A 72,089-nucleotide genomic window follows, 5' to 3' on the forward strand; every position below is an offset into this window, starting at 1 on the left:
ATGTTTCATCATAGTCTATGCCATGTTCTTGAATATACCCTTGAGCCACAAGTCTAGCCTTGTTTCTCACTATATTACCACTCTCATCAAGCTTATTCCTAAATACACATCTAGTACCTACAGTAGATTTATTACTAGGCCTTTCAACTAATGTCCATACTTTACTTCTCTCAAATTGATTTAACTCTTCTTGCATAACCATAATCCAATGTTCATAATTTAATGCTTCTTTAATATTCTTAGGCTCTATGCATGAGATAAATGCAACATAATTACAAATATTTCTAAGAGAAGATCGAGTTGTTACCCCTTTGGATGGATCACCTATAATTTCACCATCCTTGACATAGTTGTACTCTCTTGGATAAGATACTTCCCTTTGTTCAATGGTTGGATTCTCAAGAGGATCACGAGTTTCCTCATTTTTCGTTTCTTCCTTTGATGATGGTTCTCAAACGTCATGTCTAACGTCATTTGTATTTATAATACCTACATCATCATTCACACAAGAATCCTTCCTCGGAAGTGGATTATCATCGAAAACAACATGTATAGACTCTTCTACAACTAAAGTTCTTTTATTAAATACACGATAGACTTTAAAATTTAAGGAATAACCTAGAAAAATTCCTTCATCACTTTTAGCATCAAATTTGCCAAGGTTTTCTTTACCGTTGTTTAAAACAAAACATTTACATCCAAAAGGATGAAAATAACTAATGTTAGGCTTTTTATTTTTGAAAATTTCATATGGAGTTTTCTTTAAAATTGGCCTAATCATTACTCGATTTACAATATAACAAGCGGTATTTGTGGCTTCCGCCCAAAAATATTTTGGCAAATTATTTTCAAAAAGCATGGTTCTAGCCATTTCTTTTAAAGTTTGATTTTTCCTCTCAACAACTACATTTTGTTGAGGGGTTCTAGGTGCTGAAAAATTATGGCTAATACCGTTAGAGTTACAAAATTCAGTAAATCCAAGATTTTCAAATTCAGTTCCATGATCACTCCTAACACTAGTTATAGAGTAACCTTTTTCATTTTGGATTACTTTTGAAAACGTGATGAATTGTTCTAATGCTTCATCTTTAGTACTTCAAAATATAACCCAAGTGTATCTAGAATAGTCATCTACCAAGACAAATGCATATTGTTTTCCACCCAAGCTAGTAGTTCTAGTTGGCCCAAAAAGATCTAAATGGATCAATTGTAAAACTCTACTAGTTGATACATCATTAATGGATTTAAAAGAATCTCGCTTTTGTTTTCCTTTAGAACAAGCATCACAGATTTTATCATTATCAAATTTAAGCTTAGGCAACCCTCTTACTAGGTCTCCTTGAATTAACCGTAGCAAAACACTCATAATAGCATGTCCTAGTCTCCTATGCCATAACCAACTATCATGTTCATCCTTAGCAACTAGGCATAAATTAGTCATATCAAAAGAATCTAAATGCACCATGTATATGTTTCCTATTCTATGAACAACAAGCATAATCCGATTAGATGCAATGTCAATGACTTTACAACCATTAATTTCAAATAAGACATTGAATCCTTTATCGCATAATTGACTAATACTCAATAGATTATGCTTTAATCCATTCACATATAAAACATTTTTAATTTGTATGGAAGAGGTATTACCTATTGTACCAATACCTTCAATGTGACCTTTTGAATTGTCTCCAAAAGTCACTTCTCCTCTATTTTTGGCGTTAAGCTCAATGAACTGGCTTTTGTCTCTGGTCATGTGTCTTGAGCATCCACTATCAAGGTACCATGAATTTGAATTTGTTTCTCGTGCCTTGTAGCAATGCTCATTTCCCTACAAACATAGATTAATTTTTGATTTTTGGTACCCAAATTCTTTTGGGTCCATATTCATTAGTTTCCAAAATCCTAGTCCCCTTAGGTATCCATTTGTGTAGGATATTTTTATCTTTAGTAGTAATGAGTTCTTTAGGAACCCACATACTTCTAACGATTTTTCCATTAGAGGTTCTTTGGGGACCTCTATGATTGTAGTTTCTAAAACTTTTTCTAACAAAGTTGGATTTTGAATTTCCACCTTTTTCAAAATGTTTTGTTCCAACTTTATCAAAAGAAGTTTTAAGATCATTAATTTTCTTTTGATGATCATCATTGATCTTTGAAAGTAAATTTTGCAAATCTAAATTTTTCTTTTCAAACTCTTCTAGTTTGATTTGCAAATCTTTGATTTTATTTTCAAGATCGTTGTTGGTTTTGGATATGAGTTTGTTTTCATTTTTCAATTTTGAAACATCATTTTTATATTTTAAAAATAATTTCTCATAATCCGAAGCCAACCCATTATATTCCTCTAATAACTCATCATTGGATAAATCATCAAAATCGGATGAGTTAGAGGTTACCTTAGAATCTTCCCCAAATGCCATCAAGCACAAGTTAGCTACTTCTTGTTCCTCTTCATCGAAACTTTCTTCCTCGCTCCATGTAGCCACATGAGCCCTGTGCATATTCTTTGATTGACCATTTTTCTTCAATTATGGGCAATCATATTTGACATGCCCTGGCTTTTTGCATTCGTAGCAAATGATTGGGTTCTTCTCTTTCGGTTCATTTTTAAGGCCTTCATTTCGTTTGAATTTTCTTCCTCGATAAGGTCTCATCATTTTTCTGAACCGTTTGGCAAACAATGCCATTTCCTCGTCATCTTCATCGTCATTCGAATCACTCTCATCTTTTGTGGATTTGAGAGCAACTCCAATGTTTTTCTTCTTCTCCTTCTCCTTTGGTGTCTCGTCAATCTTGTCGAGGTCCACCTCATCTTCGAGCATCATTTCATGAGTGAGGAGTGACCAAATTAGCTCTTCAAGAGTTAAGGACGTTAAGTCCTTAGACTCGATGATTGCCGTCTTCTTTGATTGCCACGATTTTGGGAGGGAGTAGACTAACTTCCTCACAAACTTTTCATTTGAAATGATCTCTCCATATGATTTGAGACCATTGACAGTCGTTGAAAATCTATCCGTCATAGCTTTGATATCTTCATTTGGTTTCATCCTGAAATTTTCATAGCTATGCGTTAGAATACTAATTTTAGATTTCTTTACCTCATCGGTACCTTCATGAGTGACTTGAAGTTTGTCCCATATTTCTTTGGCGGTTGTACACGATGAAACTCTTCTGTATTCATCTTGTCCAAGAGCACAAAAAATGATATGGATGGCTTTGGAGTTGAGATGGAACATTCTTGTCTCTCCTTCACTCCACAACCTTGGATGAGTGAGAGGTTTGATGTATCCTTCTTCTACAACATTCCATGCTCCCATGTCACTTGCTTGAATGAAGTTACTTCCAATAGGAATAGTTAGCTCCATTGAAGAAAGGAGGCTTATTGACGGGCATCGAATCGAGACCGGAGTCGAAGTTTGAAGCAGAGGCCATTGATGACTTTGATTATCGATATAACTCTTCCCGAATCGACTCAAGAGGCGATTAAACCTTCAAATGAGTTAGGCTATGATGTCAATTGTTGAGTTAATCGATTGACTGAATCGGCCAAGAGGGGGGTGAATTGGCAATAAAAATATTTGTGGAAGCTTTTGCAGAAAATTGAAAGAAATTGCACAACGATTTAGAGTGGTTCGACTTTATCAACCAAAGTCTATGTCCACTACCTTAGCTATCCACACTAAGGATTTTCCAACAAATTCACTAATTTTTTCTTTCTTTTGAGGCCAAAGAGATAACCTTACAACTCCCTCAAGAATATACCCCAATTCTTGAGAACACTCTTTTCTCAAAGAGAAATACAAATTTTTAAACTTACAAGAAAAACCTCACAAGGAAAATATGTTTGCATAATTCTCGAACAAAGAAAGAACACTCAAGAATAAATACAATTAAGCACAATAAGTGTTCTTGAAAGCAAAATGAATATAGAATGAAAAATAGGCTTGAAATGCTCAAACTTGAGGTTTGATGCTTTCTCTTTGATTCTCTCTTGATTCTAATTGCTTGATGTTTCTTGTTATTGATCAATGGCTTCTAAGCTTGCTTAAATACACCTTGAATCACTTCTGAACGTTGGGGATGATTAGAGAAAATATTATAGCCGTTTTAGTGTGAAAACAATTAATAAAACAGTTTGGAGCGTGGGGGGAATCGGTTCCCTAAGTGTAAAATTCAAATATTTCAACCGTTATACAACGGGGGGAATCGGTACCCCCTAGGGGGTAATCGATTCCCTCCGAGCATACTGGAATTCTCGGAGCCAAACCATTTAGGGGGGAATCGGTACCCTATTGGGGGGGAATCGGTTCCCTCTGAGCAATCTGGAATTTTTGGCTTTGAAATGGTTCGAAATACTTTGTAAAATTATTTTGAAATTTTTTTAATTTTAAAACTTAATTTTACACTTTGAGTAAGGATTAAAAATGATATTTGAAAGATTTAGAGTAATGTTTTGATATTTGAATAATTCTATCGAATATACTTAGAAAATCATTTGGAAAATCTTAAATTTCGTTTAACTTAATTTGTTATATCAAAATATCAAAATGTTTTCAACAGGACCGGCCGGTTCAACCGGGAACCGTTGCTTAGTCCGGTTTAATTTAAACCGGTTGAACCGCTATTAGTGAACCGGCCAGAACCGCTGAACCGTTCGAACCGGACCGGCTGAAAATCGGAAAAAACCGAGAAAAACCGGGATTTTTGTTTTTTTTTTAAAAAAAAAATTAAATCAAACAACGTCGTTTGTTAAACGAGCCAAGTCGAACTCGAGTATTGCTGAGCTCGACTCGAACTTGAAAACTTTAAAAGTAAGCTCAACTCAACTCAAACTCACAAGCTAAAAATTATCAAGTTCAACTCAAACTTGAAATATAATATTGAAACTTGAACTCAAAAAAAAAAATTATAAGCTCGATTGAAGCCTAAAATTCGAGCTTGATTGAAGTGAAAGAATAATTCACTCAATGCTCACCAAAAGGCTCCATGATTTTGAATGCCAAATTACCTCTATTATTTATAGAAGTTAGTTTTGATGCGCTTCTATGTTTCTTAGCAATGTGAGATTGTTTTGTTCTCATATTTTTACTCTTTAGACTTTTAAGATGCTCTTCTATGTTTCTTAGCCATGTGAGATTATTTAAAAAAAAATTAAACCAAACAATATCATTTTATTATGATTTTTTTAACCTCAAATTTATTTTTTAATTATAGTTATATAATTATATTTATTATTTAATATATTTTACCTTAAATATTATGTTGTAGTTAATTTGAATCATTTTGTTTTACTTGATTTTATGGTTTTTAACTTATATATGTTATGACTTGCTTTGAATATGACTTGTGATATAAAAAATTATTTTTTTATTAAATATATTTGGTATTTTTATTTAATTTTTTAAATAATTATGACGTCGTCCGGTTCTTCTGACCGATCGAACCGATTCGACCGGTTAAACCAATGAACCGATAGCATGACCGGTTCGTTAACCGGTCCGATTCTGAAAACATGATTCTTAGACTTTCCAGACAGACAGATACATGAAAAATATACACTGTAACAATGGCTTTAACACAAGTTCCAACCTCGTAATTGAACCTGCATCACTCAAATTAGAAAAGAACATTCAAACGGAGGAATGCTCCTCCCATCAATCAATTATTCCCTAGTTTCACGTCTTTAACATCCATGTATATCCCGCCATTTGAGGTAAACCAGTCCTGCACGATAATGAGTGTATGCCCCGGCGAGAACCAAGATGTGAAAAAGCTGGTGGCTGTGCCCCAGCAATGTCGATCTTTCCAGGCATCCACCGCTAAGGTATCCTTGCCGCATAGATCAAAGCTCCAATACCATAAAATATCCCCATCAGAACCTCATACCCAGTTGTGTGAAGTGCCTCGGGCTGATTCCAGAACAAGATACTTGCGAAGAATGGGTGCTATTCCTGACATACCCATTCCAAAGAAGAGGGATGTACGGATGATGCGAAACTCGGGATTCTGAAACACTGGCAATAAGGAAAATAAGATTGTCGCGACTCCCAAGATGGTTATGAATCCCAGATAGAGGTTACAGAAGAAGGGATTGAGGGATTGTCTCTGAAAAGACGGATTAATATACAGTTAATATACGATGTTACCGGATATATTAAAATATATTTAATAAATTCGGTTTAGCGCTACCGGAAATATCGAGTAATAATAATGTAATAGGTGAAAATCATGAAGAAATATTAAAAAATTTGGCAACCGGCAAACTTAGTTTGTCGGTTTGTGTCGATACTTTATAAAAATATATTAATCCATAACAATATAACAAGTAAAAAAATGACAAAACCGGTATATAAATAACAAAACAGGTAAAGCGCTACCGGATATATTGAAAGTGTCAATACTTTATAAAAATATATTGATCCATAACAATATACAGGTAAAAAAATGACAAAACCGGTCTATAAATGACAAAACAAGTAAAGCGCTACCGAATATATTGAAAGTGTCGATACTTTATAAAAATATATCGATCCATAACAATATAATAGGTAAAAAAATGACAAAACCGGTCTATAAATGACAAAACAGGTAAAGCGCTACCAGATATATTGAAAGTGTCGATACTTTATAAAAATGTATCGATCCATAACAATATAACATGTAAAAAAATAACAAAACCGGTCTATAAATGACAAAACAGGTAAAACGCTACCAGATATATTGAAAGTGTCGATACTTTATAAAAATGCATCGATCCATAACAATATAACAGGTAAAAATTGACAAAACCGGTCTATAAATGACAAAACAGATAAAGCGCTACTGGATATGTTGATAGTGTCGATACTTTATTATAAGTATAGACACTTTTGGAATTTAAAAGAGAATAAGTTATAACGCTAATAAAGTGTTGATACTTTATAAAAATGTATCGATCCATAACAATATAACATGTAAAAATATGACAAAACCGGTCTCGAAATGACAAAACCGGTAAAGAACTACCGGATATGTTGAAAGTGTCGATACTTTATTATAAGTATCGACACTTTTGGAATTTAAAAGAAAAGAAGTTATAGCGCCAATAAAGTGTCGATACTTTATAAAAATGTATCGATCCATAACAATATAACATGTAAAAATATGACAAAATCGATCTCGAAATGACAAAACCGGTAGTAAAAAAGTGTGCTCGTGTGGTTATTTTTATTTCAGAATTTTCATTTTTTAATACAAAAAGTTAGATATTTTAAGCAAAACCCAGTAAGAAAAGAACAAAAACTTTGCAGTAACAAAAGAATAACATTGAGAAATCTATCATGTTATCAGTTTCTCAAAGAACAAAAACCCAGAAACAGACATCTCTCAACGCAAACTTATGATTTACTCTTATTATCTCGATAGGATAAAATTAGGTCAGTTTTAGTTTTATTTTTTTTGTTAGGATTTTGTGTCATTGAAACTGTTGATTGAATAACTCAAACTGCTGCACGCATAAGTGTCGATCCAAAAAACATCGAAATCGATAATTATTATGTAACAGGTAAATTTACAATGTAACCGATAAAAATATACTGGTTAATTAACAAATAGGTTTACATTATGTATCGACACTCTTTAAATATGTGTCGATACTTTTTTCCCAAAATGAAAGCAAAACGAGGTGCACGAATAAAGTGTCGATACATTTAAAATTGTATCAATCCCAAAAACATCAAAACCGATAATTATAATGTAATAGGTAAATTTGTAATGTTACCGGTTTAAATATACATCTTTAATTAGAAAATAGGTCAATATAAGCGCTACCTAGTATATTATTGTACTTGATAATATTTTCAGTTAAATGATATAACATAATCGGTCTAAATTTTAACCGGTCACTTATTTAACATGTCACGCCGTTTTTTAGTCGCCGCACTGCAAAAATTCCCCACATGAAGGAGTAATACACGGGTGGACAGAAGGAAGTAGATATGAGAGACGCAATTTCAGGGTAGTCTAACCTGAGCATGATATATGATAGACGCTCAGAGTGGCAAGAGGGAAGGTGGCATGTGCTGCTAGCTAGCAAGCAGAACATCGCACCACCTAAGAAAGCAAAAAAAGAGGCCATCGGGTAATCGGTCTCATCATCAGGGCTGCTATTATGTTCGCCACATCCTCCTTCAGACCTTGCTGCAATTAGAAACAAATATAAAATGTATTAGCTGCATGAAGCTCCCAGATGATGACACATTAAGTGTTCACGCATTCACATTTCTCTTAAAACTACATACACTATGGATCCATAAATAAAAACTGCCAGCTGCAGAAAATGTGACAAGATTCAAGAACCGCTTGAAGATACTCATTTTTTTTTCATTTGAATATTATTTATATTTTATTATTATTATTATAATTATTATTATATTATTATTATTATTAAATAATTTTATTTATTATTAAAGACCCAACCCAAATACAGAGGCCCAAATTTGGTGGCCCAACATTAACCCTAAATGATTAGGGTTTGTATCATCTCTGCCCTAGCCGCCAACAACAACAGCCATTGGATATGGCCTTGATCCAACGGTCCCCATATGCTCCAGATGCAAACCCTAGGGTATGATACCCTAGGGCCACGTCCCAGCCGCCACTTTTGCTGTCTCCACCGCCACCGTTCCACCCCGCTCAGCCGCTGCCACGAAGCCTCCAGAAGAATTGAAGAGAACCGTCCACGTTGAGGGCTAAAGGTGAGTCACCACTATAGTTTGATGACTCACCAAACTACAACCCTTTTACCCGGTCCGAGACAAGCACTGGTGATGGCTATAAAGCCATCAACCGAACCTGCAAAGAGAGGACAGAGAGGAAGAATCCAAGAGACAACACCAGCAACCAAAATCCGAGAGAACAACAACCAAAACCACCAAAATAAAATAGATAGAAACCTTACAGAGCCGAAGCCTCCAAATCTCGTCGGAGAAGCAAAATATCGAAGGTATTTTTTTAGATCTAGGCAAATACGGGACGCTTTAAGAAAAACAAGGGTCAAAGTTGAGCGTAGATCACTCGGATCTATCGTTCGAGAGGTTTTTGTATTTTCCGGCCACCAGAAGCGGTGGCCGGCGGTGAGGTTGGCGACGGCGCAAGGCTGCCGGCCGGTGACCGGCTTCCCTCCGGTGAGGGAAGCTAGAGAGAGGCGAGAGAGAGTTTTATAACTCTCTCAGTTAGAGAGAGAAAGTGAAAGAGAGAAATGAGAGAAATGGCCTTAAGGCCGTATGGGTTGGGGCTTAAATACCCCTCCCCGAACGACGCCGTTTTGGGGAGGGGTTTGTTTATAATTTATTAAAAGTTAAACCCCGTCCGCAGTCCAGTAGTTTTGTAATTTTATATTATAGTCACTGGAATCAAATTTACAATCATTTTAATTTGGCCTCTTAATTTTATTTAATTCATAATTTAGTCATTAGCATAATATATATTTTAGGTAAATAATCGATTTAACCCTTGTAATTTTATTAATTAATATTTTAATCCTGACAACATTTATTTTAATTTGATATACAAATTTTATATAATTTTATTTTAGTCACTAAATTAATAAATAGGTAAAATAGCATGTTTAGTCACTTTAGTTTTAAATAATTAATTACGAATTAGGATGTTTAATTTTAATATATTTTAATTTAGTCATTAACTTTAAATTATTAGTTTATTATTTTTAATTTCATTTATTTTAGTTATTGTTTTAATTTTATATGTTTATTATCAATATATTTAAAATATTATTATTATAAATATATATATAAGAAATAATATATATTTTATTTTTATTAAAATCCTTTATATAAATTATTTTTATATAAAAAAATAAAAATAAAATATAATCCTATTTTAATAATATTAAAGAAAAGCACTGTCTTAAAGCACCTAGAAGTCCGTTTTCTGATATTTTTATCATATAAAATATATACTAATTTTTAAGAAACATTTTATTAATATTTCTTTTTTTAATATCGAAGAAAAGAGCTGTCTTAAAGCACCTAGAAGCCCTTTTATGATATTTCTAAATAAATAAATATCTTATTTATATAAAAATTAATAGATTTTCTTAAAATTATACTAATAAATTTGAAATAACAGAATTATAGATTAAATATATTTTTGAATCATTAAAATTCTAATAAAAGAGAGACAATTTATAATTAATGAGTACCAAATTTTGGGCGTTATAGGGGTGCTAATCTTTCCCTAAACGTAATCGACCACGAATCCTGTTTTATTAAAATTTTTTGTTATAAGCAGATCAATTTATCTTTTAAATTTTCTTAAAAACTATTTTAAAAAATTGTTTTTTTTTGTATTTGACCTACCTAACCCAAAAAGATCTATGGCGATTCCCAAAATATTTTTTAATCAAAATCATTTATTTATTTCATTTTATTTTTCCCGCCAAGTAAAATTTCATACCCGGACGAAAACCGGTTACGACAGCTTGGCGACTCTGCTGGGGACACTTGGTCAAGCTTTAAAATCAATTATAAATTGTCTCTATTAATTAGAAATTAAAAATTCATATATTTAATTTATAATTCTTTCTTTTCAAAATTTTTATATACTTATTATTTTCATAATATTTATATGTATATTATTTTATTAATGTTTCATTTTATTTTCAAGTATTTTATTTCATTATTTATTTTTCTGTTAGAGGGTTGAACATTTCTCCTCACACACAACACATGCATTGCATAACATAAGCTTGTCCCTTTTAAGTGCGAGTGAAAGCGACTTCTTCGTGAGAATTTATTCTCTGTGTCAGACCTAGCAAGTAGCTTTCGGGGTTCATATGCTCTATGTCTTCGTGAGAATTTATTCTTCGTGTCAGGCATAGAGAAGTGTATCCCCTCGAATTGAACTCGATCCACTTTAGTCTGTGATGGACTAGGATTGAGGTTTGGCAGCCTAAGGGGGGCAACAACAAGGACAATTTGGGTACCTTTACTCTTAGAACTGAAACTTTGCATATAATAAACCCTAGAAACTCTTCCGATCTAAAGCCATGCTGAAATTTTGTCCAAAATAGGTGTACACAAAGGAGAAATGAATTCTAACTTTTTCCTTTTAATTTATTTATTTATTTTCTTGTTGAATAAATTGCATGTGAAGTTAAATTGTTTAAAGTATGTAGAAAGCATGTTTAAATATAGATATTTAGGTAGACATTATTATTAAATTATTTTTTCTTTATTATGTGAACTAATTCATTTCTTTTCGTGTGTTCTTTTATTTTTGATGTTTGCATAGCATCATACAGGATAAAAGGTATTGATCTTCAAGTTAATCATCTCATTGGAAAACCTTCATCTATGGATAAAAAGTGTTCAAATCAAATAGTTCCAAACTCAGAAGTAAGACAGTGGGCTGAGGACTTACAGAGACAAGGGGGAGACAGACTGCAGGATGATTATGTACCCGAGTTAGCAAGTTATGCTCCGGTTTCACTAAAAAAAATGATATGCAAGATTTGTGAGGCATTTGGGAGAGTTGGGATTCAAATAAAAACTGCAGTTCTACCAGTCTTACGGGGACATCCCATATTTGCTCTATGTCGAAGTTGATGATGACTTACTTTGAGCCCTAATTCAATTCTGGAATCCAGGGTATAATTGCTTCACTTTCAATAAGGAGGATTTGGTTCCTACTATTGAAGAGTACACAACTTTGCTACATATAGAAGGGGCTTTGAAGAATCGAATTTATTCAAGGTCAGTTAAAACTCAACCTTTCCGAGCCAAATTAGCAAAGATTGCAGGAGTACGAGAAGAATGGGTGGTATCCCGCACGAAACAAAAGGGCGAAGGCGAAGGCATTGCTTGGACCAACATCAAAGAAATTATTCAGAGTCATCCGGATGATAAAGTACGATTTGATATTTTTGCTTTGGGTATATATGGTATGGTCATATTCCCAAAAGAATTGGGATACATCGAGGCTGCAATAGTAGATTTGTTCGAGCAGCTACCAAAAAGGATCAATTCTTCTTCTGCAATTCTAGCAGAGACTTTTCGATCGTTAAGCGCGTGTAGAAGGCTAGGAGGTAGATGATTTTCAGGATGTGCACCATTGTTATATGTATGGATCCGTAGCCATTTTTGGAGGACAAAAAAGGTTTCATACCGTCGCTTTAGTACGGACTACTCACTATTGAAAGAGTTTCTGGAGAAAGAATGGCCTAAAGAAGTTACGAAAGATATGTGGATCAATGCCCTTCGGAATATACAAAGCGACGATATTGTTTGGCGCGCCCCGTGGTAAATTCAAAGAGAATTCTTTTACAAATGTGGTAATTACAACTGGGTGATGCTGCTCAGTTTGTGGGGAGGAATTGGATATGCACCACTTCTGGTTATAAGACAGTACGAGGGTCGTCAATTTGTTCCTGTTACTGCTGGATTATATTCGTCTGAGTTCGCATTTCATAGAAAAAATTACAAAAGAAACATCATGGATGTTGTTACGGCTTGGAAAACAACTTTCTGTATTCGAGCCAAAACAACAAAAGTAATGTTAACTCCTAATTATGAGGAATGGATGTCTGTCAGGAAAAATGAAAATATTCCTCTACCAGATCAAAATGAGGATATCTCCATGGAAGATCAGATTAAGGTGGTTCCATCAGAGATTAAAATTCTGAGAGCTGAGTTTGAAGCAGAAAGAGAAGGTTGGTCGAAAGAATTAGAGCAAATGAGACGAGATAAAGCTATGTTGGGTGTTGATGTTGACTTTCATTCAGCACAATGTGCAATGCTGAGAGAAAACAAAGAAAAGGTTGATGGTGAGTTCAGAACGTTAAAGAAAAATTACCATGAGCTATACAAATCCCGGAAAGTATCAGGACCGAGCAGATCAACAGTACAGATGACCAAAGAATTGAACATCGAGAAAAGCCGAGTTGAAGATTTGAAAGGAAAGAATAGCCGTCTACTTAAAAGCCTTGAGAAAGGAAAGCAGAAAATAGAGGATTTTGAGGTTGACAGAAGGGAACGGATTATAAAGCACAAAGCTGAAAGCCGCGAGATCATGAATGAAATGCAGAGAGAAAGGGATCGAGCCAAAGAATTAGAAGAGATGAATAACAACATGCTTGAGAAATTTGAAGGTGAGAAAAATTCCATGTTCAAGGGATTTGAATCTGAAATGAACAATCTGATTGCCGAACTTGAAGTCAAGGGCCAAAGGATTGAAGAGTTCGATGTTGAAAAAGAAAAATGGGAATTGAAGAAGAAGAGTTTTAACACCAGACTTGAGGTAGAGCAAGAAGTGGCTAGCAATTGGATGCAAAGATACAGAAACAAGAATGTTCAAATCCAGAAGCTTAGTCAATGGACGCAAGAAGCATGAACAAAACTCGAAGAAGATCTAGATCAGTCTAGAAACAAAAACTCAGAGTTTAATGTTTACATTTTACAACTTGAAGAGTCATTATTTCAAGAAAAGGTTCGTCTAGTACCTAGTGATCTTAAAGAAAGTTATGAGGAGAATGCTTCACTGCGAAGACGCATTAGAGATCTTGAAAAAACTCTGCACAATTATCAAGTCAAAATCACTGAGTTAGAGCAGACTCTCGAGGGAACTAATGAACAATGGCAAAAATCGACTGATTTCTATGTAGAAAGAAGTGAAGAAAGAAGCAATATGATATTCGAGGCTATGGTACAAATGAGCGAAGTTGCCAGATATGTTGGGGAGCTAGATGTTGAAGCAAAAATAATTGAGCATCACGTTGATCCAGTTTCCAAGTATGGAAAGAAGATGACCTGGTTGATGAAAGAAATTATAGAGCTTAATAGGAAAGCTACACCGTATCTGTAGTTATGAACTATTATAAAGAAACTTTTGTATGTCGATGGAAGTTGTTCTATGACAGTTAACTTTTTGGGATCAATACCTTTTGCATACATGCATTTTGTATATATTCATTATTCATTGCATTATTTTCTTTATTTATAATTTTTACGTTTACAGTAAGATAAACATTCATTAATTTAAATTTGAAAAAATAATATCAAAAGAATTTTCAATCGCAGTTATTCTGGCCAAACGAGAAATACAACATCACTACGGTACTAGACAAGCTACTAAGAAAATCATGAAGGATAAAATACACGTATTGAGGAACAACATAACAAATAACAAACAGAGATAAGAATGAAGCTAGAGAAAATTGAAGCCAATATTGCAAACTCACAAGACAGCATGATGCATAAAATAGAAGACATGCTCAAAAAGTAGGCTACTATTGGAAAAATTCATGAAAATCCTGTATCTTTCGACCAAGAACCTATGTATCCTCTAGGTTTCCCACCGGAACCAATTTATCACTCTGGTACTACACCTATACAAATCCATGCCCGCACATTAGCACTTCAAGAGACCAAACCACATGAAAATCAACAAGTGGATCCTGCATCTTCAAGAAAAAATCCACTTATATCAGATGTGAAAATAGGGAATTTTAATATTGAGCATCTAATTCTAGATTTGAATGAGCTGAACGAGAAAGAAAAAGTAAATGAAGAATTGACCAGATAGATCAGGAGCTTAGAGGAACGAATGAAATCTGTAGAAATAACTGAATCATTCTATGGGTTTGACGCTAGCGAGTTAAGTTTGGTTCCAGACCTAATCCTCCCCATCAAGTTCAAAGTTCCTGAATTTGAGAGATATGACGGTACCACATGCCCTTCATCCCACATTACTATGTTTTGTCACAGAATAGTAGGACATGTGAAAGACGAGAAATTGTTAATTCACTACTTTCAAGATAGCTTGACAGGACCAACCTTAAAATGGTATACTCAACTGACCAAAGCCAACATTAGATCCTGGAAAGATCTGGCAAAGGCATTCCTAGAGCAATACCGCCACGTGACAGATATGGTCCTTGATAGATGGACTCTCCAAAATTTGGAGAAAAAGAATAATGAAACATTCAGACAGTATGCTCAGAGATGGCGTAACACAGCAGCCCAAGTTCAGCCACCTCTATCAGAAAAAGAGGCCACAATAATGTTTGTCCATACTTTAAAGGCTCCTTATTTAAGTCATCTAATGGGGAATGCAACCAGAAATTTTGCAGATCTGGTCATTTCTGGAGAACTCATTGAAAATGTCTTGAAAAGTGGCAAAATTGAATCAAATGAGGGGTCTAGTTCCAAAATACCTATGTACCGAAAAAGAGAGAATGAAGTCAACAATGCGAACTCTTATAACAAAGATACCTCGAAAAGTGTTACAATAACCCAACCAAGGGTTAAGAAAGAAGAAACAAACACTAATCGAGTAGAATCCAGAGGATCTTGAAGGGAAAGTGAAACGTTGTCTTTTACACCTTTACCAGTACCCTATGCTGAGATCTATGAGTCATTTTTAAAAGCAGATGTCATACGACCTTATCCGTTGGTTCTTATACAACCACCATTCCCTCCATGGTATGATGTAAAAACGCACTATGTTTACCATGAAGGAATTACGGGTCATTCTATTGAAAACTGTTTGGCATTTAAAAGGGTGGTCCAAAATTTGATCAACACTGGAAAGTTGGAATTCAATTCACCAGCTACATCAAATCATCCGCTGCCAAATCATGGAGATAAGAACGTGAACACAATTCAGGAAGAGAACAGAAAGAAAGCAAAAACTGACGTTTCTGAGATTAAATCTCCTTTTGGTTGGATATTTCAACAACTCTCCTTATCCGGTATGATTCCACAAGAATTCAGGCCAAAGCATAATGAAGGCAAGAATTATTGTGAATATCATCAAGAGAAGGGACACGAAATTCAATTATGCCTTGAATTTAGGGATTTGGTGCAAAAATTGATGAATAACAAAGAGATAGAATTCTTTGAAGAAGAACCAGGAAAAAGAGAAGATGTCGTTTGCTCATCAGAAGATTCTAAACCTAAGCAGAAAACAAGTGATCCCATGATTATTAATGTGAAATCATCTACAGTGAATCCTGTACCAACAAAGCCGAAAGTGGTTATCATGACTCATTTACCATTTCCATATAAGGATACCCGCAGGGTACCTTGGAATTATACTACCAATGTTTCAATGGTAGGAGGATCTGTTTCTCTGGAAAAAGCAGAAGAGAAAATACCGAGTGTGGATTCGACATCTGAAGCAGTGAGTGAAGTCGGATTCTTTACAAGAAGTGGGAGATGTTACTCTCCCGAAACATCAAATGCATAAAAACATGTAAAAGCAAAGGGAAAGGCTACAATGATACCTCAAAAGGTATTTGATAATGAATCCCTGCCCACAGTTAATGAGCCCGTAACAGAGAAACAAGCTTAAGAATTTTTGAAATTTCTGAAACATAGCGAATATAGTGTGGTTGAACAGCTACATAAACAGCAAGCGCGGATTTCAATTCTTGATTTGTTGATGAATTCAAAAGCACACAGAAATGCCTTGATGAAAGTTCTTAATCAAACCTTTATCCCTGAAGATATATCACTCAACAAGCTTGACAGGATTGTGGGACATATAGCTGCTGCCAATTACATAACGTTCACGGATGATGAAATACCTGAAGGCGGAATGGGATCAGTAAAAGCTCTGAACATTACCACACATTGTCATGGTCATGTTTTACCAGGAGTATTGATTGACAATGGATATGCTCTTAATTTAATGCCTCTAGTTACACTTCAAAGAATGCCAGTAGATAAATCGCACATGAAGAATTATTAGAATGTAGTGCGAGCTTTCGATGGCACTCAGAAAGAGGTGCTTGGAAAAATGGAAATACCACTTCTTATTGGACCAATCGTGTACAATATTGACTTTGTAGTGATGGATATCCACCCAACATATAATTGTTTATTGGGGAGGCCGTGGATTCATTCTGCAGGAGCTGTTCCTTCTTCATTACATTAGAAACTGAAATTCGTTGTTGATGGACAACTAATATGCGTAGGAGCCGAGGAAGAAATCATTGCGTTTGTAACAAGTGATGTTCCGTATATTGAAACCCATGATGATGCTCTCGAATGATCTTTCCGAGCTTTGGAATTTGTCAATGCAACCTTTATTGCTGAGGGAAGAAAAATTCCACATCCCAGATTGTCTGATTGCACCAATATGACTGTACGACAGACTTTAGGCATTGGAGCTAAAACTGGGAAAGGTTTGGGAAAGAATCTTCAAGGGAGTTCAGTTCTTGTAAGTATGAAGATGAAGAAAGATCGTTTTGGGATTGTATTTAAGCCCAATCTTTAGCAAAAGAACAAAGAGATGAAAAGAAGATGCGAAGATAGAAAGACAAGGTTGAAAGGAGAAGAAATCCATTGGGAACACATGTTTTTCCCTCACTTGAGGACCACTTTCAGATCAGGAGGAACGGTTAATATAGAACAACAGCTTGTTGATGCCTTTAAAGAAGAAAAGTTGACAAAAGATCAAAACATAGTTGAAGAAGCTATGGGAGGATTATTTATCAATATGATCATAAATTACAACAAGACTGGCAAATACTTGGCTGGGATTCGCCCTTGTCTTCCTAGAGAAATACTCAACAATTGGACGGCTGAAGATCTCCCTGTAGTTTTTAGTATTAACACAAAGTAATACTCAGAACTAATCTTTTATGCTTTAGCCTAAGAATATGAAAACTTTTTTGTTATCTTGTAAGGGAAATTATGTTAAGTTTGCTTAAGATCAAATATAAGAAGTTTTTCTTAAAATTCTCAAATGGCAATCATTCTTTACATTCTTTACCTTTTTACATTCATTATTTTTCATTTATTTCATAAATTTACTATATATTTTCAGAAATATGTCCGACTTAAATTTGTAGGTGTCACAATGTTAATAGCATGCTTATTTCTGAATTTAATCATGAGATAAATTTAGAGCGGCCCACATGTTTGAAGAAAGTCAATAAGTGTGAGGATGAAATAGAATGTGACGTTCCTACCGAATTGCTGAAACTAGTAGAAAAAGAAGACAAGAAAATTTTACTTCACAAAGAAGAGATTGAGACTGTAAATCTGGGAACCGATGAAGAAATGAAAGAAGTGAAAATTTGTACTACTTTGTCAGCCCAGATAAAAAAAGAATTAATAGATCTCCTCCAAGAGTTCAGAGATATCTTTGCCTGGTCTTATCAAGATATGCCTGGTTGGAGTACGGATATAGTGGTCCATAAACTTCCAATCAGTTCAGCGTATAAACCTGTTCAACAAAAGCTCATACGAATGAGGCCAGAAATGTTGTTACAAATCAAAGAGGAAGTAATGAAGCAAATTAATGCAGGTTTCCTGCAGGCAGCCAACCCAGAATGGGTAGCCAACATTGTTCCAGTACCAAAGAAGAATGGGAAAGTTCGAATGTGTGTGGATTACAGAGATCTCAACAAAGCTAGTCCGAAAGATAACTTTCCATTACCTCACATAGACACATTGGTGGACAATACTGCAGGACATGCATGGTTTTCATTCATGGACGGCTTTTCAGGATATAATCAGATAAAAATGAATCCTGAGGACATGGAAAAAACAACATTTGTAACCATGTGGGGCACATTCTGCTACAAAGTAATGTCATTTGGATTGAAAAATACAGGGGCAATGTATCAAAGAGCCATGGTAACTCTGTTTCATGACATGATGCACAAAGAGATTAAAGTATATGTGGATGACATGATTGCCAAGTCCCGAACCGAAGAAGAATATATTCAAAATTTAAGAAAGCTTTTGGGATTTGTAGTCAGTAAAAAGGGAATCGAGATTGATCTAGATAAGATAAAAGCAATTCAAGATCTTCCACCACCCATTACTAAGAAAGAAGTCCGAGGCTTTTTGGGAAGATTAAATTATATATCTCGGTTCATTTCTCAATTAACTGACAAATGTGATCCAGTGTTCAAATTACTCCGAAAGAATAATCCTGAAGTCTGGAATGATGAATGTCAAGAAACTTTGGATATTATTAAGAAATATTTATCCAATGCCCCCATTTTAGTGTCACCAATGCCTGACAGACCGTTAATTCTCTACTTAACAGTCTTTGAAAATTCGATGGGATGTGTACTGGGACAACACGATGAATCTGCAAGAAAAGAGAAAGCCATTTATTATCTGAGTAATAAATTTATTGATTGTGAAATTCGATACCCACCAATACAAAAATTATGTTGTGCCTTGGTGTGGGTTACTCGAAGACTTAGACAATACATGTTATATCATACCACTTGGCTGATATCTAGACTTGATCCTTTAAAGTTCTTAATGGGATCCCCAGCTTTGACAGGCAAAATGGCTAGATGGCAGATGTTATTATCCGAGTTTGATACTGTATATGTCAACCAAAAAGCGATAAAAGGAAGTGTCATAGCTGATTTCCTGGCCAGTCGTGTATCAGATGATTATCAGTCTCTGAGTTTTAATTTTCCAGATGAAGATTTGTTGTGCATATCCATGAATGAAGAAGTCATAACAAATGATGAATCATGGAAGCTTTATTTTGATGGAGCATCCAACGCCTTGGGAAGAGGAATTGGGGCAGTATTGATTTCTTCAAAAAATATTTATTATCCTATCACAAGCAGAATGGAGTTCTTTTGCACTAATAACATGGCGGAATATGAAGCTTGTGTCATGGGATTGAAGGTAGCCATAGAAAGGAAAATTAAATTTCTCACTATATACGGAGATTCATCATTAGTGGTGTATCAATTACGAGGAGAATAGGAAACAAAAGATCCCAAATTAATGGAATACCATGATTTTATCCTCGAATTAGTGAAAGGATTTGAGAGAGTCACCTTCAATTATCTCCCTAGAGAGGAAAATCAAATGGCAGATGCTTTAGCTACCTTAGCTGCTATGTTTCAGGAAAGTAAGAAAGTTGATATGATGCCGATCAAAATGCAAGTATATGAAATTCCTGCACATTGTTACAGTGTGGAAGAAGAGGTAGATGGCAAATCATGGTATTATGATATCCTGCAATATATCAAGTATCAAAGCTATCCACAAAATGCATCTGAAATTGATAAAAGAACATTGAGAAGAATGGTTGCGGGATACTTTCTTGATGGCGAGACTTTATACAGAAGAAGCAATGATCAAATGCTATTGAGATGTTTAAATACTAGCGAAGCCGGAAGCATCATTGAGGAAGTACATAGTGGGATATGTGGAACAGATGCAAATGGTCTTTCCATGGCTAGAAAAATAATGAGATATGGATATTATTGGGCTACCATGCACACGGATTGCATTGATTATGCAAGGAGATGTCATAAATGCCAGATATATGCAGATAAGATTCATGTACCCCCATCGCCTTTACATGTAATGACAACACCCTGGCCATTTTCTATATGTGGAATAGACGTCATTGGGGCAATCACACCAAAAGCATCGAATGTACATTGTTTTATCTTAGTAGCAATTGATTATTTTACCAAGTGGGTTGAAGCTGCTTCATATGCCAATATTAAGAGGTCTACAGTTTGCAAATTCATAAAGAAAGAAATAATTTGCCGGTATGGGCTACCATTAAGGATCATTACAGATAATGCTCTGAACCTGAACAATAAAATGATGACTGAACTTTGTGAACAGTTTAAGATCAAGCATGCAAACTCAGTGACATATCGTCCAAAGATGAATGGAGCAGTTGAAGCTGCAAATAAGAACATCAAGAGAATCATTACAAAGACTAGTGAAACTTACAAAGATTGGCACGAGAAGTTACCTTTTGCTTTATATGCATATCGAACTACTGTGCGAACATCTACTAGGGCAACACCTTTTTCTTTAGTCTATGGGATGGAAGCAGTCTTACCGATTGAAGTTGAGATTCCATCACTTCGAATCTTGAGAGAGGTAAAATTGGATGAGTCTGAATGGATCCAAGCTCAATTTGATCAATTGAACCTTATTGAGGAGAAGAGATTGAAAGCTATTTGCCATGGACAGATGTATCAAAAACGGATGATGAAGTTTCATGACAAGAAAGTACATCCAAAAGAATTCCAAGAGGGTGATCTAGTGCTGAAAAAGATCTTGCCTATACATAAAGATTTTCGTGGGAAATGGATGCCTAATTGGGAAGGGACATATGTTGTAAAAAAGGCCTTTTCCGGAGGAGCGTTGATCTTGGCAGATATGGATGGAAAAGTTCTGAGAAACCCAATAAACTCAGATTCTGTCAAGAAATATTATGCTTGAAGAAAAAAAATGATGAAAAAAAGAAAAAATAATAAAAGAAAAATACCATGAAAAAAATGAGTGAAAGAGAAAAGAAGGGTCAAGATGAAAACTCGAAAAGGGCGTCTTGCAACCAAAGGAAGGATTTGAGTTGAAAACCTAAAAAGGCTGCTCAAATACAAGTTGATATTAGGCATCTGGCAATTAAACCCTCTTAAGATTTTGATAGTTTGGGAGGAACTTCACATCTACAAGCATTCTGACAATGTTTGAGATCTTCCAGACAAAAGCTTACTTCAGTGCTCTAAATTATATCAAGTTAATTAATTTAGAAATACTTGTGCTAATAATTTATTGAGTCATTTGAATTTTTATCATTCCTATGATTGTCATGACTTTAAATATATTTCTATATATTTATCATTTATTCCAAGTTTATCTTTTTGAAATTCAATTTATTTTTGAAATTCAATTTGTTTCATATAAACATCCTGTAAATAGATTAATATAATCTTAAAAACAAACAAAATATTTCTAGCTATTACTTCATGTTAATACTTTTAAGTGCATGGAATCTAAAGTAAGTCTTATAGACATTTGTAATCACTGTCGAAAAGAAAACAAGTTATGTCCATCAAAGAGTCATTTGGAAGCGAAACAAGAGGAAATATGTTCTCAATTGGCAGATTATGAATATAGCACATTTTCCGTGCATCAGTACAAAAATGCTTCGAATCTACAAATTCTGGCTCTACATCGTATAAGTACCGTGACATTTTGGTCCAAATAAAACTGAAACAAATACCACATTACCATAGTAGAAATAAGGAGGCCCAATAGCATCTTCTGGAAGTGTTCTTTGAGTTATCTGATCTGGTTCGGTAGGAATTCCAAAACCAATCATTGGATTAGGAAGATAAATTGCATGATCGTCTTCATTAAGAAGCTTCTTTTCATGCTACTTCTGCTTCTTCTTTTTCTAAGAAAATCATAGCCCAAGTTTCGCCTTTTCTTGTAATTGGGATCATTGCATAATGGCTTCCTATCTTTTACCGGAAGAAGTACTTCAGCAGCCTTAGACATTTGAGCAGCACATATAAAATTTGTCAACTCTGCAATTGATGAATCCAGACTACATCTCTATGACTATTGAAGACTTAGCATCTGAGTATCCCATTTTCTTCAAGTATAACAGTTTACTTTCCTCATCAGAATCAGAATTCAGGATTTCCTCGGTATCAGAAGAACTATCAATATCTATGAAATCACCCTGAAAGATTGCTTCATAGTCAGATGAGTAGTTATCAGAATCAACATATTGCATGAGTGCGGTCTTTTCAAGAGCCTATACTATTGAGTTTTATTCTCAAGTGGTTTTGTGACATCATGCAAAAATTCAGGCATATCTACATCTACACTCTTCAAAGATGATAGATTCTCCATTCGAAGAGGAAAGATTTATTGGATTTCTACACAATTGAAGAAAGACTAAGTTCACCTCTTTGAAATTAAATAAAGATGAAATTAACATTCATGCATCATATTTAGACATTTGCAAAATAGGTGCATTTTCATCCATTTTATTCATGTTAAATATTTGACAGGAAATTCCAAAGATTTTAGCAAAGATTCGAATCCATTATTCGATGGATCAACTTTTCCGGAATAATTCATAATGAGAAGAACTTATCTGAAGAAGGAAGAAGAAGTTCATAATGAGAAGAGCTTGTTCAACCTTTCGCATGACTCTATCACAGAATGAGATAGATCAACATCAACTTTTCCAGAGAAAGTTCATAATGAGAAGAACTCATCTAAGAAGGAAGAAGAAGTTCATTATGTGAAGAACTTGTTTAACCTTTTGCTCAAATTCATCACTTGATGGATCAGCATTTCCAGAGAGAGTTCATAATGAGAAGAACTCATCTGAAGAAGGAAGAAGAAATTCATAATGAGAAGAATTTGTTCAAACCTTTTGTTTGAATTCATCATTCGATAGATCAACTTTTCCAGAGAAGTTCATAATGAGAAGAACTTATCTGAAGAGGAAGAAGAAGTTCATAATGAGAAGAGCTTGTTCAACCTTTTGTATGACTCTATCACAGAAGGAGATAAATCAGCATCAACTTTTCCAAAGAAAGTTCATAATAAGAAGAACTCATCTGAAGAAGGAATAAGAAGTTCATAATGAGAAGAGCTTGTTCAACCTTTTGCATGACTCTATCATAGGAGATAGAACATCATCAACATTTTCAGAAGTGTTCATAATGAGAAGAACTCATCTGAAGAGGAAGAAGCAGAACGTATTCAACCTTTACATGATTATATCACAAAAGGAGATAAATTGTCATCCCCAGTGGAAAAGTTCATAATGAGAAGAACTAATCCCAAAGAAGAATTTGTTCAACATTTCCATCATAATCAAGTGAAGTCAAATGAAAAAAACTTATTATCTTTTCGTCTTTGCCCTATTCTTGTTAACACAAGAATAAGCAAAGAGGGGCAGCTGAAGATACTCGTTTTTTTTTCATTTGAATATTATTTATATTTTATTATTATTATTATTATTATTATTATTATTATTATATTATATTATTATTATTAAATAATTTTATTCATTATTACAGACCCAACCCAAATACAGAGGTCCAGATTCGATGGCCTAATATTAACCCTAAATGATTAGGGTTTGTATCATCTCTGCCCTAGCCACCAACAACAATAGCCGTTGGATCTGGCCTTGATCCAACGGTCCCCATATGCTCCAGATACAAACCCTAAGGTATGATACCATAGGGCCACGTCCCAGCTGCCGCTTTTGTTGTCTCCACCGCCACCGTTCCACGCCGCTCAGCCGCTGCCACGAAGCCTCCAGAAGAATTGAAGAGAACCGTCCACGTTGAGGGCTACGGTGAGTCACCACTATAGTTTGGTGACTCACCAAACTACAACCCTTTTACCCGGTCCGAGACAAGCGCCGGTGATGGCTATAAAGCCATCAACCGAACCTGCAAAGAGAGGACAGAGAGGAAGAATCCAAGAGACAACACCAGCAACCAAAATCCGAGAGAACAACAACCAAAAACCACCAAAATAAAATAGATAGAAACCTTACCGAGCCGGAGCCTCCAAATCTCGCCGGAGAAGCAAAATACCGAAGGTATTTTTTTTAGATCTAGGCAAATACGGGACGTTTTAAGAAAAACAAGAGTCAAAGTTGAGCGTAGATCACTCGGATCTATCGTTCGGGAGGTTTTTGTATTTTCCCGCCACCGGAAGCGGTGGCCGGCAGTAAAGTTGGCGGCGGCGCAACGCTGCCGGTCAGTGACCGGCTTCTCTCTGGTGAGGGAAGCTAGAGAGAGGCGAGAGAGAGTTTTATAACTCTCTCAGTTAGAGAGAGAAAGTGAAAGAGAGAAATGAGAGAAATGGCCTTAAGGCCGTATGGGTTGGGGCTTAAATACCCCTCACCGAACGACGCCGTTTTGGAGAGGGGTTTTGTAATTTATTAAAAGATAAACCCCGTCCGCAGTCCAGTAGTTTTGTAATTTTATATTATAGTCACTGGAATCAAATTTACAATCATTTTAATTTGGCCTCTTAATTTTATTTAATTCATAATTTAGTCATTAGTATAATATATATATTTTAGGTAAATAATCGATTTAGCCCTTGTAATTTTATTAATTAATATTTTAATCCTTACATCATTTATTTTAATTTGATATACAAATTTTATATAATTTTATTTTAGTCACTAAATTAATAAATAGGTAAAATAGCATATTTAGTCACTTTAGTTTTAAATAATTAATTACGAATTAGGATGTTTAATTTTAATATATTTTAATTTAGTCCTTAACTTTAAATTATTAGTTTATTATTTTTAATTTCATTTATTTTAGTTATTGTTTTAATTTTATATGTTTATTATCAATATATTTAAAATATTATTATTATAAATATATATATAAGAAATAATATATATTTTATTTTATTTTTTATTAAAATCCTTTATATAAATTATTTTTATATAAAAAAATAAAAATAAAATATAATCATATTTTAATAATATTAAAGAAAAACACTGTCTTAAAGCACCTAGAAGTCTGTTTTCTGATATTTTTTATGCTATAAAATATATACTAATTTTTAAGAAACATTTTATTAATATTTATTTTTTTAATATCGAAGAAAAGAGCTGTCTTAAAGCACCTAGAAGCCATTTTCTGATATTTCTAAATAAATAAATATCTTATTTATATAAAAATTAATAGATTTTCTTAAAATTATACTAATAAATTTGAAATAACAGAATTATAGATTAAATATATTTTTGAATCATTAAAATTCTAATAAAAGAGACAATTTATAATTAATGAGTACCAAATTTTGGGCGTTATAGGGGTGTTAATCCTTCCCTAAACGTAATCGACCACGAATCATGTTTTATTAAAATTTTTTGTTATAAGCATATCAGTTTATCTTTTAAATTATGTTTTCTTAAAAACTATTTTAAAAGATTTTTTTTTTGTATTTGGCCTACCTAACCCAAAAAGGTCAATGGCGACTCCCAAAATATTTTTTAATCAAAATTATTTATTTATTTCGTTTTATTTTTCCCGCCAAATAAAATTTCGTACCCGGACGAAAACCGGTTACGACACCGCTACGCTCGTGTTTTTCCGACTCGTGTGTACTCCCAGTAAGATCATATTAACATGCAAATAATTGAGAAACTTTTTAATTATCACCAATGTGGCAGTTAATTCAACAATGCAAGAACACTAACTAAATATTCCAGATATTGTCTTTAAAACATTGAAAGTTACGGCACAAAAAATCTACAACACAAATATGTACCATATAGGTTGCTTATATATTAAAGAAAGTTTCCTGAGATAAACAACTCTTTAAGATTTCCATAGTTTTTGCTTAGGAGAACCCTTTACCGAATCAAGATATCCATAAAGTAGAATCCAGAAATTCAATATCAACTTTATAACTTAGCACCTATGGCTACAATGAAATACCTGACTGTATATAAAGATTCTAGAGTAAAACATTTCAGTGGAAAATATACAAACAAAAAGACCTATTTGATGCCCACAGGTCCTTGGGTTGTTCACATATCTTGAACCTAAGATCCTGCTGCAAAACACTATAATACTACAACTTTATGAACGGGTGTCGGGGTTATAATTCCTTGAAGCAAAACTACACTGTCAACAATAGGTAAGAGGAAAAGATATATTTATGAACTTTCTGGAAGTACTAAAACAACTCAGAAGCATGATTCACATATGCCAGCTATGTCCATCCAGAGATAGGTTCAAGGAAGGGCTCCAGCCCGCAACAAGCGTATATAAAGAAAATATTGATTAAAGGTCGCCCGGACAACCCTACTGTTCCTTTCTTACCTGGAGGCTTAAAACCTTACTGGCAGTGGCAGTTTCTAGTTTTAGAATTGTTTGATATTGATTGACAAAGAATCCAATGTCGTTATTACATATTAGGCTAAGCCTTTCTCCATTTCTGTAATTCACCACCAGAATTCCAATTAACGGGATATCAGATAAATTCTGGCCAAATTCACCGAACAACTTATCAGCAAGATGGCACTACTTTTGTTGATTTGTTTCCGCAAGACCTTCTGACTTACTTCTCAACAGTAAAATCCTTGTTAGATCTGAAAACTAATTAGTAATTAATTTATCAACAGTTAGCCGGATCACTCAGCTTTGGATTTAAAGCTTATAACAAATTCAGATTCTTTGTCTCTAAGGACATAATGTCTGTCGTGTCCTAACAATTATAGGATACTCGTAAGATTTACAACTAACTAAAAAAATTTATGGATTCTTTAGTGAACTCCCAGTTAGCTTCAAACTGTAAAATTTATATTTATATAGGCCGTCTCCTTAAATTTCCTCTTCTTACCTTTGGAGCGTAGTCCAGCAGTGTAGCCAGCAGATGAAAAGCATCCATTTAAAAACCAGATGGAGATGATAAAGGTACTACATGAGAAACATTTTAAACATCGCAAAATTTAACATCTAAGAACACATCAGAATACTAAAAAGTAGTGTCAGTCAAGTTATTCAGAAAAAAAAAAAAAGAAACCAGCTCAACTGAAACCTCATGGATATAAGTTCTGAATTAGGAAAATTCATAAGATTTATGAAATAGATTATGAAGGGTATGGAGCGTTACCAGAACACAAACATCGGTGTGATTTCCAGCAAAGAAACGCTCAGGTAAACAATTATATACAAGTTCCCTGAGATGCCAATGTGAGAGGGATGGTAACTCCTCCCGAAGTTTGTGCAAAACGGGGATATTTGTTAAGGAAGGCAAGCATGTCATTAATTCTGAATGCAATTTGTGTAAATCAGTCTTTCTCAATACATCAGGAATATGCTGCAGAGAGTGAAGATCAACAACCTTTGGAACCTTCATTGCAGTATACTAAACTCATTAAATCATCAATACCTACTTATAAAAAAATTATCAATACCTAGTAGTTAATGGTACTATTTAATCAAAGTTAAAAATATTTTCTAACATTACATCTTTAATTAATGAAAAGAATAGGACAACAAACTAGTTTTTACATTTTACCAAAATTTTCATCATACATGTATTGATCCAAAATAATAAGCCACACATAATTCCTTGAGGTTTCCAGCATTATGTATGTAAGATTATATGAACCCAAATAATTAAAATATTTTAAATAAATATGTATTATCTCATATTTATTTTATAATAATAATAATAATAATAATAATAATAATAATAATAATAATAATAATAATAATAATAATAATAATAATAATAATAATAATAATAAGCCATAGATGTATATGCCTCCGAAAGAAAGGTAGTTGTAGTGAAAAATCGACATTTCCAAATTTAGGGTTAACTACTTCAAACACTACTTACCTTTAGGCTTGGATTCGTTTATGCCACTGAAGTTTTAATTTTGTCAATTTTAACACCGATGTTTATGTTCAACTGCAATCATGCCACTTCGCCGTTAATCCATTAACGGGACGATGACATGACATCTCCTTTCTGTGACGGTGATGACGTGGCTCCCTCACCAACACGACGTCGTTTTGGCACGACCGTTTTCATGCTCAAGAAGCCCAAAACTACATCGTTTTGTTGATGGAAAAAATACTTTTTATGGGATTCGAACCATAGACATTTAAAAACCAAAATTAAACACCCAACCATCAAACTAAATTAAGAACTTGCAATAATTTTAACAAAACTATTATAAATCTTAAATAATGTTTGAATTTTCAGTTTTTATGATCACATACCAGTAGTCTTCATCTCCTTCCTTTCTTCCTCAACAAAACCCTAAAATTATCTATCGGATGCTACAAGACATCAAGCTATTTTTTCACCCTGTTGTATTCAACCCAAACCTGCAAAAAGAACTTTCCTCCAGTAGGATGTTGCGAAAAGGAATGCGGAGCCTTTGCTCAAGCCCTGAAACACCATCGTTATGGAGGCCGGTGACACGATAATCATTAGCCTTGCTATGCAGGAATAATCGTCGTTCATTAATTGACGGTCGAGCAAACCATCAACGCCACTGCCACCATCTTCGCGAAATGGGATGTTGAAAGGTCTTCGTACGCTAGAAGGTCATGTAGTGCAGGAGGATGTCTGGTAGTTGAAAAGCTGCCTTGTAGGAGAGATGGCTGCAATATGCAGTGTAAAGGAAATAAACTTAGGGTGTGTTTAGTTGGGAGAATGTGAAATTTTCATGGGAATGGAATCTATATTCTTCCGTTTGATTGTCCGGAAATATCATTTCCGGTAATCTTACATTACCAATAGTGAATTTTTTGGGTATATTAATGGGAATGTTATTACCTCCCTTTCCTAAGGTATTGTTGGATTACCGACGTTTTGGACTAAAATGACCTTAAATTTTTTCTTTCTTTCAAAAATAGTCTTATTCTGTCATTGAATAATAAAAATTCTACGAAGGTTAAACTACAAATTTATTCTTAAACTATTTTAGATTTACAAAAAAGAGTCTATAATTAAAATTTTATATGAAGTTCAGGGGTTAAAATAAAATTTTACCCTTTCATTAAACTTTTTTATATTTTCAAATTTATAAAAAAAATTATATAAATTTTATAAATTTAAATTTTTTAAAGAAAATATATAAATATTTTCTAACTTTTAAAAAAATATATATATAATAAGGATAATTTGGTCAAATATACATTCAAATAATCTTTTATTCATTTAACCAAACACGGTAATCTTATATTCTTACTAAATCAACCAAATACAAAATACAACATTCTCAGTAATCCTATTATCTAGTAATCTTTTATTCTCACTGTTAATATTACATTCCGTGAACCAAACGCACCCTTAAGTCTCAAGAAATGGGGTGTGGGAGGCATCAAAGACAGAGAATGGGCGGTATGAAATATTTGCTCAGCTTTGAAGATGAATTGTTTATGTTCCTTGAAGATTTCGAATAGGCTTACTTGAATGAAGTATTCATAAGAATAGGACCATGGTCGGAATCGTTAAGCAGGCCAGAGCGAGCAACCTGGATTGAGGTCTCAGGAGTCCCTTTGCATTGTTTGAACCACACCACCTTGAAAAGAGTGGCAGAACCATGGAAAACATTTGAATCCTTGAGAGAGAATGCAGATCGCTTGGGAGACTTTGAGAAGTTTTCGCTATTATTATTAACAAATCATGAGTCAAAAATTGACGAGAAAGTAGAAATTGTGATTGGAAATATGGTCGATTCTGTTCACTGGAGATTTCAATGAGGTCGGTTTTCACGGGAGAAAGAATCTTCTTGCGACTTCGTATTTTCCTCGTCGGATTCCATTAGATGATCTTGCTTTTCAGAGATTACAAAGGAAGGAGATGAAGATTATTAGTGTGTTCAAACTATTTATTTAAGATTTATAAAAGTTTTGTTAAAGTTATTACAAATTCTTAAGTTAGTTTGATGATTAGGTGCTTAGCTTTAGTTTTTAATGGTTCGAATCTCATAAAAAAGATTTTTTCCATTAACAAAACGAAGTTGTTTTGAGCTTCTTGAGTATGAAAACGGTCATGTCAAAACGACATCGTTTTGGTGAGAGTCACGTTATCACCGTCACGGAATGAAGATGTCATATCATCGTCCCGTTAATAGATTAATGACAAAGTGACATAATTGCAGTACTTAAACATAAACGTCAGAGTTAAAAATGACAAAATTAAAACATCACTATCATAAACGAATTTGAATCTAAAAATGAGTGATATTTAAAGTAGTTAACTCTTTATTTAATATTTATTATTCTTCTGGACAAAATAATAAAAGTATTTTCTGTTTAATTTTTTCCCCTTCAGTTCCTTGTATTGTAGTGGTAATTTCTCGACAAAAAGAAAAAAAAAAATTCCGATGCTCCGCGCGTTTCTCCGATCAGGTACTCCAATTTTCCTCCTCAATTTCCTCCCCAGAAGTTCACTTATTATTCGAAATTCAGTATTTAATGCAATTTTTTTTAACTTTTGTCTCGAAATTTCTATATAAATTGATGTGGTTGTCGATAGGTAAAGCACAAGTACACGATTGCACCTCGTTCGACTATTTCTGAAGCAAGGAAATCTCCTCTGCTTCTTTTGGAAGGAAGGCAGAAAGATTCTGCAAAAGCAAAGAAGAAAGGCATCAGCATTCTTACTAAAACCCAAGTTGATGCAGAATTTTTGAAAACGAGGAGCTTGACTGCTGAAGAAGCTGCTGCAGCTGCAGCACAAGCAGTTGCGGAGGCAGAAGTTGCAATCGTAGAAGCTGAGAAGGCAGCAAGAGAGGCAGAACTGGCAGAAGCTGAAGCAGAAGCAGCAAAAGTTTTTGCTAAAGCAGCCGAGAAAGCATTGAAGTCCAGGATGCTAGATACCTGGTATTATGTTCATAGATTTGAAAACACAGGTTTTCTAAGTGGATGCTCAAGTTGGTTGTTTAAGAGGGATAGTCGATAAACCTTCATTGCAACAACTTCACATCCATTAAACAAATTTTATTTTTCTTATTTCTTTGGGCCTACTTCAACCTTTCTTCTATATGGTTTAAGAGTTTCAGAAACAAAGATGTAGGAAGGATAACTATTTGTTTTCTATAGTATCATTGGGCTTCTTTCATAAAAAAATCTCATTGAAAGCTGACAGTTACTTTCAATTCCTTTCATCAGTTTTCTCCTCTTCTTGGATTCTTTTCTTCTTCCCATTGATTTTGACAATAGTATATCCCATAAACAGTGACATGGTGCCGCAAGACATGTTGACATCCTTCGTTTTCATGTTTTTGGAAAATACTATATTTTTCATGTACATCCAAGAGAATAGTGAGAGTGATCAGACTTTACATCCATTTTTTTAATGTAAAACTTTAATGAATATCCGGTTTTCTCTTGTGAACTCAAATTTTAGAGCTCTATATGTTGATATCTTAATGTTTACCAGAATTTAACCCTAACGTGGTTCCTTTTGTTGTTTGTCTTCTTGATTTCAGTTACGAACTTGTGCAGATGGCATGAGTGGATATTCACCATTTGGTCTTTAGTTCATTGTTGGAACAATGCACCAGACTCAACATCATGCTGGCCTGGTATATGAACCACGATCTTGTCGATAACTGTAAATATATTAGGCTTGTAAAGAAGAGAATGGGGGATTAATCCATTAAGTGCTTCTTTTTTATGAACATTCGGTAAAGGAGCTTAGAGGTTTTAGGGATTCTATAACTTTATCATCAAGTAAAAGGGTACAGATATAGCAAAAAGAAAAAGAGAGACATTTATGATGGCACGCTTTGAGATATGATCTGTCTCTTCTGTAAGTCAACTCGAATACGATTGAACTGCCGTTCTGTAAGCAATTTGAGTATTTTTATTTGCTAATGGCCACTAAAAAAAAAGAACACTCTCATTTAACTTTGCACAACATCATTTAGCACTGTGAAGTTTGTAGGTAAAGAAGAGTTAAGTTGCAACATGCAAATGACACTGCCTTACAATAAACCGTGTTATTCCCTTGATTGGTGTTGACGGCGTTACACAGAGTTAAAAAGCAAAACATTGGCTTAAAGCAGCAACATCATTTATTTCAGCCATGGTAATAAATGTCAGAAACTTGAATGAAGCCATATCCCATTATACATCATTAGCACGGTAGCTAGATACTCTTAAAACAGTACTACCTCAAATCAATCAACAAGAGCCATGAGCCAGATAGCAGATACTATTAATTTCATGCTACAACAATCAAGTTGAACTAATGATTAGATCATTGTCACTAAGTTAAACAAAAGTGATAATTTTAACTGACAAAAGTCCATCTAAAAAAGTTGTAACACAGAATGTGCATCTAAAGATAAACATTAAGTGTTTGTTTAAATTTCCATGTGACTGAAAATTGAGTTTGATGATTAGTGTGCTTGCTGCTCATTTGATGATGATATGCATGTTGCATTAAGCATGTGCAAGTATTTAAATTATGGCTTAAAATGAGACTAGTCACACTAGTGTAAATATTTATATTATAGAATCAATTTTGATATTTGAAAATGGTTATAAATTAACATGGAAAAATACAGCGAACAAATGTTTAATTGTGCATGTAATGATATGAATTGAGCCTTTAAAATTCAACTAAGTTGTTAGTACACATCAAAGCATGTGATGCAAATTATGAAATAATGTGTTATGACAAAATGTATAAATACAAGTAATGTGAATTTGAGTATGCTCCTTCTGTTGAAAATTCAATATTAGCCTAAATAAGTTCACACCTAAATTAATTTGATGTCATTGCTTACATCAATTTAGTTTTGATGTCATTGCTTACATCAATTTAGTTAGGTGAAAATTAAATATTTTTCTCATGTTTTAATTTCAATGGTTTAGATTTTTTAGTGCTTATTTTAATGAGTGGTTTAGATTGTTTCTTGTAACCTATAAATACCCTACTTGTATTTGAGTTTTATCATCCAACAATCAAAGCTTAATTATAAGCATTTGAAAGCTTTCTTAAGAGTTCTTCCCTTTTGCAATTTTGTGAGATTATTCTAAAGAGTTTTTTCTTCTTCTCGATCAATTAGAGTTTTTACTCTATTTTGATTCAACAATTGGTATCAGAGCCACGTTTTTAAGGTCTCTTGAAATTCTGAGTATGCTCTGTGGTTACAGTTTTTAATTGATCTTCCACATCAGAAAATATTTCTTGAGTTATTGTCGGGGTTATTACAAACCTTGTGGAGCTTCTTTGTGTTTAGAGTAATTTAGTACTCTGCACGTTTGTTACTCAAGCTTGTTCGGTGTAGTCAAAGCCTTGCCGTAAAGATGGGTGATCTTCAAGTAGTTGGAGGAAGCAAGAAGCTCAACAACAAAAACTACAACACGTGGGCAACATGTATGGAGTCATACTTACAAGGTCAAGACCTTTGGGAGGTTGTCGGTGGTGGTGAAGTTACACAACCGACGACAGAAGATGCCAATGGAATCTTACGAAAGTGGAAAATTAAAGCAGGCAAAGCAATGTTTGCTTTAAAGACCACAATTGAAGAAGAAATGTTGGAGCATATTCGGGATGCTAAAACATCAAAGGAAGCATGAGACACTTTTGTTACACTCTTTTCGAAGAGGAACGATACAAAATTGCAACTTCTCGAGAATGAACTTCTATCAATGGCGCAACGCGACATGGCGGTTGCCCAATACTTTCACAAGGTGAAGTCGATATGTCGCGAAATTTTAGAATTAGATCCGACAGTTGCTATTGGGGAAGCCAGGATAAAAAGAATAATTGTCCATGGTTTGAGACCCGAATATCGAAGGTTTGTTGCCACTGTACAGGGATGGCCGACACAACCATCGCTTGTTGAGTTCGAAAATTTGCTTGTAAGTCAAAAAGCCATGGCCAAGCAAATGGGAGGAGTCTCGCTGAAGGGTGAAGAAGAAGCGCTCTACACCAGCAAAAGCAGAGACACTTTTCAGCGGTATACTGGCAGTGGATCTAAAAAGAATGGTGACAAGGTGAAAAATTACCAAGGAAAGGGAGGCCCTCATTCAGGGGGAGCATCCAAGAATCGCGGTAATAGTAGAAAGTTCGATGGCAAGTGTTATAACTGCGGGAAAATGAGTCACATGGCAAAAGACTGTTGGACCAAGAAAAAGCATGTTGAAAGTAATACTGCTACTTCTTGTTCGAAGGAGAATGATGAAGATGGTTGGGATGCTGAAGCGTTATTTGCTACGGAGGAAGAAGAATTAGCTCTCACGGTAACAACACCAGAACATATTGACTACAAGAATGATTGGATCATAGATTCTGGCTGCTCAAATCATATGACGGGTGAAAAACAGAAGTTGCAAAACCTGTCTGAGTACAATGGAGGTCGTGTGGTGGTGACAGCTGATAACTCAAGGTTACCGATAACTCACATCGGAAAGACAATAGTTACGCCTCGATATAATACTAACCAGGTGCAACTCCAAGATGTTTACCATATCCCAGGAATGAAGAAAAATTTGCTATCTGTGGCTCAACTAACATCATCAGGCCATTATGTCTTATTTGGTCCCCAAGATGTGAAGGTTTATCGTGACGTCAAAATATCAGAAACACCAAAAATGGAGGGACGACGTTTGGAATCAATTTACGTGATGTCAGCAGAGTCTGCATATGTAGACATGACAAGGAAAAATGAGACATCAGATCTATGGCACATGCGGTTAGGTCACGTTAGCTATTCCAAGCTAAGTGTGATGGTGAAAAAGTCGATGCTTAAGGGGTTTCCTCAACTAGACGTGAGAACAGACACGGTCTGTGCGGGATGCCAGTATGGTAAAGCACACCAATTACCATATGACAAGTTGAAGTTTAAAGCAAAAGAACCGTTGGAGTTGGTTCACTCTGATGTGTTCGGACCGGTTAAGCAACAATCAATTAACGATATGCGATACATGGTAACATTCATTGATGACTTCTCCAGGTATGTGTGGGTTTTCTTTATGAAAGAAAAATCTGATACTTTCTCAAAGTTTAAAGAGTTTAGAGACTCAGCTGAAGGAGAAGTGGGAAAGAAGATATGTTGCTTGCGCACAGACAACGGAGGAGCATATAGATCAAATGAGTTCTCTCAATACCTAAGGGAATGCCGAATATGTCATCAGTACACTTGTGCCAACACGCCACAACAGAATGGTGTAGCAGAAAGAAAAAACCGGCATCTTGCAGAAATTTGTCGAAGTATGCTACATGCAAAGAATGCACCTGGAAGGATTTGGGCCGAAGCAATGAGGACTGTAGCCTTTGTGATCAACAGACTTCCTCAACCAAGGTTAGGATTTGTTTCACCCTTTGAGAAACTATGGAACATAAAACCTACAGTTAGCTACTTTCGAGTATTTGGCTGTGTATGTTATGTGTTTGTTCCTGATCATTTACGGAGCAAATTTGACAAGAAAGCTATTAGATGTATCTTTGTGGGATATGACAGCCAGAGAAAGGGGTGGAAATGTTGTGATCCAATTAGTGGAAGATGCTACACGTCACGAAATGTGGTATTTGATGAAGCATCTTCTTGGTTGTCCTCAGAGAAGGAGGTGTTGCCAGATTCGAGAGAATTTAGAGACAAACTACAATAAAAGATGGGGGAGCATGCTGTTCAACTCCAAACAAGTTCAGATGAATCAGAAGATCCAAATGGAAATGATGTCAAAAAAAGAGTGACTCAGAATCCTTGGCAAACTGGCGTGTATCAACAACCAAACGAAGAAGGTGGGCCTAGTGAAACAGAAGAATCAATTCCACAATCTCAACTCTGAAGGTCAACAAGAATACGAAGGCCAAATCCCAAATATGCCAATGCAGCTATAATTGAAGAATACAAAGAGTTCTAAGTGGATGACAGCTATGAAAGAAGAGATCAATGCACTTCAGCAAAATCAAACTTGGGATATTGTACCAAAGATAAAAATGTGAAACCCATATCTTGCAAATGGGTTTACAAGATAAAGCACCGTCCAGATGGGTCAATCGAGAGGTACAAAGCGTGATTGGTAGCTTGTGGTTTCTCTCAACAGTATGGACTAGACTATGATAAAACATTTAGTCCAGTGGCGAAACTTACAACCGTACGAGTCTTACTTGCACTTGCAGCCAACAAAGACTGAACTTGTGGCAGATGGATGTGAAGAATGCTTTTCTTCATGGAGAACTAGATCGAGAGATCTACATGACCCAACCAATGGGTTTTCAGAGTCAAGATCATCCTGAATATGTGTGTAAGCTGCGAAAAGCACTCTACGGATTGAAACAAGAACCTAGGACGTGGTATGGTAAGATTGCTGAATTTCTAACGAAAAGTGGTTATTCAGTAACACCTGCAGATTCTAGCTTGTTTGTCAAAGCCAATGAAGGTAAGCTAGCTATCGTGCTAGTGTACATGGATGACTTAATCATAACCGGTGATGATGAGGCAGAAATTCTTCAGACGAAGGAGAATTTATCAGTTCGTTTCCAGATGAAGGAACTTGGACAACTTAAGCACTTCCTTGGTCTAGAGGTTGATTGCACACACGAAGGAATATTTCTATGTCAACAGAAATATGCTAAATATTTGTTGAAGAGGTTTGGAATGCTCGAATGCAAGTCAACTTCAATGCCAATGGAACCAAATATCAAAATGTGTGCACATGAAGGAAAAGATTTGGAAAATGCAACAATGTATCGACAATTGGTAGGTAGTCCGATCTACTTAACCTTGACCCGACCTGACATTTCTTATGCAGTTGGTGTGATGAGTCGGTATATGCAAAATCCAAAGAAACCTCATTTGGAAGCAGTTCGACGAATACTGAGATATGTGAAGGATACAATTGACTATGGTCTTTTGTACAAGAAAGGTGAAGACTGCAAGTTAGTTGGTTATTGTGATGCTGATTATGCAGGAGATCATGACACCAGGAGATCAACAACTGGATATGTGTTTAAGCTTGGCTCCGGAACAATTTCTTGGTGTAGCAAAAGATAACCAACGGTATCATTGTCAACCACTGAAGCTGAGTATCGAGCAGCAGCAATGGCATCTCAAGAGAGTACATGGTTGATACAGTTGATGAATAATCTACATCAACCAGTAGATTATGCAATTTCGTTGTATTGTGACAACCAATCGGCAATTCGGCTGGCGGAGAATCCTGTCTTTCATGCAAGAACTAAACATGTGGAAGTATATTACCACTTTGTTAGGGAAAAAGTTTTGCAAGAAGATATTGAGATGAGGCAAATCAAGACAGATGAGCAAATTGCTGACTTGTTTACAAAAAGCTTGAGTGTTGGAAAGTTTGAACATTTCCGTCGTCAGCATGGCGTGATTCAAAGAATGGAGGCTAACATTGAGGGAGAGTGTTGAAAATTCAATATTAGCCTAAATAAGTTCACACCTAAATTAATTTGATGTCATTGCTTACATCAATTTAGTTTTGATGTCATTGCTTACATCAATTTAGTTAGGTGAAAATTAAGTATTTTTCTCATGTTTTAATTTCAATGGTTTAGATTATTTAGTGCTTATTTTAATGAGTGGTTTAGATTGTTTCTTGTAATCTATAAATACCCTACTTGTATTTGAGTTTTATCATCCAACAATCAAAGCTTAATTATAAGCATTTAAAAGATTTCTTAAGAGTTCTTCCCTTTTGTAATTTTGTGAGATTATTCTAAAGAGTTTTTTCTTCTTCTCGATCAATTAGAGTTTTTACTCTATTTTGATTCAACACCTTCTTCAAGTGTAGTATAATCTGCTTTTGGGGTCTCAAATCAATTAAAAAATAGATGCAAAATAGAGCAAATAAAAATGATTTTTAAAGAAATATTTATTACAAAGGCAAGAGACATTTACAATAAAAATCTATGAATGTTGGAAAATTCGACAGATTATTTTTTTGGGCAGTGTAGTAGTTAATTAATATTCTTATGTGTAAATGGCATGGAAGTAAATATTGATGTGGATTTTTTTTTGGGTAGTCTTGAGAGATTATTAACTTTAAGGGCCCCATTTTTTATATCTTTATAATTAAGGTCTTCATTTTTTCATTTTTATAGTTAGGTCCCTATTTTTTAAATATTATTTTTTGTCTTTATAATTGAGGTTCTAATTTTATTCAATCTCACTTTTATCGTTATAATTGAAGTATCTAATTTTTCAATCCCTTTTTTTATCTTTATAATCGATGCCTCTAATTTTGTAATCTTACTTTCTAACTTTTAATTGAGGCCCTTAAGTTTTTTCAATCTCACTTTCTATCTTTACAATTGAGGTCTCTAAGTTTTTTCTACCTCTATAATTGAAGCCCCTAATTTTTTAATCCCACTTTTTTTAACTTTATAATGAGGCCCTTAAGTTTTTTTTCCCTTAAGTTTTTTTAATTTCACTTTTTACCTTTATAATTGAGGTCCATAAGTTTTTAATTTCACTTTTTACCTTTATAATTGAGGTCCATAAGTTTTTCCAAACTCAATTTTTATCTTTATAATTGAGGCCCCTAAGTTTTTTTAGTCTTGATTATACCTTTATAATTGAGACTCCTATTTTTTTTTTCAATCTCAATTCCTATCTTTATAATTAAGACCTCTAAATTTTTTCAATTTAATAAAGTTCTCAAATTCTCATCCTTTTCTCCATCTCTCTCATTAATTCATTTAATTTTGAATTAAATCTAATCACATTTTCTCTTTTTGTTTTTTTTTACAAATTGCATTTTCAATTTACAAAATATTCTTTAACTTTAATCTTCTCTAATCTCCATTGTTCTTTATTTTTTTAATTTATTATTCAAAATCAAGCTTCATTTCATAATTCATACCCACATTTATTTTTTATTCTTTTATTTAAGGAGTTTTATTAACAAAACAATGAAACTAATGTTCGAAAAAGTTTAATCATTTTTCTATGATATTAAATTAATTTTTTAAAGTAATAGAATATACTTTTTTCTATAAGGACATATTTTTGAGCTTTCGCTCAAGACTCCAAAAATGTTCGAGACAACTCAGACTCAGACTAATATTACTAATATCAAATCAAATCAATGGAGGAAATATCTTTGTTATTGGGCATGTCGTGACTGTGTAGCCAAAATTTAACATGGTTACGTGACATCTTTGGTAAATATCATATCTTGTTTTTGGGCATCAAAGTTTCTGTTTGGTCTTGTATTGATTTTCTCGGCTACGTGACATCTTTGGTGAATATCATATTTGTTATAAAATCACATTAGTTTTGTAGTTCATGGGCGATGACAACTAGGAAGTTGCAGTAGCACTTGGTCAAATAAATAAACCTATCCTCCATTTCAATTCGTATTGATGAGCTCTGTTGCTAACGTTGCGTTGGGAAATAAACGAGTAATTTCCCTATAACCATATTAGTGAGAATACAAAATAAAAGCGAAAAAATAATATCCGAAATTGATAACGGAGTTCAACCAATTTTGCATGCGTCTCCGAACTGCTGCAGATCTTTTACTAAAGAGAGAAAATTTACAATTGTTTACAAAACACTCACAACTCACAAGAAAGCTCTCTAGTATAGGGAGAAAGAAATGATTTTTGGGATGATTTTGAAGCTAAATGGGTTAGGGTATTTATAGTTTAAGCTTAAGGACTAATCTTGTAAATATCCTAAAGTATGCAGAGACTAAACTACAATTAACTCTATTACATTTTAAATAAAAAATTGGGGCACCAAATTCGGTGCCCCTTTTGTTGAAAAACACTCCCCCTTTGCCCTCTTTGTCTGACTTTCACGTTCAACAATCTCTCACTTGAAGGCTGATTTTAATCTTTCTTCATACCTCGATCAATGCAGTAGCATTTCTGGTCTTGTTACTCTAGCATGCCAACTGAAGCTGAACACAACTTCAGTTTGTCCGTAGTCACCGTCTTTGTTAACATGTCTGTCGGATTTTGAGCTCCACTAATCTTTTCAAGTTTCAAAATCTCATCTTCCAGAAGAGACCGGATAAAATGATATCGCAATTGTATGTGCTTCGTCCTGGAATGAAAAGACGGATTCTTCGCTAGATGGATAACACTTTGACTATCGCAATACAAGATATTGTTTTCTTGTTTCTTGCCTAACTCTTCCAAGAAAATTTGGAGCCAAACCATCTCCTTGCTGGCTTCCGTAACAACGACATATTTTGCTTCAGTTGTGGAGAGAGCAACTATCTTCTATAGTTGAGAAACCCAACTCACTGTAGTACCTCCTAGAGTATAGACATACCCTATAGTGCTCCTTCTGATGTCAACATTTCTGGCTAAGTCAGCATCTACATAGTCTGGCAGTATCGTATCTCAACCTTTGAAACAAAGTGTTTTATTTATGGTACCCCGCAGATATCTGAGGATCCATTTGGCTGCTTCCTAGTGTACCTTGCCCGAATTATTCATGTATCTGCTAATAGCTCCCACTGCATGAGCAATATATGGTCTGGTACAAACCATGTCATACATTAGACTTCCAATTACTGAGGCATACAACACATTTACCATGTGTGCACGTTATTCCTCCATCTTTGGTGATTGTTCTTTGGAGAGTCTAAAATGAACACCTAAAGGTGTACTTACTGGTTTAACATCTTGCATGTTGAACCTAGAGAGTACTTTGTTGATGTACTAACCTTGTGATAACATCCAAGTCCCCTACTTTGTGTCTCTCTTAATCCTCATCCCAAGAATCTTCTTTGCAGCGCCCAGATCCTTCATAGCAAACTGCTTCGATAATTTTTGCTTCAAGTTTATAATATCTTGTATGTCTGAGCCTGCAACGATCATGTCATCAACGTACAATAATAAAATAGTGAAGCTGTTGTCGAACCTCTTGATGTAGCAACAATGATCTGATTGGCATATAGTAAAACCATTGCTACTCATGAAGCTATCGAACTTCTTGTACCACTATCTAGGAACTTGTTTTAAACCATACAAGCTCTTCTTCAACCTGCATACCAAGTTTTTCTTGTATGCCTTTATGAAGCCTTCTGGCTGTCTCATATAGATAGATTTCTTCTTCCAAATCACCATGAAGGAAAGCTGTCTTCACATCTAAATGCTCAAGATGTAGATTCTCTGCAACTACAATTTTTAACACCAATATGATTGTAGATAATTTCACGACTAGAGAGAAAATTTCATTGTAGTCAATACTTTCTTTTTGCTGAAAACCTTTGACAACCAATCTTGCTTTGTAGCGTTTACTCCCAGCGTGCTATTCTTTGATCTTGTAAATCCACTTGTTATGGAGCGCTTTCTTGCCTGGTGGTAATTCAGCTAATTCCCACCTCTGATTTGACATAAGCGAACCCATCTCATCTTTCATGGAAGATTCCCACTTGACTGAATCCTCCACCTGCATTGCTTTATCATAACACTCTGGTTCACCATTGTCAGTCAGCATCAAGTAGTGCAAAGAAGGCGAATAACGCTAGGTTGCTTTAGGAATTATGGAGGAGCGTCTTAGTTCCAGTGTGCATGGTTCTTCTTGAACTGCTTCAGGACTGATCTGAACATCATTTTCAGAAATCTCCTCGAACTCAGCAAGTTCCTTTGTTTTAACTTGGATATTGGAGCTACTTGATTCTATGGTTGACATGTCTTTGTACATCACATTCTCATTGAAAATGATGTCTCTGCTTCTGATGATCTTTCGATTTTCGTAGTCCCAAAATCAATAACCGAACTCATCACCACCATAACCAACAAAGACACATTTGTTGAACTTAGCATCAAGTTTACTTCTTTCAGTAAAGTTTATGTGTACATAAGAAATACAACCAAACACTCTTAAGTGTGAAAGGTTTATTTATTTCTTGCTCCAAACTTTCTCTGGTATTCCACCATCCAAGGGAACTGAGGTCCCACATTTGATCAGGTAAGCTGCAGTGTTGATAGCTTCAGCCTAAAGTAATTTGGGCAAGCCGACATGTATCCTTATGCTTCTGGCACGTTCATTCAGAGTTCTATTCATGCGCTCTGCTATGCCATTATGCTGCAGTGTCATGGGAACTGTTGTCTCCATCTTGATCCCATTGTTTGTGCAGAAATCTCTGAATCTACTATTTATGTACTCTCCTCCATTGTCAGACCTCAACCACTTGACTTTCAAACCAGTCTCATTTTCCACCAAGGCCTTCCATTTTCTGAAGGTATCAAAGACTTCTGATTTATTCTTCAAAAAATAAACCCACACGTTTCTTGTAGAATCATCGATGAAGGTGACATAATATAGTGAGCCTACAAGAGATGGAATTGGAGATGATCCCCATACATCAGTATGAACCAACTCTAACTTTTTTGCCTTGGGTCTCTTGACAGTCTTCCCAAAACTAAATTTCTTTTGTTTGCCAAAGATGCAATCCTCACATAGTCCGACATCTACACTCTTTAGATCCGGTAACTTCCCTTTTGACAAAAGTGTCTTCATCCTTGTCTCGCTCATATGGCCAAGCCTTTGGTGCCATATGTTTGATTTTCCATCAGCATCTGCTACTGAAATGATATTCTCTAAATTTGAGGTTACATAGAGAGTACCAGTCTTCTTACCACGAGCAATGACGAGTGCTCTTTTGGTAATATTCCATTTACAGCCTGAAAAGGTTGTACTATATCCTTCTCCATCAAGCTGTCCTATAGAAATCAAATTTCTTTTGAGGCCAGGAATATGTCTCACTCCTTTCAGCTTCCAGGTGGTCTGGTTTGGCAACTTTAGTCATATGTCTCCTTTTTCGACGATTTCCAAGGTTTCATCATCAGCTAGATGAACCTTCCCAAAATCACGATTGATATAGTTCTTCATGATTTCTTAGCATGGGGTGGAGTGGAAAGATGCCTCTGAGTCCAAGATCCATGATTCAATCGGACTATTGAAGCTTAGAATCATGGCATCACCTATCTCATCTGTCATATTGGTAGATTCCTGTGCGCCGGTATCTTTCTTCAGTGCTCGACAATCTCTTTTAAAGTGACACTTCTTGCCACAATTATAACAGGTAAAATCTTTCTGTCTCGTTCTTGATTTTCCCTTTCTGGATTTCGATCTGTCATGATTTGAATTTCTTTATGAAGTTCTCCCTCTAGACTCCGTGTACAAGGCTGAGGAGATTGATGCTTCTCTCGATTCTCTCCGTCGAATTTCTTCACTCAATACCAGATCTCGATCATTGTCGAATTTCAATTTGTTGTTTCCTGACGAGCTGCTGACTGCTGTAACAGTAGCATTCCAACTTTCTGGTAAAGATGATAAGAGAATTAAAGCTCAAACTTCATCATCGAATTCAATTTCCATGGAACTCAACTGGGTTGTGATTGTGTTGAGTTCATTTAAGTGTTGAGCCACTGATGCCCCTTCCGACATCCGCAAATTGAATAATCGCCTCATCAAATGAACTTTGTTTGAGGCCAATGACTTCTCATACATGATGGAGAGAGCCTCCATAAGACCCGCTGTGGTATTTTTCTTTTCTATGTTGAAAACAACATTGCAGGATAACGTTAGTCGGATAACTCCAAGGGCTTGTCTGTCGAGAAGAGCCCAGTCTTCATTCTTCATGCCCTCTGGTTGCTTTCCTGAGAGAGGTTGATATAGATTTTTCTGGTACATAAAATCTTCAATCTGCATCTTCCAAAAGCTAAAGTCCGCACCATCGAACTTTTCAATTTTCACCTTCCCTTCGTCTGCAGCCATCGCTCCCACTCGAATTTGTCTTCGTTTGGATCATTTCTGACAATTCTTGCGAACCACCGTGTATTAGAACACCTCCGTCGACAAATTCGTATCGCCGACAAAATTTACTATTCACAAAATATACTATTCATGTGAATAGTAATAAATAGTAACATCGCAAAAAATTGACAAAATTCACAACCAAAAGCTCTGATTATCAGTTGTTGGGAAATAAACGAGTAATTTCCCTATAACCAGATTAGTGAGAATGTGAAATAAAAGCGGAAAAATAATACCCGAAATTGATAACGGAGTTCACCCAATTTTGCTTATGTCTCCGGACTGCTGCAGATCTTTTACTAAAGAGAGAAAATTTACAAGTGTTTACAAAACACTCACAACTCACAAGAAAGCTCTCTAGTATAGGGAGAAATAAATGTTTTTTGAGATGATTTTGAAGCTAAATGGGTGAGGGTATTTATAGTTGAAGCTTAATGACTACTCTTGTAAATACCCTAAAGTGTACAGGGACTAAAATGTAATTAACCCTATTACATTTTAAATAAAAAAATTGGGACACCGAATTGGTGCCCTTTGTGGAAAAACACTCCCCCTTTGTCTGACTTTCACGTTCAACACGTTGCTATAGTGACAATGAAGATAAGAATTTAACTATGAATCACCAAGTGAATAATTTATTATAAAACAATAACATCAATGATAATATCGTTACTTTCGAAACTTTAGTGTTGGAAAAAGAAATTTACTCACATTCCAATAATTATTATTGTAGTTTATTCTTGTTTCACGTGATCAAACGGTATCAAGTAAACCAGTTTAATGTGTCGCATCAATTGGGACAACGACTATTAACATTAGTAATTGTTTTGTTATTTTTAAAGCTTTAGGGTTAAAAAAATGTAATCATAATTCAATGATTATTTAGATAATTTACCCCAAGCACAAGACTGATGGCGAAACGTCTTTGTCTAAGACCAACAGAAAATAAATTGGCAGTGCCCAACCTCTCGTTCAGCCAAACAACCGTAAAGGAATTTATCCAAAACCATTAATTAAAATTCCTGTTAATGAATTCAAGCGCGTGAAGTGAGTAACCCAAATCATGCATCATGCTATACTTACAGTAAAACTTTTAATAAGTAATGTAGTTCAATGTCTGACAATTAAATTTGTATAATTCGTTAATCTACAAATTACTTACGACTGAATATATACATTAAAGACATGATCTATATATATTCTAACCAAGACTGGAAGAGGAATGAACCGCTTACGATCACAATCAATCCATCTTAAACGTACATGCAATTTTCTTTTTCTTCATGATGATCTTTTATCTTCATCCAAACATTGATCAAAGGTCATTCTTTTACTGATTGTGACTTTCCACTTAAATAAAAAAGATATAAATTACCAATTATTGATGAGTTAAATTTGTTGTCATCAAAAATAGTCAAAGCATGTTTAATGTGATGACATTAATGGATGACATTATGCTTTGAAGAATACCCTTCTTTACCGGATCTTGAACAACTTATTTACTCAATTCCCTTCATTGGATCTTTGGTAACAGGCCATGGCTTCTCCTGTGTTAAGGGGCATATTGAAACAAGCAAAAGGGTTTGGCCAAAGGAGATTAGTTTCAATCCAAATCCATGGTGTTCCACGAGATGCAGTTCAGGTTTTCATTCGATTCTTGTACTCTTCCAGGTAATTACAATGTTAAATTTTCTGGGAAAATGAAATGGAAAGTTAAGTTTTCTCTGGTTTCAGTGTCGCTGAGTGGTTGCATCAGGCAATCATGCCACCACGAGCTAATTGTTGAATTTTGCTCTGTAGTTATGACTTATGAGAAAGAAGAAATGAAGGAATTTGTGCTGCCGTTGTTGGTGCTTTCACACGCATATGTTGTTCCTCAGTTGAAGCGAGTTTGTGAACAGCAGCTTGAGCATGGATTGCTTACCATAGACAATGTAGTCGACGTCTTCCAGCTTTCGTTACTGTGTGACGCGCCCCGGCTCTCGCTGATCACTCACGGTAAGATCCGATCGAACTTGAAGACTGTTTCGGCAACCGAAGGGTGGGAAGCAATGAAGGAAAGCCATCCGACACTTGAGAAAGAACTTGTGGAATCCATGAATGATGGAGAAAATGTAAATGGCATTACAATAAGTTCTACTTCCCTTTTATCCATTTGTTGCAGCACTTGGATCTTAATCTTTAAACTCAAATGTTATAAATGCAATTCTCCAGATGCACAAGGATCATAAAACCGGGAAATCAAATGAGCAGCAGATATGCATTCAACTATGCGAAGCGATGGAGGCACTTGTTCACATTTTCAGAGATGGTTGCAGGACAATTGGTCCACGTGATAAGGATTTGAAAGATGACCGAACAACCTGCAAATACGGAGCCTGCAGCAAAGGGCTGGAATTCCTTGTTCGCCATTTTTCTAGTTGCAAGCTCAGAGTCCCTGGAGGCTGCGTTCATTGCAAAAGAATGTGGCAGCTACTCGAGTTACACTCCCGCCTCTGTGCTGATTCGAGTCCCTTTGTGCAGGTATTTTAGAATGTCTAAACTTCATGCTTGATGTCAATCTTAATTCACTAAAACAAACCATTTTCAGGAATTTTATGAGTTTGCTCATACCTAAAATTTTAAAAATTCATTTCGCTAAAGATGAGTAAACAAAGCAAGAAGGACGAAATCAGGTGGAAAATACTAGTGAAAAAAAATATTAAGAACAAAGAGGAGTGAAGGTGCACCATTCTCCGTGTCCTCAAAATCCATCTCTTCAACATAAACCCAACCTTTTATTCAAGCTCTGCCCCTGCTACCATCGACAGCATCGGGTTCATTATTAAAAAAACATATGTACACAATTAAATTCAAATAAACAAATTTCACCCAAGGCTAACGCTAGTACTAATCCCGTTTGAACAAATAGTTCGATTTTTGTACATAGATAGCCTTGAGTCATTTGTAAATATTCTTTTTTATCCTAACTTTGTAAATATTGGTGAAATATGAGACATGTTTTTGACCTGATTTATATAAGGATTTATTTAATATTTATATTTATTACATATTTGAACCCTTGAAATAACAAGAAATTTGAATCTCTTAAACCATAGAAATAATATATTCTTTTCCTAAAAAAATGTATAGGAATATGATCAAAAGATACTATGAAGTAATTTTTGTTTCTTTGGACTGGCGTTTTCTTCATTTCAGTGCCAGATGTATATGATAATGATGGTACCCTTTCAAAATTTTACTCTATCCTTCTTGTTGCATAGTCTCTGGTTTACATAATCAGCCAACAGCTATTTCTCCATGTGAGTTTATATGCTATTTGCCCCACTTCTTTACAGACATGATCCAATATTGACAGGAAATATCTCACAATCAGGAAGATTCTGAAAGGGTGAGCTTCTTCCTTGGCTGCCTTCCCATGAAAATGTTCCTTACCTTCATTCACAAGCAATAAAGTTTTTCGTTCATCATCCTTGATCTTAGCAATCTCTTAGAAACATATTTATGGAGTTGAAGAAATTCCCTACATATCTGGCTTTTTCATATTGTACAACCAATCACGCCTTGCCACATTTTTAAATAATATATATTTTTTAAATAAATCTGGGATGAATACAACACAATATTTGTTAAAAATGAATGCTTACACCCTGACATTTGTAATGCTCGAACTCGAGTCGTAAAGGGATGACAACAAGTCCTTTAACCATTCGCTTAATTCATACAAAATAATATCTAATTTTGAGTTATTAAAAAAAGGATCTTACACATTAAAAAACAATATCTTTGTCCACTCGATACTATAATATTAGTTTTTCAAATTATATTTTATTTTATATAAATTAATATGACACTTGTGAAAATTATTTAAAATTACAAGTTTGATAAACTAATTATATTAATTATATGTTAAATGTAGTTTTTTTCTCAAAAAGTTAAATAATATAACCTTAAAATATTTATATGATTTTTAATTCAAATATTTATGATTTAATATTAAAGTTTAACTTGTTAAATATATATATATATCACAAAAATAATTTGATAAAATATACATCATAATCATCAAACAAAACATTGTACTTTTACATTTCTACTAAATAAACTAAATAAAGTAATACAACATTGCTAGAGTAATGTTATATTTCAATAATTTTATTTTTAATAATAATTTTATATTTTATGAACCAAACACACATGTAACTTATATATATATATATATATATTAAAATTTTAGATCCTTTACTATATTTTATTTGAAAATGTTGATCACCTTTTAAATTATTATTAGTTTATTATTAACCGATTATTTAATAATTATAAGAAACTAAGACAAATTTTTAATTCATATATTTATAATTTTATCAATTTTAATCTTAATATTTAAAATTAAATAAAAATTGTATTTAATCAAATAGTATATTTTCAATAATTTATGTTGACAATTTTTAAAGGTTCAATAAATGAAAATATAAATATAAAATATATTTAAAATCTTTTAATTTTCTGGTCTAAAATTAATAATAAAATTGAACATGTAGATAATGTTTTCAAATAAAAATAATATATTAAGTAAATTTCACATAAAAAAAAGTTTGGGACTAAATTTAATATTTAAAAGAATACAAAGACCTTTGCACATTTAAACCCATTTTTTTTCCAATTAAGTTGTAAACGTCGTCGTTTAGTAAGGAAAAGAAAAACCTGCCCTACTTTTTCGTGAAAAGCCCTGCTGTAAAGGGCCACAAGGTCCTTGAATTTCATAATCTCTATCCACCACCACGGCAGCCACCACCGTCGCCACCAGTCTTCACCCCTCTCTCCTCTCCTCTCCTCTCCTCTCCTCTCCTCTCCTCTCATCTCCTCGTCTCGCCTACCAACTCTCTCTCTTCTCTCTCTGCATATCCTCCGTCGAATCATCTCCGAAACCTCTTACTTTCCCTTCTTTCTCCACCACCACCACCACCACCAACAACAACATAAAAGAAAGCCTTCGGTTAACGGAGCTAAAGAAGCCGAAATCCTGGCTCAAAAGATTGGAAAATCCAATAGGCGCCCTGGCGCTCCTTCTAAATCTAGGGTTTACTCTGATGTCAACATTATTCGTCCTAGAGAATATTGGGACTACGAGCTCCTCACTGTTCAATGGGGGTATTTTTGTCTTCATATTTTCTCCTCTATCTACAAAGCCGTCATTATCCTTTATACCTAATCTACCCGTATTTTATTTCATTTCATTTTAATAGTTCAAATTTTGTTATTTAATGCTGATTGGCGTATGTGAGTTTGAATCTTAGTTTTTTTTAATTCTACACTGGCTAGAAAGTTCTGTTAAACTTCATGGTTAGCGGACAAATCATAGAAAATTGGTTAATTGATTGATTAGAGTACCGTTTTTGGCAGCGAACAGGATGATTACGAGGTGGTGAGGAAAGTCGGGAGAGGGAAATACAGTGAGGTGTTTGAGGGGATTCATATTACGGACAATGAGAAATGTGTCATCAAGATTCTCAAACCTGTCAAGAAGAAGAAGGTTTGTATTGCTTAAAATTGATTTTTGTGTTAAATGTCAGTTGGTTTGATTAAAAATGACTGTTTTTAATGCAGATTAAGAGGGAGATTAAAATACTGCAGAATCTTTGTGGAGGGCCCAATATTGTGAAGTTGCTGGATATAGTTAGGGATCAGCAATCTAAGACTCCAAGTCTTGTATTTGAATATGTGAATAATACGGATTTTAAAGTGCTTTATCAGACGCTATCTGACTATGATATTCGATATTATATCTATGAACTTCTGAAGGTAAGTACAAGATTTTTCTTGTTTCTTTGTTTCTTCTGAAATGCTATTGACATTGAAATTGAAGTTGAAATGAGACGCATATTTGTATTCTCAAGTCATGTTTCATTTGTCTTGGAGCTCTTGGGGCAGTAAAATTTTAAAGTTCAACCTAGGTGAATAGGCCAGAGGTCACAGTGGGGGACGGGACATGATTTCCTTTGGTTCTGATACGTTGCTTCTAGGTCAAAGAAAGAGAAGTATATCTCCTTTGTTTAAACTTCAAACTGGATCTAAATGTAGCCATTTTCCCTGTCACCGAATGTTTATCTCATATAAATCTAGAAGGTATCATTGCATTGAGACGGTGGGTATAGGCCTTGTCTATGCTACCTAAACTTGAGTGTATGTATTTGACATGGCTATACTCAATCTTTTCTCTCTCTCAATGTTTTTGATTGATCTTTTCCCTTACTCCATAGGTAAATATTTGTCTGAAAGAAATGCTTCAGGGAAAGTGAAGACTCTTTAACATACCTTCTGCAATACGTGCTTGAGCAGTTGGATTATTTTGAAACACATATTGGTTCTAATTTTAAGAAAGCATAGAAATTGCCCAGATATCTTTGCAATTTGATAATGCCATTTTGACAATAGATTAAAAAAATTAGTGTTAGTATCCAAGATTATACCCCAGATGTTTTAATTTGTTCCTATTTATTTGGAATTGGAGAATCTTATATGAGGATAGATGCCATAGACTGGAAGGATTTTATATGTGCACGGTTTCCTAAATATTTAAATATGCATAGATTGATTTTGTGACATTATGAATATAAATATGCAATCTTGTGGATGCTGTCATACTTCCTGCTGCAATTGATGCGTTATATTATTAAAATTCTTTACTGGATGCTTTTCTGCCTGTCATAATTGAAAATTTGCATAAGGTGTTTGACATAGTCAATTGTGACAATTGCTATTTTATGATACGTAATTGTTGTCTGTAGAACCTTCTGTGGTGTAATCACAGTTTTTTAAACTTTAGCTGATGTTTGTGCATGATTATTTGCCATGGATTCAAAAACATTCAGCAGATCTAGATTTCTTTATAAGAAATGTAAATTGGCATTTTTTATTTTCTTAGTAAAGAAAAGAGTTCAAATTTTAACTTTTGTTGGTCTTTATTTTAGGCTTTGGATTATTGCCACTCACAAGGTATTATGCACCGAGATGTGAAGCCCCATAATGTGATGATTGATCATGAACAGAGGAAACTTCGTCTTATTGATTGGGGCCTTGCAGAGTTCTATCATCCTGGGACAGAATATAATGTTCGTGTTGCTTCCAGGTGTGTATCCCTTTTGGCGTTTTGTCCTAAGTTATAAGTTGTTCAAGTGGCCAATATACATTTTAGCAGTCTGTTTCCCACAGCCTTTTGATTAGAACTACTTATCTGTCTTAAATATAGCATTACCAAAAGATCCTTAGTTGTTTTTGAATTGGATAGTGGTTATCTTTTTGAGGAAATGCCTTTTCACTTGCCAATTCGCGGTGTTCAAATTCGTTGAACACAGCCACAAAACCTGAGGTTGCATTACTTGTGATTCAGGTCAAAAATAGGAGAAGAAGGTGAAGCGTAGTGCTGTTATAGTAGCCTGCCTTCACTTTAAAAATTACAGCTGAATACTGATGGTATGGAGCTAGGCCATCGCCAAGAGATGCATTCCTGAGTATTATTTAAAGATGATCATTTTAGTGGATTTCATAATTCTTGTTGCCATTTGTAGCAAGTCTATCAGCTTCTTCCTTTTCGGAATCAAGCTTTCTTTGTATTAAAAATACTTTTTTCTAATTTATATGTTATTTTTCTTTCCTTTATACTTCATTCCTTGTTTGCAGATATTTTAAAGGTCCCGAGCTTCTTGTCGATTTACAGGACTATGATTACTCTTTAGACTTGTGGAGCCTTGGTTGTATGTTTGCTGGAATGGTGAGTGCTACCTTTAGATTATTTTACCCTTTTAGTCTTTATATCACTTCCTCAGATGCAGGCTTTCATAATCGTTACCCTGGTTTTTTATATATCAAATTCTCTTCCTGTACGTTTGTGGTTTTATGCAAGTAGAGCTGGACATATCTTTTGGAGAGCCTGATTATCATGATTTCACTGCTCAAAAGCCACCCTCAATATATGGTATTTGGCCATCAGGAAAATAAAATCTATTTGACCCTAGAATATGTTTAAATATTAACCGGCCTGCATTTTAATGGGGTAGAAAATCTCCATAGATGAGTGTATCTTTATCTGCTTGCGCATATACTATCCATGAGTGGCAGATAACCGTGGAGGATCGTAATTTTATATATCACCAAGGTTTTTGATGCCTCTCTCTTGAAATGCTTATTTTTAATGTTGTGCTATACAGATATTCCGGAAGGAGCCATTCTTCTATGGGCATGATAATTATGATCAACTGGCCAAGATAGCCAAGGTATGTGAATCCGTGGGTGTTTTAAGTAACAATGAACAGGCATGGCCGTATACATCCTTGTAATAAGATAGTTCTGTTTATGATGCATGTTTAGATATTTACTTCCTATTCATTATTGCTGCTGTTTTTTAGAAATGTCGTACTTATATCATGCGCTACTGAGGTCTTGGGCGAGAGTCCTTTTCTTTTAGTTGGAAATAAAATTGATTCCTATTGTTCTCAGATATTTTAATTTCCTTATCAGGTTCTTGGGACAGATGAATTAAATGCTTATCTGAATAAGTACCGCATAGAATTGGATCCACATCTTGCAGCCCTTGTTGGGAGGTTGGTGGTATATGATCTTTATGTCAAATTGATCTTGCTGAAGTGCTGTTATTTCCAATTGAGAAATATACTTTTCTTGATACAGGCACAGTCGAAAACCTTGGACAAAGTTCATCAATGCTGAGAATCAGCATCTGGCATTACCTGAGGTAGTATATTTAGCAAGTTCTTGTACTATTCAGATTGTTCTGTGTACTGTTTTTTATCTTTAACTTTCACTTGTTTTTTATTGTAAGGCCATTGACTTCCTTGATAAGTTGCTTCGATATGACCATCAAGAAAGGCCAACTGCAAAAGAAGCAATGGTAAACTCCTGATCGTTGTGAACCTATTGAACAATACTTCTGTATTTACCGGACCCCACTTTTAAGATAATATATGTACAGTGCATCTGTAGGCACCTAGCAGTGGTGTTATCTTTTAATGAGATGATTTATTTGTCATGCAGGCTCATCCTTATTTTAACCCAGTTAGGAACGCCGAAAGCAGCAGAACTTGTCCCTAACATGCTAAATTTGTGAAGCTGTCAAGCCACGGCATCTTATCTTCATTGTGCCATGCTTTGCTTGGGGAAAGATCCTGCCTGTGTAGTCCGACTGAAGATTTGGTGTTAGAGCTTTTGAGTTTAAGAAATCTTTGAAATATGTTTTATCTGTTTTTTACAACAGAAATTTCTGTTCATCATTCCAGAATTACGTATTTGCTCAAATACTTGCGAGTTCTTTCTATAAGAACATTTCCTAAATCTGATTTGAGTGTACAATAATCTTCATCCCGGATCTGATACTATATTAAAAACAGAGGTAAATTGTAACCCCTGGACCCGGCCTAAACGGTAGGATTGTAAACGAGCTGAGTAGAGTTTGAGTATTGTTGATTTTGACTCAACTTGAAAACTCTAAAATGGAGCTCGACTTAACTTGAAAACTCGTGAGTCTAAAATTTTTAAATTCGCCTTAAATTTGAAATCATGAATTGAAGCTCGTAAAAGCTCAAAAAATTCAAAATGGAAAAAAAATCTTAAACTTAACTCGATCGAAGTTTCAAACTAGAACATGAATATTAAGTACATAAAAATCTTATATTGCATTTTTTCAAAAAGCAACAAATAAATGTTAATATTATTAATAATTAATAATAAAATCTTAATATATTATATTTTTGAGTTGTTTGCCAGTTTTTTGAGTTGAGTATCAAGTAACTAGTTAGGCTTGTTAAGAACTTGAGTCGACTATATTCGAGTCGAGTATTTATCGAGCTTTGGTCGAGTTGATCTCAAGTAACTCACGATCTGTCTCGTCTTATTTACAACCCTACTAGATGGTACAACTGAGTGTAGAAGGTCGCATATCGTATTAAGATATCATTTCCATTTTCAAAATGTAATTGAAATCAATTTCAATGAATAAAATACTTATAATGGTAAAATACAAATATATATATATATATCAACATTAGAAATATGTATGAAAACATGTTCAAAATAAAATATCGGTAATATAGATACATACAAACATACATACATACAATAGTAAAAATATGAGTCACCAAAATATAATAGAGATGAGCATAAGAGAATATACAGTGGTATACAAATGGAGAACAATTGATCCTCTTGATGCCAAGTCTACTAGCGTACTTTCGGGTAATATCTGAAAAGTTAAAAATTAAAGAATAAGCTAAAAAGCTCAGTGTGCTCATTGTGGTGCATAAAAACATACAGATAAATAATTAGGCAAAAATCATTTTATAAAACATGCTTTTAAAACATGAACACTAGCCCCTTCTGTCTCGTCTTATTTACAACCCTACTAGATGGTACAACTGAGTGTAGAAGGTCGCATATCGTATTAAGATATCATTTCCATTTTCAAAATGTAATTGAAATCAATTTCAATGAATAAAATACTTATAATGGTAAAATACAAATATATATATATATATCAACATTAGAAATATGTATGAAAACATGTTCAAAATAAAATATCAGTAATATAGATACATACAAACATACATACATACAATAGTAAAAATATGAGTCACCAAAATATAATAGAGATGAGCATAAGAGAATATACAGTGGTATACAAATGAAGAACAATTGATCCTCTTGATGCCAAGTCTACTAGCGTACTTTCGGGTAATATCTGAAAAGTTAAAAATTAAAGAATAAGCTAAAAAGCTCAATGTGCTCCTTGTGGTGTATAAAAACATACAGATAAATAATTAGGTAAAAATCATTTTTTAAAACATGCTTTTAAAACATGAACACTAGCCCCTTCCGAACACCAGAATGTGTAGGTTCCCTTGAACCATACACCCACTTGTATACCCATTAAAGACCTTATATCGATAGCATAAGGGTCCGCATTAAATACTTCACATTTGCATAAAGCAGAGGAGCATACGGTAAGGTCTTACAAGTCATAGACTAAGCATGAGATACTTCCTCCAATCATAACCCTCAATGATAGCAATTATGCATATGTTTGAGTGAAAACAATAATTCAATTTATTAACACATTAAAACATGTCATATACCAGAATTAGATACATAAATACGGTAACCAAAGATCATGTTTGAAGTATATGGTGAATTAGATATCATGCAATTAGAATATTTAATATAATCATAATTTTAAAATAGTTCAGACAAATAGTTCAAAATATTTTTGTAACACCAATAGGAACACACCTGTATCGATATGAGAAGTCAGACACGGTAGCCTACTCTCGGGTCTATTGATAACTCCGTAAAAAATACTACATTTTCTGTCTTTTTACTTAAGTTATTGTGTGTCTAAAAGCCGTTGTCATAGCATATTAGTTGCATTTAGGTCATATTTGCATGTGGTGGGTAAGTTTTGTTTAGGCAAGATTTATTTGGCTTAAGTGATACTGCCGAGGAGGAAGGTTCTTTGTTGGCTGTATTGATGCAGGAAATAACGAAAGAAGAATTTATTTGCCGAGACAACAACTATTTCCCAGGGCAAGAGGAACATAAGAAGACGACAGTGAGGAATAAATTTATCTTGCAGATCTGACGTGGCTCAACAATTGATGACGTCATTTCCCCAGCTTCACCCTCACGTGTAATCACGCCCTTCAAGAAATTGACCACCTCCAGCCGTCTTTCTATTTATAGCATGGGAAAGTCAACAAGGGTATTTAGGGAATATCCAAGGACACAAAACCCTAGGAATTCACATTATAAATACCCCATTATAGCCACCCAGGATGAGGATAAGCAAGGAGAGGATTTAACTTAGGCGTAGAGTAAGCAGATGCAGTACCTAACCTTCCACCGTTCCCCCACTCGACCGTCTTTGGTGCTCTCCATAGCCAAACTTCATCAGAGCAGCGACTAGGTCCTCGAGAGAGGCTAGCCGCTGGGGCAGGCATACCGATGGTTAGAATGTCACAACATAGCTCTGTTTGGGAGTATTTCTTCCTTTGTTCTTAATTTTCAGTTTACTTGAAGGGGCTTCTACTTAAAGTTTAAATTTTTGGATGATATTTGCCATGCCATGAACTGTTTTACTTGGTGTTGGTTATGGTTTTGATGAAACGTTGTTTAATGCTTTTACTATGAAGAAGTATGTCAGGTAGAGTCATCCCATGACTGCTTTCATTCACTCATATGCATCCAGCTGCCATTTATTCAAGGGGTTTTAGGCAAGAGTGTCTCTCTACAGTTATGCCGAGGCATTTATTCGAAATTAACCACAATTAACAAACATATGAGAGTTTGATTTAAGCAATTAAGTTCATTCACATTAAGATAAACTAAGGCATTCAAGCTTTATTTCCTAAAAATTTCTAACCCTAAGCACATAGAGCATATAATTGTGTAATAATTTAAAACATAAACAACCAAGTCCTTAAAGCAAATCTTATCCAGCTCCAAAGTCATGTACATTCAGTTTATGATAGCCATAGGGATATATCATCATTGCATATAAAAAACTATTGATTATCACGAATGAAAATGCTAACTATGAACACTATCTCGCCCAAACTTGAAGGATGCATTGTCCGCAATGTATAAAAACGATAATAAAAACTAAACTATATGCTATGATATGCAATACAAGGTACCTTGGCTATCTATGATAGCGGTAGTGCGGTGCTTGTCTTGTGTTTGGGATACTTCTTTAGTGGGGTAGGGCTCGGTTGCTCTGACTCCAATTCTAGCTCAACATGTGGAGTGACATCGCCTTCCATCTCAGTAACAGGTGGGAGCTTTGCACGTCCAATGGTCCTTTTCAAATGATGTCTGGTCGACCGTTGGGGAGATTGTTGCGGCATCTCGAGTTGCTGGGGCATTTCGATAGTGGGCTCGACAATATTATGTTGGGATTTAGGGGTTGTTTAGGTAAAGATGGGGTAATATCCTCTGCTTTGTCAGCGATTTCTTGCAAGGATCTTGCTGAAAATGTTGTGGCCTTATTAAACGTAGGCAGTATGAACTCAATGAAGGTAGGGAAGTCATACATTGTTTGGGTAAGCATCTCCTTGAAGTAGGACTCTAAAACTGCTTCACGTAAGTGAATAACGTCCGTAGATCACGCGTTAGGCCACCGACCTGCGATAAGGACTTAAAGCAGAGGTGCTTGTGGTAAGGTCTTACAAGTCATAGACTAAGCTTGAGATATTTCCTCTAATCATAACCCTCAATGATAGCAATTATGCATATATTTGAGTGAAAATAGTAATTTAATTTATTAAAACATTAGAACATGCCATATACCAGAATCAGATACAAAATACGATAACCAAAGATCATGTTTGAAGTATACAATAAATCAGATATCATGCAGTCAGAATATTTAATATAATCAGAATTTTAAAATAGTTCAGAGAGATAGTTCAAAACAACACTGTAACACCAATAGGAACACATCTGTATTAGTTTGAGAAGTCGAATAAGGTAGCCTACTCTCATGTCTGTCTATCACGGTTAGCGACAATGCTAGATCCTACGAATCGGAATAATTGTATCAAAATCCTATTAAAATAAATAATAAACTTTAATCAAACAATTTAAGGAAACTTAAGAGTAGCACTCAAAGAACGCATATTATACTGGTCTACTAGACATGAAGCATCGGATCTAGTCGATCCTCGATCAGGGGAATCACGAGTACCTTTATGAAAATATAATCTCAGATCAATTTCATAATTAAATCTCAAATAAATATGCAAAATGCTAAAAATACTAAGTATATTCGATTTAACGAGCTTGATTCGGAGATTTTAGATAAAAATTTGGAAAATGGACTGTAAAATCAAACTTATGACGTTGAAAAACATCAAGAGGGGATTTTTAAAAAATTCAATGTCGGTTAACAGTCAAAGTCAATATTGGTTAACGATCAACAACGACCGTCAACGGTCAACTAAATCAACTTGGCTTTGGTTCGGTTGGATTTGTTCGGTTTGGTTTGAAAATTGGGTTGGTATAAGTTTAGGATGATTTGGTTTTGGGACGGACGATTCGGGTCGTACGGGTCAGCAGGTTGGGTTGACCTATTTCTAGAAGGCCACTAGGTCGTGGACAATCATCACACGCAACATCGACGCGTGGGGCGCATGCGGGGTCTTGGGATTTCGAAAAAGTTACAAAAAAATTTAAATTATTTTGAAGCGTTTTGAGACACTTACCAACATCGGTGCACAACAGTGAATGGAGGCGAGCTAGATTAACCTACTTCGGAAATTTGCTAATGCTCACCCTTCCACCACACGCCAACAACGGTGACTACGAAAATGACATCAGTGAACTCGAGATGACACAAGGAACACGATGATATGGGAGATGTCAAAAATTGAGCTACGATCAGCGATGAAACGTCATTTAAAGTTTTCTCGGGAAAAGTTACTAAAATGGGAAGTTGAAGAGAGAGAGGATTTGGGTTTCCAAAAATGGAAACTTTCTAATTTTAGGGGTTTTAAACCCATCCAAAAAGAAAATGGCCAAATTATGTCATAGGTCCTTCAACTTTTTTTATCTTCTTGATTTGGGTTCGAGTTTAATTAAAAGTTCACTTAGTCCCTAGGTTGGGGTGTGACATTAACGGGGGGAAATTATAGTTCAAGGGTTAAAAAGAAGACTAGTTTCACTGGTATTATGTTTATAGTTTTAATTGCAATTTTTAAAATGAAAAAAATGTATATATTATACCTTTATCTTATTTAGGTGTTTGAATTTTTTGTCAATGTGATAAAATTGCTTGGATGGCATGTTTAGAAAAAGATTGGTTGTTGGGAGAATTAGGTGGTGTTTGCTTTTGCAGAGGTAAAAGGTCTGCAGTCTGCGGATCACATCTGCAGGCATCTGCAGCAGAAGAGATGGACCAAAAGTCTACAGTCTGCAAGAAGAAGACTGTTTGTTTTTTAACGTCTGCAGACTACTAAAATGAACTGAAATATAAATAAACTGATTTTTTAAACATAAAAGAGTTTTGCAATACTGAGATTTAAATAATTTTAGTTTTACAATACTGAAATTTAAATAATAAATACAACTACAATAATAAATTATTTAAAATAAATCAATCCATATTTTAAAATAAACCAATTCATACTAATAAATTATTTAAAATAAATCAATCCATACAACTATAATAATAAATCAATCCATATTTTAAAATAAATCAATCCATACAAATAAATTATTTAAAATAAATCAATCTATACTAATAAATTATTTAAAATAAATCAATCCATATTTTAAAATAAATCAATCCATGCTAATAAATTATTTAAAATAAATCAATCCATACAACTACAATAATAAATCAATCCATACTAATAAATTATTTAAAATAAATCAATCCATATTTTAAAATAAATCAATCCATACTAATAAATTATTTATAATAAATCAATCCATACAACTACAATAATAAATCAATCCATATTTTAAAATAAATCAATCCATACTAATAAATTATTTAAAATAAATCAATCCATATTTTAAAATAAATTAATCCATACAAATAAATTATTTAAAATAAATCAATCTATACTAATAAATTATTTAAAATAAATCAATCCATATTTTAAAATAAATCAATCATGCTAATAAATTATTTAAAATAAATCAATCCATACAACTACAATAATAAATCAATCCATACTAATAAATTATTTAAAATAAATCAATCCATATTTTAAAATAAATCATTCCATACTAATAAATTATTTAAAATAAATCAATTCATACAACTACAATAATAAATCAATCCATATTTTAAAATAAATCAATCCATACTAATAAATTATTTATAATAAATCAATCCATACAACTACAATAATAAATCAATCCATATTTTAAAATAAATCAATCCATACTAATAAATTATTTAAAATAAATCAATCCATACAACTACAATAATAAATCAATCTATATTTTAAAATAAATCAATACATACAAATAAATTATTTAAAATAAATCAATCCATACTAATAAATTATTTAAAATAAATCAATCCATATTTTAAAATAAATCAATTCATACTAATAAATTATTTAAAATAAATCAATCTATACAACTACAATAATAAATCAATCCATATTTTAAAATAAACCAATCCATACAAATAAATTATTTAAAATAAATCATTCCATACTAATAAATTATTTAAAATAAATCAATCCATACAACTACAATAATAAATCAATCCATATTTTAAAATAAATAAATCCATACTAATAAATTATTTAAAATAAATCAATCCATATTTTAAAATAAATCAATCCATACTAATAAATTATTTAAAATAAATCAATCCATATTTTAAAATAAATCAATCCATACTAATAAATTATTTAAAATAAATTATTTTAAAATAAATCAATCCATACTAATAAATTATTTAAAATAAATTATTTTAAAATAAATCAATCCATATTTTATAATAATTTATTTTAAAATAAATTATTTTATAATAAATTATTTTAAAATAAATAACCTTATTAAATTATTTAAAATTATTTTAATGAATAACTATATTTCATAATTGTTCTTGAAGAGGTTTGAAGACCTTTGAAGACATAAAACCAAGTCTGAACCAAGAAGAGCTCGCGCAGGCGTTTGAAGAGCTTCTATCTTCTAAAAAACAAACAGTCTGCGAAGCCTAATGTCTGCGCGTGGTCTGCGCGATGCAGACATAAGTGGTTTGAAGAGCTTGCACAGTGAAAACAAACACCATCTTAATTTCTCAACTAGGTGCATGATGGAAGATGCATGGAGCACGATGCATCTTCAGCTTCGTTGGGGAAGATACATGGATTGTAGTTTGTCATCAGTTTCACAGAAACGATACATGAATACTGAAAATGTATAGTGTTCAATGGCATCTCCTGAAGACGCATGATGATCTTAGTGTCTTCTCCTTAGCACTGTAACAAAAATCCTATTTCAGCAAATGATCTTTTGGGGTATTATATAGAGAATTTTTTCACAACAATAATCAAACATTTTTTCGATCAATGTAAGTGTCTAATGTTACAAATGTTGTCATTTTAAGTGTTTAGTTTATCACGGTCATTTTTTTAAAATCATAAAATTTTCAAAAAAGAAAAATATTATTTTTTCCTAAAATATAAAAAAACTTAAAACCATAATTCCTTCCCCTCGTCGATAGTCACCACCAACGTCGAATACTTATCCACTCATTGTCGGACCATCATTGTCAGTGACGGAAGATAATAGAGACTAGTGGGGCAATGGCCTCCCAAAAAAATTTGAAAAAAATTAAAGTTTAGACCTTTAAATTTTTTAAATATTTAATTTGCCCCTATAAATTTTTTAGAAATTCATATTAATTTTTTAAATTTTTTAATTAAATCCCTCTCATAAATTTTAAAAATTCTCATCAAGCCTCTCAAATTTTCAAAACTTATAATTATATCCTAATTTTTTTTGAAAAAATGTAAATTGAACCCTTCAAGATTTTTGAAAATTTTAATTTAAACTTCTACTTTTTTTAAAATTTTATGTTGAGCCTCCAAACTCTATCATCAAGTTCCGCCACTGACCCTTGTCGATCACCTTTTATTGCCACTCCAATATCAAGTCTTCATTCCGTAAATAAAAGTTTAAATTCCCATATTCGACGGTTCAACAATCCTCATGCCCGTCGTTTAGCAACCCCCAATCGTTGCATTAAAAATGTTGAAACCTCACCCTAGAAAACCCTCACGTGCCTGCAATCCACCACCTTGGCTAAAGAAAGTCAAGAATTGCAAAGCAATTCCTTAGGGATTATAATATAGTAATTTTGGTATGTAAAGAATTAAAGTTTATAGATTTAGAGGTTTAAAGACTAGAATAATAACAAGAGGAATGATCGGTAGTGGGGATTCTGTTGAGTATAGAAAAGTTAGTTGGGTGTTATTGTGTAGTTAGGAGTTAGTTACAGGTTGGTTAGAAGCAGTTACCTTATTATTAATACTATATATATATATTGTATACATTGATAAATGCATAAATGAATTAGAAGTATTTTAACATGGTTTCAGACTTAATTCCGGTCTTTTTACTTCTGATTCATTAGTTTTTGGGCCTTTTTTTTTTGTTTTTTTATTCCCCTCGTTTCCGTTAGTTGCACAATTTTCCCTAATTTCTTGATTTTGTTTCTCTTCTTCTCTATCAACAATGTCTTCTATCGAGGAGATCGATTTCACTCACCTATTATACCTACATCCGTCAGGTATTCTTGGGCTTCTTGTAACACCCCTAACCCGTACCTGACCCGGATACGAGTCCGAGGTGTCACATTAACTTTTCAAATCATTTTCTTTTACAAAATACAAAAATTTCAATTTTACATTTCCACTAAAAACCCAATAATTTCTATTAAATAAAACATATGGTTTTACAAAACTTATCAGAGTTTATCCAATACTAATCTTTTATCTTACATGCCAACTATATTTCCTATAACAAAATACATATGACTCAAACTCTTCTGATATGATCTTTAGGAAGGAGAAGCCGACCTGACATGGTAATCTTCGATCCCTTTTTCCTCATCTTTGAACCTACATGTGAAACATTCGCACGCTAAGTCGATGATTTAGTGAGGCATTTAAATACATAATGTAAACTAACAAATGCATGTATACATCATTTAACACAACATCATACTTGTATATATACTTAAACCATCTTTAACATGCTTATCATTACTTATTTTATTATCACTAATTTTTATTATCATATGAGCATATACTTGACATAAACATATACTATAAACTTTATTTCACCATAATACATTAACCATTACTACTATCATATCATACACATGCACATATCATCTCATATAACAAATACACATATGCACTTATTATTATTATCCTCATTCCTATTATCATATGATCCAGAACTTATCATTTATACATGTCATATAGTACATATACCATTTCACAAAAGAACACACATATTATCATAACAAGTTATTTATTATCTTTAAAGCCCATGTATAATTCTGAGAAATTAAGGTATGTGAGTACATGGAGGTTGTGCACATATGTTGTCACCATAGCTCGTATAATTCCCACTAGGGGCGCGTAGAATTTGTCCCGAAGGACCACATAGAACACATATGTCCCGGAGGACCACGTAGACCCTCGACTCTTGGCATGCCAAATATACCCATATCTCTCATAACACATAACATGGGCATTATTATTTATGTTATCACACTTTCACTTATTCATATCATATACACAAATAAGCTCATGGCTTCTTATCACATATATCGTGTAATACTCATATGGAGTCTCACATCTCCTTATCATGTATTTCCTATCACATGTTCTTGCTTTCATATGGTCACATAGCTCATGTCAATTAATCACTTATGATTACATATCACATTCATATCACATGGTCTTATTTAATATAACACTTCTTATATTCATATAAACATATATTCACATATATTACTTTTAAATATCTCTTTTTATATGTCTTATCTCTTATGATCATAGAATCATATAACTTATTATCAAATGGATCCTAGTTACCTAATTTATCACACAAACATGCATTCACATGAATCACATATAGAGATGAACTTAACTTCTAGATATACATATATATACTCATGTACTCATAAACATCATATCACACCATGCTTGTATCGTTGTACTCATGAAATATAATATCGGAATTAAGACTCATCGCAAGTCTTAATTCCCTAATCATAACATATACTTAATATCATGTACTCACCTTGGCTACTTGCTAATACCAAACTCTTGTTCTTTCTTGTAAATCTTACTCTGACAGCCTATCCGAACTTTGCTTTCGATCGATATCTACACGAATACGAAATTTAATGAATATCCATATTCAAATTACTTGATACGATTCATATCAATGACAACCAAATAAAACTCTAATTCTAACTTTCCAACTTTAGTGGTATCGGTACCACCATCACGGTACCGATACCTCTATGCTAGGGTACCGATACCCTTCCCAAGTATCGATGCCAAAATTAGCTTCGATGTTCCCCCTGTATCGATACCCTCCACATAGGTATCGATACCTCTACCATAGGGTATTGACACTGTTCATACAGGTACCGATACCCCATGAATCATATCCTCATAAATTACCTTGTAGTATTGGTACCTGCTCAACAGGTATCGTTACCCTCTTACCCAAAAAATGCTTCTTAGCCTGAAATTTCCAACACTTTACCTCAAACTCTAACTATTTATCTCTCCTCATGCCCTTAAACTAATCCATACACATATAAACCCTCTTAAAACACTATAACACTTCATTCTCTTTAATATCTCACTATAACTCTTAAATCAAAGAATTTCATCAAACTTTCCATGTGCTCTAAATTCAATTCTAATACTTTAGACTTCTTAATCCTTCTTATGAAAAGTCAAAAATCTCATCAAAACTTTAAAAACAAACCCATATCAACAATTCATCTTAAAACTTATTTTACAAATCCCTTCCTAATTCACTCATCTTATTGTTTTAAGCTTATATAAGCTTTACTTAAGCTTATATAACACCCAAATAATCTAACCCAACCTATAAATTCAAGAAATTAACCAGCTAAAATCAACTTACCTTTGTAGCTAGAGCAACGGGAGGAAGAAGGAAGAAGGAAGACATGTTCTGGATAATTCCCCCTTTTCACATGTATATCTCCTATTAAAGGGGATAAAAAAATATCTTTTAAATTGAAATTACTATAATTCCCTTCACTCTTTTCATATCTACCAATCAATCCTCTCAAATAAATTCCCAATTAAATCCTTAAACTTTCAATTTTTCATAATTTGATCACCAAATTTCAAAAACTTCCATTTTAGTCACTAACCTGGTTTTTGGGATGTTACAAATCTCCCATCCTTTAAGAAAATTCATCCTCAAATTTTCACTGCACAAATCGGTAAGTATATGGCATACACATATCTTCCAATATTCTCTTATTGTTTCTCTTACTTTCTCTTTCTTATTCACTGCTATTAGACTTACCTTTTCATTTACTCAATTCTTCATCTACATTCGTTCTTATAGATCTATATAATGTTTCTCATCGTATATACAATAATTCCAATCCTTACCATTCGCGATCATGATTCAATTGATTTCTTTCATCTATACCTCATTGCTTTGACCCATAAAACAAATCTTTCTCATATTATCATTAAAAAATAACAGGTTTTTCTTTACGAACTTGATCAAAAGAATATATCCATTCGACTATATTTTAAACTTCCTTAATACACATGACTAAATTATTATTTCTCTTATTGCTTTCATATGGTCATATAACTCATGTCAATTAATCACTTATGATCACATATCACATTCAATATCATATGGTCTTATTTCATATAATACTTCTTATATTCATATAAACATATATTCACATATATTACTTTTACATATCTCTTGTTATATGTCTTATCTCTTATGATCATAAAATCATATAACTTATTATCACATGGCTCCTAGTTACCTAATTTATCACACAAACATGTATTCACATGAATCACATATAAAGATACACTTAACTTCTAGATATACATAATATATACTCATGCACTCATAAACATCATATCACACCATGCTTGTATCCTTGTACTCATGAAATCTAATATCGGAATTAGACTCATCGCAAGTCTTAATTCCTTAATCATAATATATACTTAATATCATGTACGCACCTTGGTTACTTGCCAATACCAAACTCTTTTTCTCTCTTGTAAATCTTACTCTGACAGTCTATCCGAACTTTGCTTTCGATCATTATCTACACGAATACGAAATTTAATGAATGTTTAGATTCAAATTACTTGATACGATTCATATCAATGCAAACCAAATAAAACTCCAATTCTAACTTTCCAACTTTAGTGGTATCGATACCACCCTCACAAAATCGATACCTCTATGCTAGGGTACCGATACCCTACCCAGGTATCGATACCAAAATTAGCTTCGATGTTCCCCCTGTATCGATAACCTCCACATAGGTATTGATAGCTCTACCATAGGGTATCGATACTATTCATACAGGTATCGATACCTCATGCATCATATCCTCGTAAATTGCCATGTAGTATCGGTACCTACTCAATAGGTACAGTTACCCTCTTACCCAAAAAATGCTTCTTAGCCCAAAATTTCCAACACTTTACCTCAAACTCTAACTATTTACCTCTCCTCATGCCTTTAAACTAATCCATACACATATAAACCCTCTTAAAACACTATAACACTTCATTCTCTTTAATATCTCACTATAACTCTTAAATCAAAGAATTTCATCAAACTTTCCATGTGTTCTAAATTCAATTATAATGTTTTAGACTTCTTAATCCTTCTTATGACAAGTCAAAAATCTCATCAAAACTTTAAAAACCAATCCATATCAATTATTCATCTTAAAACTCATTTTACAAATCCCTTCCTAATTCAATCATCTTATTGTTTTAAGCTTATATAAGCTTTACTTAAGCTTATATAACTCCCAAATACTCTAACCCAACCTATAAATTCAAGAAATTAACCAGCTGAAATCAACTTACCTTTGTAGCTAGAGCAACGGTAGGTAGAAAGAAGAATGAAGAAATGTTGTGGATAATTCCCCCATTTTTCACGTGTATATCTCTTATTAAAGGGGATAAAAAAATATCTTTTAAACTAAAATTACTATAATGCCCTTCACTCTTTTTATATCAATCAATCAATCCTCTCAAATAAAATTCCCAATTAAATCCTTAAACTTTCAATTTTTCATAATTTGATCACCAAATTTCAAAAACTTCCATTTTAGTCACTAACCTAGTTTTTGGGATGTTACAAATCTCCCCTCCTTTAAGAAAATTCATCCTCGAATTTTCACTATACAAATTGATAAGTATATGGCATACACATATCTTCCAATATTCTCTTATTGTTTCTCTTATTTCTCTTTCCTATTCACTGCTACTAGACTTACCTTTTCATTTACTCAATTCTTCATTTACATTCGTTCTTATAGATCTATATAATGTTACTCATCATATATACAGTAATTCCAATCCTTACCATTCACGATCATGATTCAATTGATTTCTTTCATCTATTCCTAATTGCTTTGTCCCATAAAACAAATCTTTCTCCTGTTACCATTAAAAAATAACAATTTTTTCTTTGCGAACTTGATCAAAAGAATATAATCATTCGACTATATTTTAAACTTCCTTAATACATATAACTAAATTCTTATTTCTCTGATAACGTCCATTTGGCCAAGAAACACAACCTTACATCTTCATTAAACATGATTAAATATATACTTTACGAACTCAAACGAGCTTTTCACATCACCTTGAACACTTTTCTTACTTCTATATCGAACTTATAACCTACATTTCCATATACCCTTTGTCATACTTAATCCTTTAATTCCCTTTCTCATTTAATTTCCTTATCCCTTTACTCATTCACAAATCAAAATCTCATTGTAACATAGATCATATCTTTTCTTCAAGTTCTCATACTCTTTTCATATCATTTATACTTATCCCTGATTATCAATCTTTATCGCATTCTCATAACTCTAATATTTAACACTACTTGCACAAATCTTATACTTTGAAAAATCCTTGTTCAATTCACAATTCACATATCCCTATTTTTTATCTTAAACTTTTTCTATCAATCATTAGCTTCACTCCACGAATCCTCATCTCCTTCACTATATCATATTTACATAATTAGAATATAAAACCAAATCCCAAATCCACTTCATCTTTAGTTATCTTAATCTAATAATATCTTAAAATCTTACAACTCCAATATATTTTCCATCACATAATCTTGTTAGCCAACGCTAACTCTTTCCATCTAGAATGCAAACCTTTATCACATCCACACTGTTACTTATACACAATATTATTCCTTTGTTTCCAATCATAACTTTGGTTTTATTTATCTTATAAACTTGTCACTGATGCACTTATTCTTGAACTCTTCTAAAATAATAACTATATTACTGAATCTTCTATCATTCTCATGATAACATCGGTTCACCATTCTTCCACTCATCCACATAGTAACTAAACTACTTCATCTAACTTCTCCACTTTGGAACAGTGGAGATCATCTAACACTATTCTAATGAGTTTCAATCTTCTAAAAACAATCCTTTACTTTTATAAAGGCACTCCCTGTTATGTTCGTTCTTCATCCTGCCTGGCCAGAGTAGGTGAATTGCTATCACTATCAGGGATATCGCCTCTCACTTCACTTCAAAACTAGTATAATCATATTCCTACTATATCATACTAATCTTATTCTATTAGCAAGACAACATACACCTTTCATTTATCAGATCAGAAATTTTCACTTTATGTTAGCATGTATATATTTTAAAACTTTTTTAACTTCGGTTTAAGCCTAGAATTGGCTAAACCTTAGCTCTAATACCATTAAATGTAACACCCCTAACCCGTACCTAACCCAGATACTTGTCTGAGGTGTCACATTGACTTTTCAAATCATTTGCTTTTACAAAATATAAAAATTTTAATTTGACATTTCCACTAAAAACCCAATAATTTCTATTATATAAAACATATGGTTTTACAAAACTTATCAGAGTTTATCCAATATCAATCTCTTATCTTACGTGCCAACTATATTTCCTATAAAAATACATATGATTCAAACTCTTCTGATTTGATATATAGGAAGGAGAAGCTGGCCTGACCTACTAATCTTCGATCCCTTTTTCCTCATCTCTGAACCTACGTGTGAAACATTCACACGCTAAGTCGATGACTTAGTGAGGCATTTAAATACATAATGTAAACTAACAAATGTGTGTATACATCATTTAACACAACATCATACTTGTATACATACTTAAACCATCTTTAACATGCTTATCATTACTTATTTTATTATCACTAAATTCTTTTATCATATGAGCATATACTTGACATAAACATATACTATAAACTCTAATTCACCACAATGCATTAATCATTACTACTATCATATCATACACATGCATATATCATCTCATATAACAAATACACATAAGCACTTATTATTATTACCCTCATTCCTATTTGCATATGATCATGAACTTATGATCATGAACTTATCATTTACACATTTCATATAGCATGAATATCATTTCACAAAGGAACACATATATTATCATAACAAGTTATTTATTATCTTTAAAGCCCATGTATACTTCTGAGAACTTAAGGTATGTGAGTACATAGAGGTTGTGCACATATGTTTTTACCACAGCTCGTATAATTCCCACTAAGGGCGCGTAGAATTTGTCCCGAATGACCACTATGTCCCGAATGACCACTATATCCCGAAGGACCACTATGTCCTAAAGGACCACATAGAACAAATATGTTCCGAAGGACCACGTAGAACCCTCGACTCTTGGCATGCCAACTATACCCCTCGTGCAATACTCATATGGAGTCTCCTTATCATGTATTTCCTATCACATGTTCTTGCTTTCATATGGTCACATAGCTCATGTCAATTAATCACTTATGATCACATATCACATTCATATCACATGGTCATATTTCATATAACACTTCTTATATTCATATAAACATATATTACTTTTACATATCTCTTGTTATATGTCTTATCTCTTATGATCATAGAATCATATAACTTATTATCAAATGGATCCTAGTTACCTAATTTATCACACAAACATGCATTCACATGAATCACATATAAAGATGAACTTAATTTCTAGATATACATATATATACTCTTGTACTCATAAATATCATATCACACCATGCTTGTATCCTTGTACTCATGAAATCTAATATCGAAATTAGACTCATCGCAAGTCTTAATTCCCTAATCATAACATATACTTAATATCATGTACTCACCTTGGTTACTTGCTAATACCAAACTCTTGTTCTTTCTTGTAAATCTTACTCTAACAGCCTATCCGAACTTTGCTTTCGATCGATAACTAAACGAATATGAAATTTAATGAATGTCCATATTCAAATTACTTGATACGATTCATATCAACGCAAACCAAATAAAACTCCAATTCTAACTTTCCAACTTTAGTGGTATCGGTACCACCCTCACGGTATCGATACCTCTATGCTAGGGTATCGATACCTCTATGCTAGGGTATCGATACCCTACCCAAGTATCGATACCAAAATTAGCTTTGATGTTCCCCCTGTATCGATACCCTCCATATAGGTATCAATACCTCTTCCATATGGTATCGATACTATTCATACAGGTACCGATACCCCTTGCATCATATCCTCATAAATTGCCTTGTAGTATCGGTACTTACTCAATAGGTACTGATACCCCCTTACCCAAAAAATGCTTCTTAGCCCAAAATTTCCAACACTTTACCTCAAAATCTAACTATTTACCTCTTCTCATTCTCTTAAACTAATCCATACACATATAAACCCCCTTAAAACACTATAACACTTCATTCTCTTTAATATCTCACTATAACTCTTGAATCAAAGAATTTCATCAAACTTTCCATGTGTTCTAAATTCAATTCTAATGCTTTAGACTTCTTAATCCTTCTTATGACAAGTCAAAAATCTCATCAAAACTTTAAAAACCAACCCATATCAACAATTCATCTCAAAACTTATTTTACAAATCCCTTCCTAATTCACTCATCTTATTGTTTTAAGCTTTACTTAAGCTTATATAACACCAAAATACTCCAACCCAACCTATAAATTCAAGAAATTAATCAGCTGAAATCAACTTACCTTTGTAGCTAGAGCAATGGGAGGAAGAAGGAAGAATGAAGAAATATTCTGGATAATTCCCTTTTTTCACGTGTATATCTCTTATTAAAGGGGATTAAAAATCTTTTAAACTAAAATTACTATAATACCCTTTTATTTTTTCATATCTACCAATCAATCATCTCAAATAAAATTCCCAATTAAATCATTAAACTTTTAAATTTTCATAATTTGATAACCAAATTTAAAAAATTTCCATTTTAGTCACTAACCTGGTTTTTGAGATGTTACACTTCTGCTCATCTCTCAGCCGTTGGTTGGTTTAGAAAATTATAGTGTATGGAGCCGTTCAATGAAGATTGTGTTGCTTGCTAAGAATAAGCTTGGGTTTATCGACAGTTCTTGTCAACGAAGCGCTTACAGTGACGCTTTTTAGGTGCAATGGGATCAGTGTAATGTTGTTGTTTAGTCCTGGATTCTGAACATTGTTAGCAAGGATTATCAGCTGGGCTGGTGTTTGCCTCCACTACTGCCTCTTTTTGGAGCGATCTACAGGAAAGCTTTGATAAAGTTGATGGTTCCCGTATTTTTTTTTTGCATCGTGAGATTTCTACGCTTTATCAAGGCGAGTCTATTGTTTCTGGTTTTTTCACTCGTTTGAAGATGTTGTGGGATGAATATGAGTCTTTGATTCCTTTCACTACTTGTGATTGTGAAGTTTCCCAGCAAAAAATGAAACATCTCATTCAGCAGAAACCGTTTCAGTTCTTGATGGGTTTAAATGACTCTTATTCGGTGATTCAGAGTTAAATTTTGCTCATGCAGAAAATTGTGCTCATGCAGCCATTTCTAACGTGAATCAAACATATTCTATGTTGATTCAAGAAGAATCGCAACGATCTCATCTCTATGTGGTTGCTGCACCTGATATGATGGCTTTATTCTCTAATTCTGATAATTCTTCTGATCATAAACTTTTTCTAGCACTTGTGATTACTGTAAAGTTAAAGGTCACAAGAAATATCAATGTTACCGTTTAATTGGATTTCCTCTTAATTACAAGTTCACTAAAAAGAAAGGAGTTTCTGGTGATGTGGCAAATTCAAGCATCTCTGTCGACTATGTGCCTACTTCTGCTCGTCATACTTCTATTTCTTCTGC

General features: G+C 33.8%; 2 protein-coding genes and 2 pseudogenes across 2 annotated transcripts; 3 read left to right on the forward strand and 1 right to left on the reverse strand.

The window, feature by feature from the left end:
- Positions 1–5,668: 5,668 nt before the first annotated feature.
- Positions 5,669–27,677, reverse strand: LOC120167250 (annotated as a pseudogene).
- LOC120177801 (telomere repeat-binding factor 2-like) lies at positions 8,811–31,818 on the forward strand. Its single transcript, XM_039183839.1, has 3 exons — positions 8,811–9,167; positions 30,816–31,162; positions 31,771–31,818. Exons 1-3 carry the CDS (start codon positions 8,811–8,813, stop codon positions 31,793–31,795), a joined length of 729 nt encoding a protein of 242 aa, XP_039039770.1. The 3' UTR covers positions 31,796–31,818.
- A 13,751-nt stretch (positions 31,819–45,569) lies between these two features.
- On the forward strand, positions 45,570–46,767 carry LOC120177902 (annotated as a pseudogene).
- Positions 46,768–48,784: 2,017 nt separating this feature from the next.
- Positions 48,785–53,355, forward strand: LOC120174151 (casein kinase II subunit alpha-like; the record flags this gene model as incomplete). The annotated part of the gene is made up of 10 exons (XM_039181128.1): positions 48,785–49,197; positions 49,450–49,579; positions 49,654–49,848; positions 51,018–51,175; positions 51,727–51,817; positions 52,254–52,319; positions 52,564–52,646; positions 52,732–52,795; positions 52,883–52,951; positions 53,095–53,355. Coding segments are annotated over 10 exons (1,326 nt in total), but the record flags the coding sequence as incomplete, so codon positions are not given.
- Positions 53,356–72,089: the final 18,734 nt, after the last annotated feature.

The sequence above is a fragment of the Hibiscus syriacus genome, unplaced genomic scaffold (assembly GCF_006381635.1).
Source record: "Hibiscus syriacus cultivar Baekdansim isolate YM2019G1 unplaced genomic scaffold, ASM638163v2 tig00000329_pilon, whole genome shotgun sequence".
Taxonomy (NCBI): domain Eukaryota; kingdom Viridiplantae; phylum Streptophyta; class Magnoliopsida; order Malvales; family Malvaceae; genus Hibiscus; species Hibiscus syriacus.

What these genes read in the sequence shown, in the direction of transcription:
- LOC120177801 (XM_039183839.1), top strand. Translation starts at nt 8,811, where the DNA reads ATGGCTATAAAGCCATCAACCGAACCTGCAAAGAGAGGACAGAGAGGA. An exon ending in CGGTGACCGGCTTCCCTCCG is followed by an intron (nt 9,168 to 30,815) that starts GTGAGGGAAGCT and finishes GGTTGTCGATAG; the next exon opens with GTAAAGCACAAGTACACGAT. An exon ending in TCCAGGATGCTAGATACCTG is followed by an intron (nt 31,163 to 31,770) that starts GTATTATGTTCA and finishes TCTTGATTTCAG; the next exon opens with TTACGAACTTGTGCAGATGG.